At 35.9% G+C, this 72,089-nt stretch overlaps 1 protein-coding gene and 1 long non-coding RNA gene across 2 annotated transcripts; both read right to left on the bottom strand.

Annotated features, from left to right (window-relative positions):
* Nucleotides 1-41,928: 41,928 nt before the first annotated feature.
* Nucleotides 41,929-68,961, bottom strand: LOC122041068 (zinc finger protein VAR3, chloroplastic-like). The gene is made up of 6 exons (XM_042600614.1): nucleotides 68,414-68,961; nucleotides 57,049-57,166; nucleotides 56,492-56,838; nucleotides 42,629-42,748; nucleotides 42,444-42,542; nucleotides 41,929-42,348 (listed from the first exon to the last, which is right to left on the bottom strand). Exons 1-6 carry the CDS (start codon nucleotides 68,848-68,850, stop codon nucleotides 42,201-42,203), a joined length of 1,269 nt encoding a protein of 422 aa, XP_042456548.1. The 5' UTR covers nucleotides 68,851-68,961; the 3' UTR covers nucleotides 41,929-42,200.
* Nucleotides 48,588-52,641, bottom strand: LOC122041069. Its single transcript, XR_006128796.1, has 2 exons — nucleotides 49,412-52,641; nucleotides 48,588-49,317 (listed from the first exon to the last, which is right to left on the bottom strand). It is a non-coding gene; the product is annotated as an uncharacterized LOC122041069 (long non-coding RNA).
* Nucleotides 68,962-72,089: the final 3,128 nt, after the last annotated feature.

Below are 72,089 nucleotides of genomic sequence, written 5' to 3'. Positions count from 1 at the left end.
TAAAGAAGTATGCAAAAGTTTTTTTTTTTTTACATAGTTTTCTAGTTTTTGTGACTCTTTTTATCTTTTTGGTTTGGAAAATTGCTCTTTGTGTGTTTGATTCACATAAAGCAAAATTGGAGCTCATTGAAAACGGAAAGCCTTAAAAGTACAAGTTCCAACATGATGCACTTGTAGGATCGAACTTGACGCTAGAGTGGGGGTGAATAGTATTATGAATTTTAAAATGAGTAGCACAAAAAAAATAAAAATTACATAGACTAATTCAATTAGGTAAGACACACAATAGTTTAAGCATGCAAATAATTGATTAATTAAACCAGAAGTATAGACACACAACAATTATAAAATATGATTCTTATTTCTATATTTCTCATAGGTAGAGAAATCTTACAGAAAATGAATCTAAAAAGTTTGAGCACAATCAAATAAATAAGACAATGCTAAAACAAATAAAGATGTTACTCTAGATGTTGTCAATCAGAAATGAAACACGCTTTGCAGTGTGTTACAACACAGAACATGAAAAAGCACATAGAACATGAAAATAAGAGAGAATTTTGTGTAGATGAGTAATTTCAAACTCTACATTGAAGCTCCTTTTATAACACTCCTCCGATCACTTGGAGCCTTTTCGGTCATCTGTATTAGTACTGACATGGCTACAAAGTTTAGCTGTTAGATAACGTTAATGAAGCTCTTTGGTTGACTTGACACCCTCTGGTCGCTTGAGTAGGGGTTAAACTTCATCTTGACTACATTACTCAGATTGTTGATAACGTCATCTCTTAGTCACCTGCAAGTTGCTTTGGTCGCCCATATCCTCTAGTTGCTTGGACCCAATATGGTCACCTGAACCCTCCAAAATTTCTTCGTCGAAAGTAATCACTAGACAATCACCTTTAGACTCATCTAGTTGACTAGAACCGTCGAACATGCTTCCTTGCAGTGGTTACACGAAATGAGTAGGACACAAAATATAAAGTTACTTGCACTTACATTGGATCTAGACATTCATCCTTTAGTTGACTCATCTAGACTGTGTTGCCAAGTCACAACTCTCAACTGCTTCCACTTGGACTTGCTTTTCAAGCCTTCATCTCTTAGCTGACTCCACCCGAACTTGATTCACCTAACATTCAGTTAGGACTTTGTCTGCTAAGCCTTAATTCTTAGACTTGATTCACCTAGCCTCCATCTAGGAATTTGTCTATTAAGATTTAATCACTTGGACTTGATTCACCTAGCCTCCAGCTAGGAATTTATTTGTTAAGCCTTAATCACTTGGACATGATTCACCTAGCCGCCGGCTAGGAATTTGTTTGTTAAGCCTTAATCACTTGAACTTGATTCACCTAGCCTCTAGCTAGAAATGTCTTGCTTAGTCTCAACCAAGACTTAGCTCATGCATGACTCCCAATCAGGACTTTAGTTACCTAACTTCACTTACTAGGACTTAGTTACTACTTGGTACATAAACCATGACTTTAACACTTGTCAAGCAACCTACACCTGCATACTTGACATCAACCTATCATATCACAACAAATCTAACTTTAATCTTAGTCATATATCAAAACTTTCGGTTAAATGTTGTGCACTCGACACAAACAATCTCTCCCTTTTTATAGTATGAAAACTAAGTTAAAGTTAGTAAATAATAATAAAACATAAATTAGATTTTGAATTTACATTCCATGTATGAAAGAAACAAATAGAGTTAGTGCAATCATAAATAAATATAATAAATAAAATATAACTCCTCCTTAATTATTGCTCCCCCTTAATTAGATAAGGAATTAATTTGGGAAGGTAATTTAAAGGTAACAACTTAATTAAAGGGAATAATTTTATAACTTTATACTTTAACCCTTTACCTTTCTCCATTTTTTTCATATATCAAAATGAGTTAAATCGCAAAAATAGAGCAAATAAATCATATAGTTAAAATAAATAAAGAAACTATAAATAGGGTTGAAGTCAAACAAGCAAAGAGATAAACCAGACAAGTCAAACAATAACTCAGGTCAAGTAAACTAAGATAAGCAATATGAATAATAAAAGTCAAGTCACGTCAAGCATAAGTCAATCTATCTTGCACAAACCCAGTCTTCTTCTAAGTTAATTGAACTCATCTTAAACTAACAATTTTGTGAAAATATCTACTACGTTAGACTTAGATTCAACATATTTGAGTTCAATGTCACCATTTGATATGTGTTCTCTAACAAAATGATGTTGATAGTCAATGAAGCTAACTAGGATTATCATTTTTTTCTAACAAAATGATATTTGACTTCTATGTATTTGATTCTAGAATGATGTACAAAATTTTTAATCAGATTAATGGAGAAGATGTTATCAATAATTACTTGGACCTTTTTATAATTAAGTTCATAATCTTTTAGTGTGTTCATCATCTATAGTAATTGGGCAACACATCCACCATGGCAACATATTCAGCTTCAGTGGCAGATAAGACCACATAGTATTGTTTTCTACTACTTCAGTGATTAATGATTGACTTAGAAATTGATAACTTCCACTAGTATTTTTTCTATCTAACTTACATTTAGCATAATTAGAAACAATAAATCCTACTAAGTCAAAATTACTTCTTCTTAGGTATCAAAGCCCTACATTTTGTGTTCTTTTAAGGTACCATTAAATACTTTTAACTGCTACTAGATGTGATTCTTTAGAACAAGATTGAAATCTTTCACATATACCCACTGAAAATAATATATCTAGTTGACTAACAATTAGGTATAAAATTCCACCTATAACACTTATATAGTATTTGACATCTACACTTTTCAATGTTTTTCAAACACAAGCAAGATATGTCCTAGTGTGTTTGTGAGATGCTGACTATCTAGATCTATAGGTGCGTACTGTCTATAGTAGGACCTAGGCTAAGTCTATTTATACATGAATTGAATAAAATAAGATATTTATGAAGATAAAATATTTATAATTTTGAAATCATATTTGAAAATAATAAACATTTAACATGGTTTGAAATGATCCTTGTCTAATAATTCAAAGAGATAACTCCCCCTAGGTTGGAACTCTAATAGATTTCAATTTGGCAATTGTGTTAGCATAAGAGATATTAGCATTTACCACATGTATATTTTGTTTGGGTACTCAATAACAGTTATTTTTAGTTTGATTAACTAAGCATGATTTTGGAATCCAAGTAAATTTATTTCTAGAATTTCTTTTTACTAAGGTAAGGTAAGGTAAGAAATATGATTTTGGTTTGAGCTAAACCTAAGTTTAGTCTTATTGTATACAGCCCGTCTAGTCCCAATCATCATATTTAAATATTTTGATCAAGACATGAACTTGTTCAAGGTAGATTTTAACTCACTAACTTAGTTTGTCAAATTAGATTTCTCTTCCTCAAGATTTGACTCTTGAGTTCAAGTTTCAACTTGACTAACCTGAGTCAATGAGCCTAAGTTAGTCCTTTCCTTAAGGTCTTTGACCTATTTAAGTCAAGTCTTAATTTTAAACTTCTATTTAGCTAGAGTCTTAATCACATAAGCAACATTTGCATATAACTTTTCAGTTAATGGATTTGTTACCTCGTTAGATGACTTGTCTAAGGCATTGACCTCACTTGAGTCTGATGCTGAGTTATCTTCTATTTGGAACTCTAAATGTGAATCTTCTTCAATTGTCATTAGTGACAATAAGTTAACATGGTCTATTGATTCTAATTCTAATGATAATTCATCCCAAGTTGCTTTTAGGGCTTTCTTCTTCTTCTTCTTCCTCTTCTTCTTCTTCATCTTCATCATCATCATCTTCTTCTTCTTCTTTTATGGTTCTTCCTCCTTTTCTTCTAGTAAGGAGTAGTTAGTTTTGAAGTGTCTTTCTTTTTCATTCAAAGTATCGAATAAATCTCCTTTTTTATGAATCTCCGAGTGAACTTTTTCCATCGAATCATCCTTTTACCTAGGTATGCGACTTTCAAAGAGAGATCATCTTCATTAAATGTTGGTTTGGACTCAGATTCTGATTCAGTCTCTTCTTTGAGTTTGAATCTTGGTTTAGATTTACCTATAATCAAAGCTATACCTTTCTCTTTCTAATCAAGATTAGTCTATTCATGAAGTTCGAAATTATAAAAGAATTCATATAACTTACTAATAGACAAATCCTTAGATACTTTATGCACATCAATCATTGATGTCCACAAGGTAATCCTTGGAAATACCTTTAGTGGGTACTTGATCAAGTCACAATTGTTGACTTGTTCGTCAATTGCGTGGATGTCATTCAATATTTCTTTAAAGTAGTTGTGTAGCTGATATAGGATTGAAGTCGACGCTAGAGGGAGAGTGAATAATATTAAGAATTTTTAAAACAAATGAGCAGATAGTAACTGAATTAATCAGAGTTATCACAATGAAAATAACAAATTAACTTAGACTAATTCAACCAAGTAAGACACAAGCAAAAATAATATCTAATAGTTTAAGCATGTAAACTGATAAACCAAGCCAAAAGTATAGACATGCGGTAGTTTTAAAAAATTGATTCTTATTTCTAATTTCTCCTAGGTGGAGAACGCTTATAGAAAAAGAATCTAAAAAGTTAAGCATAATAAAACAGATTAAGGCAACACTAAAATAAAGACAAATATTACTCTAGATGTTACTAAAAGGAAATGAAGCACAAGTCACAGTGTGTCGCTGCACAGAAGGTGAAAGAGCACGCAGAGCACGAAAAAAAGAGTGAATTCTTTGTAGATGTGTTGTGTTGAAGCTCTTCCTCGAAGCTCCTTTTATAGTACTCTTGTAATACCTCGGTTATGAGATTCTGGTTAAGTATGACTTAAAAGGTTAGATGGTACTATCCATATCACCAAGGTGCACCTTCCTTTTCGGAAGCCCAAACTTAAGAACTCCAAAGTTAAGCGTGCTTGGCTTGGAGAAATCTGAGGATGGGTGACCTCCTGGGAAGTTTTCCAGGGTGCGTGCGAGTGAGGACAAAGCACGCTGAAAGGACCTCCGGTGGTCTGTGGAGCTAGTCATCAACCATATGGGCAATTCTGGTGACGTTCCCGGTTCAGGTGGGGCCCTCCCGGGCCGGGGCGTTACAGATGGTATCAGAGCGACCTTGCGACCGTGAGTGCGCCTGTGGTAGGAGCACCCAGGGCACCACCTAGCGAGGGAGATTCTGGGATTTGTTTGTGGTGTGATTTGTGGTTACACAACGAGGACGTTGTGTCTTTAAGTGGGGGTGATTGTAATACCCTAGTTATGAGATTCTGGTTAAGTATGACTTAAAAGGTTAGATGGTACTATCCATATCACCAAGGTGCACCTTCCTTTTCGGAAGCCCAAACTTAAGAACTCCAAAGTTAAGCGTGCTTGGCTTGGAGAAATCTGAGGATGGGTGACCTCCTGGGAAGTTTTCCAGGGTGCGTGCGAGTGAGGACAAAGCACGCTGAAAGGACCTCCGGTGGTCTGTGGAGCTAGTCATCAAACTGATAGGTAATTCAGGTAGCGTTCCCGGTTCAGGTGGGGCCCGCCCGTGCCGGGGCGTTACAACTCTCCTAGTCACTTGGGAGCCTCCCAATAGCCTATGTAGATGCTGATGTATCTACAACTTTTATCCAATAGATAATGTTAACTTTAGCTTCTTGGTTTACTAGACCCTGGTCGCATGTAGAGAGGTCAAATCTCATCTTGACCCAACTAGCTCAGATTGCCAATAGCTTCATCTTCCTAGTTGTCTAGAAACCGCTCCGATTGCCCGTATACTTCGGTCACGTTGACCTATACATTCGCTTGGACCCATAGGTCGTTCGGACCCTCAGAAATCCCTTTGTCAAGAGTCAACGCCAGCTAGTCGCCCCCGGACACCCTTTGATTGCTTGGAACCATCGAGCATGCTTTCCTATAGTTATTACACGTAATGAATATAATATAAAGTATAAAGTTACTCGCACTTACTTGACTAAATTTGACCCGTCTAGTTTGATTTTGCCAAGTAATCATATTCCAACTGATTCTACACACTTTTGAACTTTTTGTCAAGGAATCAACTCCTAGCTGATTTCACACACTTAAACTTAATTCACCTAGCCTCCAGCTAGGAATTTATCTGCCAAACCTTAATCACTTGGACTTGATTCACCTAGCCTCCTATTAGGAATTTATTTGTCAAACTATAATTATTTGGACTTGCTTCACCTAGCCTCCAGCTAAGCATTTTATCTACCAAGCATTAATCACTTGTACTTGATTTACCTAGCTAGCCTCTAGCTAAGAATTTTGTCTGCTTAATATCCAACCAAGACTTAACTCATCTAACTTCCTAATCAGGACTTAGATGCCTAGATCCACTAGGACTTAGTCATTGTCTGGTTCATAACTAGGATTTTAACTTTTGTCAAGTATCTTGCACTTACAAACTTGACACAACTGGTTAGATCATAACTAACATAACTTTAACCTTAGTCATATATCAAAATCCTAGGTTACATGTTGTGCGTCCAACACCAATAATATCTTCCCTTTTGATAATATGAAACTAAGTTAAAGTTAGTAAATAATAATAAGTTAGAAATTGGATTATTCAGAGTCAGTGCAATCATACATGAATAAACTAAGGGAATAAATAAATAAATAACTCCCCTTAATTATTACTCCCCTTAATAAGATAAGGAATTACAATTTTTCTTTTAATTTTCTCCCCCTTTTTCATATATTAAAAAAATGGGTTAACATACAAATAAGAAATTAATAGAGCATGGTATATTAGGTTAGATCATATTCAAAATAATTTCCAAGTAAAGTTAAGTTAAAAGTAAGATGCAACTCAATAATCAAGTCAAACAAATAACTCAAGTATATAAAGATTAGACTTTAAGTAATGAATGCAAGCCAAGTATAGAATTTTAAGTCAGGTCGAACAAACAACTCAAGATGTGTTTAGTCAAAACAAAATGAGAAGGACAGATATAAATCAAACCATAAGTGTAACTAGTCAAAAGTCAAGTCAATCCTAAGCAAGCATAGTCAATACACAGGCATAGAAAGTCAAAATACTAGTAAGTAGTCAAAGAAGAGCATAGTCAAGCATAAGTCTCAACAAGTTAACTAACTACCAAAATGGATAAGTCAAAGCCTGTCAAAACTAAGATCATCTAATCGGAGGAAGAAGGAGGATGTTGTCTATAGCAGAACCTAGGCTAAGTTCATTTATGAATGATAAAAAAATAAAACAAGATTTTTATAAAGATAAAATAATATAATTTTGAAATCATATTTTGAAAATAATAAATATGAGAATATAGTTAAAATCAATCCTAGTCTAACTGTTCAAAATATTAGCTCCCCTAAGTTGATGCTCTAACATATTTCAATTTTGTAATTGGATTTACATAATAAATGTTATGTTGTTTATGTACCCAATAGCAGTTATTTTATACTTGGTTAACTAAGTATGATTTTGAAACCCAAGTAATCTTATTTCTAGCATTTCTTTTGATTAAGGCAAGGTAAAAAAAAATGATTTTGATTTGAACTAAACCCAAGTTCAGTCTTATTATACACAACATGTATAGATCCAATCATATTCAAATATTTTGATACAGATATGAACTTGCTCAGAGTAGATTTTAACTCGCTAACTTGGTTTTTCAAATTGAAATTCTTTTTCTCAAGTTTTGACACTTGAGTTGAGGTTTTAACTTGACTAACTAGAGCCAACGAGTATAAATTAGTCCTTTCCTTAATAGGTCTTAACTTTGGACTTGTATTTAGCAACAATCTTAGTCAAATAGGCAACAATAGTATATAATTTTTTGTTACCTCATAAGCTAGCTGAATCATCTGAGTCATAGACTTGACTTGAATCTGACGTCGAATTATACTCTGACTCTGATTCTAAATTTGAATCTTCTTTGATCCCCATTAGTGCCCATAAGTTAACTTGATTTGAGTCTGATTCAGATTCTAAAGATGACTCATCCAAGTTGTTTTCAGTGTTTTCTTCTTCTTCCTTTTCTTTTCAAGTTCATTTTCTTTCTCCTCTAATAAAGGGACAATTGGTTTTCAAGTGTCCCTTTTTTTTTTGCATTCGAAGCATTAAACATTCACCATGTCCTTGTTTGAAATCTCCTTCTTTATGAATCTTCAAGTAAATTTCTTCCATTGGATCATCCTTTTAACTAAGTACGAGACTTCTGAAAAGAGATTATCTTCATCAGATGTTGATTCGGGTTCAAATTCTAATTTTATCTCTTCTTTGGGTTTGGTTCTTGGCTTGGATTTACATGCAATCAAAATTATACCCTTCTCTTTTTTATCAAGATTAGTTTATTCATAAAGTTTAAAATCACAAAAGAATTCATCTAGCGTAATAGTAGACAAGTTTGTAGACACTTTGTACACATCAACTATAGATGCCCACAAGTTTATCCTTGAAAATGCCTTAAATGCACAACTGACCAATTCCATGGATACCATTTAGTATATCTTTAAAGTGACTGTGTAGCTGACTTACCATTTCACTATCTTTCATTTGGATGTTTTGAAACTAGTTTAGTAATAGATCCTTTTTAGCAGTTCTTTAGTTAGCTAAACCTTCATGTAGTTTAATTAGTTGTTGGTGCAGAGAATACCAGACGACCGAACCTGAGTTTTGGTAATGGTAAAAGGTTCAAAAGTTAAGATATCTTGTGATCTAATAAGTGTGGCTGAGCTTGTAGGAAAATTCTAAGTATTCTTAGGCAAAAGTCCTAGTAGATTCTAGGAAGGTAGAAAACCTTAGGGGAGGTAACCCTAGGTCCTAGGGGAAGATAACCCAAGGTTATGGAAAGTCCTAACTGCGATTAGGCAACGAAGTCTTGATCTGGGGGACTAGGTAAAGTCTTGGCGGGTCGAGGACATTGAACAAAATCCTAGAGTCGAGAACTTTAGGTGAAAATCTAGGGGTCGCGGACACCAAGTGGAAGAATAGATAAGTCAGGATTGGACATTCAGTATGAAGTCCTAGTATTTCAGACACTGAGTAAAAGTCCAGACGGTTTGGAGGACCGGTCTGGAAAAAAATAAACTCTCCTGAGAGGAGTAGGTGAGGACGTGTTCCTTGAAGAGGGAACAGTAGGTGTCAGTCCGGCCTATAGTTTCAGGGAAACTCAAAGTCAGGACCGGACAGCCTGGAGGTTGTTACAAAAGTTAATTTTTATATACTGTTTACATATTATTCTAACTTTATTTTTTAGGAAGATTAACATTTTGCAGGGTCAGAATTTGCCTTGTTCTGTCAATCAAACGTCGGGATCAATCGATCGAACCCCAGAGATCAGATCATCTCACAGTGAAGCTTTAACCAAGGGATCGATCGACAAAACATCGGGTTCAGTCTACCGAATAGTGGATAGGTTGCAGGGTGATTGAACCGGGTTGATCAGACGAAATAAGATGAGAAGCGTCGAAGGTTCGATTAACTAAACAACTGGATTGGTCGACAAAATAAAGACTTATCTGGAGCGGCAGCATCTAGATGGGAAGTTGGGCAGATTCAGGCAGGTTCAGTCAATCGATTAAGAGGATCGGTCGACCAATGAACGTCGAGTCAAACTTGATCCCGAGATCAGTGGATCTCGATCAGGGTCAACTCGATTATAAAAGAAAGACTCAACCAACACATTTAGACATTCATTTAGAACATCTATTGCTCCTGCGCACTGCTCCAAGGACAAGTCTTTGAAGTTGTAACGTAACCCCGACGACTGAAAGCATGCCTCTCTGGATTCTAAAGTCCTCGGTATAATTGTTTATAGTACTTTAATTACATTATCATTGCACTTCATCTCTATACTTGAATTTCTGAAACTATAGTGGTTATCCAATAAAAGTACTCTCAAGTGTAGGCCTTGCAGTAGGAGTCGCCACAGGCTCCAAACCAAGTAAATCTTGGTGTTTACGATTACTTGTTGTTTCTTTATTTTCATTGTGCATTCTGTGTTTTACGAAAATGTGAAAGCCACAAGTGCTATTCACCCCCCCCCTTTCTAGCACGATACAATCCTACATTAGTTTCTCCTAAAGTTGTTTAGTGTTGTTGAACTAGCTGACTTTGATTAGCTATTCTTGTGCTAGCCCGCACTGCAATGTAGTTGTGGCTCTAGCATTGACTTGAGCCTTTTTCTTATCATCGCTTATCTAATTTTCAAAGAGAATTGGAGTGTCATCTGTTAGGATCGATGGATTGCGGCTAGAGAGGGGGGTGTGAATAGCCGCCCCAAATTCTTCGCGTTTCTTCCTACGATTAGGGTTAGCGCAGCGGAAATGAAACCGTAGAAACGAAAAGGAAGAAGACAAACCTCAAACTCGATGGATGTAATGAGGTTCGGAGGTGAAACTCCTACTCCTCGGCATGTCCGTAAGGTGGACGAAGCCTACCAATCCGTCGGTGGATGAGACCCCGGAAACCCGGCTAATAATCACTCCTTCTGGGTGGAGAAACCTCGCCACAATGTCTTGCAACAGTAAGATAAATAGGAGTACAAGAATACAGCAAGAAACTAAGTACAATACAAAAATGTAATAACCCTAGCATGCCTTCTTGTCGACTGGATGAAGCAGCAACTTCACGGGAATCCAACCACAGCACCAACTGTCCAGTTGAAGTCCCAGCCGAGGGAAGCTCACGCGAAGCTTCAGCGAAGAGGAGCTCAACAAAGCTCAAGCAGAAATACTTCAGCAGTCAGCAGGAAGAAGAGGAAGAAGAAGTGATATCGCTGTAGAAGCCCTCGATCCTTTTATAACCTTCTGATATCCTGAGCCAACCTGCGAACCTGCAAGCAAAAAGGCCAGAACACAGACGCCCGAAATAGCCTAGCCGTTGAGTCACAACGGCTAGGCCTGGACCGATCAGGCTCCACCCTGATCGGTCCAGAGCCTATCTGATCGGTCATGGGGACCGATCAGGCCCTAGCCTGATCGGTCCCTAGACCGATCAGTTGTTCCTTCCCGAGCCTGTTGCCTCCCTCTGATCGACCTTCTGATCGGTCTCCAGACCGATCAGATAACACACAGAAGCTCACTGTGTGGTTACTGATCGGTCACCAGACCGATCACTCGTATCGCTGGATAGGTCACCAGACCGATCCAGGTTTAGAGCTCCAGCCCTAAACCCTAAATGGTCCTGAGAACGAGCTACCGAGCCCTCTCTTGACCTAGTCCGGAGAACGAGCTACCGAGCCCTCTCCGACTTCGTCCGGTCCAGAGAACGAGCTACCGAGCCCTCTCTGACCACAGTCCGGAGAACGAGCTACCGAGCCCTCTCCGACTTTTCGTGCCATCTCCGTGCCAAGTCTCCATACTTGGACTTTTCCCGTGCCAAGCTCCCTGCTTAGACTTTTCACCAGATGTCTGGTCAACCTTGACCCATCTGGATTTCCCTTGCCTAGTTTCACTCACCAGGACTTTCCAACTGCCTGGCTTCACTCACCAGGACTTTCCGAACTGCCTAACATCCCAGTTAGGACTTCCCAGTCAAGTATCCGGTCAACCTTAACCTACTTGACTATTCTTCTTCCAACCTGATCAGACCCTGATCAGTATCTCTCCGCATGAACAACTGCACCTGAATTGTCCATGTCTACATGTCTTTCTGTATTGTCAAACATCGAAACCATGACCAAGGTTTACGCTTGGTCAACTAGGTCAACCTTGACCTACTGGAAATTACACCAACAATCTCCCCCTTTTTGATGTTTGACAATACCTTTAAGTTAGGCTAATCCAATAGCCTCAACTTTCTTCATGCCACTAGGTAATGAAACATAAGTTACAACCTTACATTCTCCTTCTAAGAAGGCAACCTCCTTCTTAGATAATGAAGGCCTAACTTAAACCCTTCATTCTCCCCCTATTGGCACACATCAACAAACTTACCCCCTGAAGAGTAAGTTATCGTTGTTCACAACTTCACTCGTCGTGATCAACAAACTCTCCCAATAACTCCAATGTTCTTCCTTGAACATTCTCTAGACATTCTTCCCCTTTTTGACACACATCAAAAGGAGTGAATCAAGGTCAAGAGTTTCTTCCTAATGAAAGTCCCATACCTTTCATTGAACCCCTTAATTTCCCCCTTGATACTAAATTCAACAATCAACTTAGTGATAATCCCATATCACTCATCCTCAAAAATTTCGACGAGTAAAAACTCCCCCTAAAAGTCAACTCCTCCTTGACTAATAGGTAAAACTCCCCCTAAAGGTCAACTCCCCCTTGACCATTGCACCAACAATGTCTTGGAGAGTTTCAAACCTTTAGAACTCTAAAACACCACTTCCATAGCTGCAATTTCAGACAAACAGTCGAAATTCAGCAGGTTGGCACGCCCTGATCGGTCACCAGACCAATCAGGCTCCCTCTGGATCGGTCACAGTGACCAATCCAGGCTCCCCTGGACCGATCAGAAACCCTTCTGATCGGTCCACAAACCTGATAAAGGTCTGATATTTCTGATTTCTCTCCACGAAATTCAGAAACCTCTAGAAAATTATAGAAAATTCCAAAAATTGTGAAATTTTAAGGATACATTCCTCATAACATATACTTTCATGGAAAAATAGTTTTCTATGAAAATAACTTCCATTTTTCAATCTTGATACAAAGTTCAAAAGTCTTTGAAATAGCTCAAAGTTAACTTATCTTTGTATCAACTTGTTCAATGATGAATGCTATCACTAGAAAAGCTTCATCAAGGTTTTTCAAATCAATTTTGAAATGACTTTAAACCCTTTAATTTAGGATCACAATCTTAGGGCTAAATGTACATGACTTGTACACAAGCTTTCCCTATGATCCTCCAATTAGAATTAGGCTCATCTAGGTACACGAACTATGCACCTTGATCCTAACTCACAATCCTAATATCTCACACACATCTAAGGTGTATCAAACACATCCAAGTCAATTTTGATGTGAGATATGGGTTTAGGTTAGCTTAATCTAAGTTCTCATGCATTTTTCTAAATAACAATTTGATCTCCATATCAAATTATGTTTTAGTCCTTAATCAATTTCATTGATCATTAATGCACAAGATGATGACATGGCATATAATTGTATCACAAATGAAGACATGTGCCAATGTCATGATGTCATGGCATAAAGTATGAAACTTAAATAGAGCATGATATTTAAATAACTTAAGCATTATCATGACATTTCAAATGATGATAAATTAAGTATGATGTCATGACATGGCATATGGCAAGCAGTATATGGCAAATAACATGTAAAGGTATAGAAAATACCTAACTCTAGCCTTAGTTGTCATTTTTGATCATATTGCCATAAAATCCATATTCCTAAGTGTATTAGACCTAAAATCATATACTAAGGATTTTTATATCACTATGTGTCAATTAGATTGACTCTAGAAAAATACTCAAATTTGATTGGCACATTCTAATCACCTTAGGAATAATTCTTAATTTCATTTTCAAGGCTTGATTATACCTTGAAAAATTCTAAAGTGCCACCTTTTGCCATGATTAGGTTAACTACCTATTCAAGTAAGGTTGGCACACCCTAACTCATCTAGCATGATGAAATCATGCTCCTAGGAACCCAATACCTATTGGAGCTCATTGGGTTCACTAAATATTCACTAGGGATGTCTTCCCTAGCAACCCTCCTAATGACCCTCCTAGGCTTTAACGCCTTGGTCATTTGGGACTCATCAAGATCCACTCTAGGAGTGACCCCCTTGTGACCTTGGTGATGGTCTTCCTAGCCCTAGATTTTGTTCCATAATCGAATGGAACATTATGATAAGTGGGCTTGACCACTTGGGACTTAGGTTTGTGACCCAAACATTTCTTGTCCTTGGACATTGGTTTTTGACCCTTAAACCCTAGAGATGACTTCTCCAAGTTCTTAAGAGCCTTTTCCAAAGTATCAAGTCTTGACCTCAAGACTTGATTCTCCTTCTCTAATACCTCAATTTTTAATTTTTCATTTTTCTTTGAGGTATTCCTAGGCATGTGTCTAGTTGTTTTGGGGTTTCTACCTAGATTTTCCTTAACCTTAGATGAATTAATCCTAGGGTTGACATTTCTAGTATTATTCTTATCTAGGTTAACATGTTTGGCTCCTAAGCTCATGTATTGGTTCCTAAAATTAACATGCTTATCATTATTAGCAATTGCAACAAAACTACTAGCATGTGTCTTATTGCAAGAGTGAGACTTAAATGTTACCTTAGGGTTTGCCTTCGCTCCCCCTATTGACGTGCTCGGTCTTTTGTCCTTGTGAGGTTGCCTCCCCCTCGGACATTGACTCCTATAGTGTCCCCTTCGCTTGCATTGGAAGCACAACACGTGCTCCTTGCCCTTGCGTGTTGCGACTCCGACTTCCTTGACCTTTGGCGCCGGTGGAGTCTTTCTAACCCTCTTTGGACATTTACTCTTGTAATGTCCAAATTCCCTACACTCAAAGCACATTATGTGTAATTTGCTAGAAACTAAATGGCTTGAGTTACCTAGAGTTGAGGATGGATGAACGCTCTCTCCTTCATCCCTTCCGGAGGTAGAAGCTTCTTCTTCTTGCTCCGAACTTGAAGAAGAACTCTCCTCCTCTTCTTCTTTAGATGTTGAGTGGCCCTCAACTTCTAAATCCATTCCTCCATGAAGTGAGCTACTTGGCTCACTTGACTCCTCTTCATGACTTGAAGTGGAGTTCTCCTCATGGAACTTTGCTACCGAGCCCTCTCTGACCACAGTCCGGAGAACGAGCTACCGAGCCCTCTCCGACTTTTCGTGCCATCTCCGTGCCAAGTCTCCATACTTGGACTTTTCCCGTGCCAAGCTCCCTGCTTAGACTTTTCACCAGATGTCTGGTCAACCTTGACCCATCTGGATTTCCCTTGCCTGGTTTCACTCACCAGGACTTTCCAACTGCCTGGCTTCACTCACCAGGACTTTCACAACTGTCTGGCTTCACTCACCAGGACTTTCACAACTGCCTGGCTTCACTCACCAGGACTTTCACTTTCACCTAGCTTCACTCACTAGGATTTTCACCTGGCTTCACTCACCAGGATTTCCTGACCACCAGGACTTTCCGATTTTACCTAACTTCACTCACTAGGATTTTCACCTGGCTTCACTCACCAGGATTTCCTGACTACCTGGCTTCACTCACCAGGACTTTTCGAACTGCCTAACATCCCAGTTAGGACATCCCAGTCAAGTATCCGGTCAACCTTGACCTACTTGACTCTTCTTCTTCCAACCTGATCAGACCCTGATCAGTATCTCTCCGCATGAACAACTGCACCTGCATTGTCCATGTCTACATGTCTTTCTGTATTGTCAAACATCGAAACCATGACCAAGGTTTACGCTTGGTCAACTAGGTCAACCTTGACCTACTGGAAATTACACCAACATCATCTAGAGTTCTAGGTAGCTTAAAGTCCATTTTGATGATAAAATAATTTTTATATCATTTATTAGAGAGTATTTCATTCTATTTTTCCAATAGGCAAAATTATCGCTATTGAAAAGCGACGAACGGGTTGTGCAGAATCCTTCCTGCAAAGACATATCTATAAATAAATATTTTTTTCAAGTTGTATTAAGTCTTAGGACAAGATATGAGTTTGGATTTAGATATGGCTAGACTCGGATTATTAATCAATTAATTGTTTGTCCCTAATTTAGAACGCAAAGTTTGTCCTACGTTAGATTTAGATTTTTCTTTAGGCGAATTTGGCAAGATTTTTCGAAATCAGCTTCTAGGTAGTAGCGATACGCAAGGTCTTCTTCAGTATCATGAGCTAGATCAACTTTAATACAATATCTTGGTCTAACTGGTTTTGAGTGAGGTGGGATAACTTTTGCTAGTTTCACTTAATTAGAAGCACCAGGTAGGGACACCTAGCTTAGATATGCAACTATCCAAGCTTTTGTGGTTTCTATCAACTATCCAAGCTCTGATACCAAATTATAGGATCAAAATCAATGTTAGAGGGGGGGGGGGGGGTAATAACGTTAAGAATTTTTAAAATAATAAGAAGATAGTAACTGAATAAATTAGAGTTAGCATAGTAAAAATAATAAATTAACTTAGACAGATTCAACAAAGACAAGGAAAAAAATAATATCTAACAGTTTAAGCATACAAATTGATTAGCCAAGCCAGAAAGATAAAGATGCAACAGTTTTTAAAAAATGATTCTTATTTTTAATTTCTCTTAGATGGAGAAACCTTATAGAAAAAAAAATCTAAAAGTTAAGCATAATAAAATAGATTAAGGCAACACTAAAATAAATGAAAATGTTACTCTAGGTATTGTCGAAAGGAAATAAAGCGCAAGTCGTAGCATGTCGCAGCATAGAAGGCAGAAAAGTACTTAGGGCATGAGAACAAAAATAAATTCTTTGTAGATGTGTTGTGTTAAAGCTCTGCCTTGAAACTCCTTTAATAGCACTCTCCTAGTCGATTAGAAGCCTCCTGATCACCTATGTAGGTGCCTGTAGGGGGATGCCCGATGCGGTGTGTGCTTAACACGTTTCACAAAATATGTAATAGAAGTAAAAAATATGATAATAAAACTATTTTATTACAACACACACATTACACACATGCAAGATACAACTCAAAAAGACATAATCGTAAAACAAAACTTAAGAATAATAATTATTCTAGGCGTACCTTACAGATGATGCATAAAGGAAAGGTCATCAACTTTAGCGACGTTTATGAACCTCGCCTTTATTCGTATCCACATTGAGATATTCAAGATAACTTCGGTGAGCAACAAGGTTCACCTCCGATTGGTACTAGCTAAGCGTGGAGGCAATGCGATCCAAGAGGAGGAAGATGAAGTGAAGAGGCTTAGGAAGAAAAATTCCTCCTTTAGCTCTTGGTGGGCAGGAGAGAGAGAGAGATTAGGTTTTCTAAAAACCTAAACTCTTGAATAATGAATTGGATTTTTTCTTCTCTCCACCTTATATATATATATATATATATATTCTTAGATGGATTGGACTAGAAAAGCCTAAATCTAGTCTAAATTCCTTAACCAAAATTTAGCTCATTAACCTCTTGGTTTGATTCATAATAAAACCAGAAGGATCGAAAAGAAATGATAGAGGGGGTGAATATCATTTGTTTAGAAAACTTTTATCTTTTATCAAAGTAAGCAGCGGGATAGAAAAACAAAAAAAATGTAAGTGACTCGTTTGGTTACTTAGTTCTGAGTCTGTGTCGACTCCTACTCTCAGACCCGCGATCCTTGATCGTACCGTTAGGTAATTCACTATAATCCTTTTTTCCAGAACTTTTGAAAAGAAACAATTCGTATAATAAAAAGAATGAGAGTAACACACTACTATCTTCTTATAAATAATGCAAACTAGAATGTAAAGTATACCGACAAAGAATAAATGATGAAGCTCGTTGGCACTTCTCAACGTAGCAACTTGCACATGAATTTTGAGGTGCAGAATAGTAGAAACACGAGCAGAGGGTTGCACAAAGAAAGTTGTATTGTTGATTTATATCTCAAGGTTCTTTTATAAACTAGGTTTGGTCGACCGAAGAGTCATTCGGTTGACTGATCCTTTCGGTCAATCGACCATCCTATTGATTGATGAAACACACTCTCTTCCTTCTTTGTTAAGATCAGATCTTCGCGTAATCATGAGCATTTAATGATCAGCCAACTGATAAACTTGATTGATCAACCGATCCTCTAGTTTTCATTTTTTTTGAAGATCTGATCTAATCGCCCGTGCCTTCCTATTTAGATCCGGTCGACCGATTATTGGGTTGGGTCGACTGATCTACCATGAATACCAAATGTGTTCTGCTTGACCAGAACTATGTTCTTAGTCAGATAGGTTCAGTCGACCAATTTTATCGATTTCTACAAAATAGAGTTAGTTCCATAAGTATAAAATTACTTTTGTAAAATAGAGTTAGCTCAGTATAACAATGCATGAGTAAGAATAGATAGTAAAATCTATCTTGATTTCAACTTGGAAATCTCCTGGTTTCTTTAGTTGGATCAGCGACCTAGGGGTTGTCCCTTCCTGGAACATGACCTCCCTGTCACTTCACTCCATTTATTTATCTCAATCTACCTGCCAAACATTTAGGTGGTGTTTGGTTCTCTCCTAGGAATCGAAATGGGAATGAGTATCATAGTATTGTGGAATGAGAATGGGTATGAGCTTGGGTATCATTCCTAAAAATAATGTTTGGTTAGTTGAATATTTTCAATCGGAATGAACTTAAATTTCTTTTTTTACCCTTAGAGGAAAATAAGAGAAAAAATTAGATGGAAGATAAAATTGAATGTGAGAGAAACATATGATGAGAGAGAAAGTGTGATGGGAAAAAATGAAGAGAGGGAAAGTTTCATGAGAGAAAATGAGGAGAGAGAGTGTGATAGGAGAGATTGAGAAGAGAAAAAGTATGATCAGAGAGAAAGTGTGTTGAGAGAGAGAGTGATGAAAAAAATGAAGAGAGAGAAAGTGTTATGAGAGAAAATGAGAGATTAGAGAGAGAAAGTACGATGAGAAAATGTGATGAGAGAGAAAGTGTGATGGGAAAAAATGAAGAGAGGGAAAGTGTGATGAGAGAAAATGAGGAGAGAGAGTGTGATGAAAGAGAATGAAAAGAGAGAAAGTGTTATGAGAGAAAATATGGAGAAAGAGTATGGTAAGAGAGATTGAAGAGAGAGAAAGTATGATGAAAAATGAGGAGAGAATGAAGAGAGCAAAAATAATGAGAGTGTATGATAAGAGAGAATACAGAGAGAAAATGGTAGAGAATGTGTGATGAGAGAATGAGGAGAGAGAGTGTGATGGAAGAAAATAAAGAGAGAGAAAGTGTGATGAGATAAAATATGGAGAAAGAGTATGGTAAGAGAGATTGAGTAGAGAGAAATAATGATGAGAGAGAAAGTATGATGAAAAAATGAGGAGAGAATGAAGAGAGAGAAAATAATGAGAGAGAGTGTGAGATGAAAGATAATACAGAGAGAAAATAGTAGAGAATGTGTGATGAGAGAGAATAAGGAGAGAGAAAGTATATTGAGAGAGAAAATATGATGACAGAATTAGGAGAGAGAAAGTATGATGAGAGAGAATAAGTAGAGAGAGTGAAATGAAAGAAAAATTGAACAAAAATACTAAGGGTATTTTCGTCTAAAACTTAATTCTTATTCTCATTCCATCAAAACCCAAGGGAGGGGGTGCGTTTCATCCATACCCAAATTTTTGGGTTTCATTCCAAAATCTTGATTTCATTCCCATCAACCAAACACAAGGTTTGGGAATGAATCCATTCCCTCATTCCCAAACCTCTAAACCAAACGCCACCTTAGTTCTCCAGACCTATTTGGATTTTCTTTACTTAGTGACTGATCGCTTAATCTACTAAGACTTTTCTTGCAATACTAAATTAGCCAACAACAATAATAGTAATACAAATACTATTGTATAACTAAACTTAGATTTATCAAGATCTGTTGGAGTTCACTCCTCTAGGACTTCTCTTACCTAAGGTTACCTCCCCTAGAGTTTTCATCACCTGGCTTTATTCAGCAAGACCTATGGTTACCTCCCCCTAGGGTTTCATCACTTGGCTTCACTCACCAAGATTTAGGGTTACCTCCCCTTAGGATTTTCACCACTTGGCTTCACTCACCAAGACCTAGGATTACCTCCCCCTAAGGTTTTCACCACCTGGCTTCACTCACTAAGACTCAGCATCAGATTGGCCCACCAGGGATTTGATTTCGGGTCCTCCAGACCTACCAAATCCTACCTAATTTCTAAGAAATGTCAAGATTTCCCTTACCTAGCCGCAACTAGGACTTTCCTTGTCTAACTGTAATTAGAACTTTCCTTACCTAACAATAGTTAGGACTAGTCACTCAGTAGACTTCTCACCCTTCCCTTACTAGTCAACCTTGACCTGACTAGACTTCATTAAACATATTATCAAACAAACATCAAAACTCTAGAGTTGCTTGCACTAACAAAACCAACTTGGTTTAAACCAAATCAATTTGGTTTATTACTAAATCAAATAGGGTCTAAATCTTCCATAAGAGATGTGACTCATCCATGCTTTTGTTCCAATAAAATATCTTCTATATTTGCCCTTTGTCTAGTCCAATGAAACATCTTATCTGTAGATCTAAAAATCAAATTCTCAAACTTATATTATGTCTTTTAGATACTCGTAGTGCATGTGACCCAATAGGTTCCCGATTTATCTTGGCCATTTATAATTAACTATTTAATTATGGATTGATCATGAGTAACACTTAGTAGTACATCATGATCCCTAATTAACAAAAAAATCATAGTTGATTCTAGAACTAATTCTGAACCCTTCAGCTGCTATAGTGAGTCAGGTCTTATTTCTTTCACTTGTCTTATACCCACTTGGTTCAGGACATGGTCTGTGTCTGTCCTCACTAGACTGACTAGGTTACATCTAGCCCAAGTAAAATTGACTCATTTTATTAATTCAAATTACTCCTATATGTGTCTAAGAGTCTCATACTCTTAACATGTGATACTTTACAAAGACTTTGAGTAATAATCCTGACAAGTGGTTATATGGTATACATCTTCTCGCAATGAGCGATGAATCCTTTGTGAACTATCTAAATACCTTCGGGTACTTCGACTTATACCCAATCATCTCAAGTTCATATTTTCAAGGAGATGCTTCACTTAAGATGTCAAAGTATAAGCCTCAAGGCCAAAGTGAATTAAATACCTCAAGTTGAAGGAAACTTGTACTTGAGCTGCAATAAGAGCTTCACAGACATATCCATGTATTTAGAGAACCATATAAAGTCGTATAGCAGGTCACTTCAATGAACTAGTTACCATAACTAGTATTCACATTTAACAATCGACAACCTAATATCTCCAGCTAGTGAGTAATAGCTGTTTGGTTAGATCAAGGAGTATAATCCATACTAGTCTTTTAAAATTGATTATGTCTAAATACATCAATTCATTAACTAGGAAATATTTTAATACTTTCATAATTACACATGTAAAGACACTCATTAGTTGTGATCTAATCACAAGTTTTCTTTTAATGGAAATCGCCATGGTGTCTTAAACTATAAGTCTAGACATGACTCTCAAACTTGCTTTGTGGTAGAGTCTTTGTTAAAGAATCCGCTAGGTTTCTTTCAATTTTTTTTTAGTTGTATTTCTTTCCTACTTATGATCTCCCTGATTATATGATAGTGGTAAAGCACATGTTTAGATTACTGGTGAGACCTGGGTTCCTTTTCTTATTCAATAGCTCTAGTGTTGTCGCAATATATGTAGGATCGAAAAGAATTTAGATATCTCCACAATGACATGATATTGTCCACTTTGGGCCTAAGCCCTCATGGTTTTGCTCTTGGGCTTTACCCAAAAGGCCTCATGCCAATGGAGATATCTTTTTCTTATAAACCCATGATCTTTTCCATGTGTTTTCAATATGGGACTATGTTTGCAACCTTGCAACCCCAACAATCCCCCCCTCAAACAAAGGACCATGGGCTTCCCACGTCCAATCCTCGACCCACCAGGTCTTCCTGCCCCTTGGTCTACCCGACCTACTAGGACTTCCTGCCCCTCGGTCTACCCGACCTACTAGGACTTCCTTGCCTAGCCGCAACTAGGACTTCCTGCACCTCGGTCCACCCGACCTACTAGGACTTCCTGCCTGGTGTCTGGTCCTCTTGATCCGAACATAGGAGCCCCCACTTTCTTTGTTCGAGGTCAATATTGTACTTACATGGTTCAATCAGACCATAGCTCTTGTGCACAGTCGGCGATTAAACCTTCTGACAGTCTGGGCTCTGATACCAATTGTTGGATCGAGATGCGCTAGAGGGGGGGGTGAATAGCGCTCGCGGCTATTTCGTTCGATTCATAAAACACTCAGGTAAAAACGTAACGGAATAAAAACAAACAACACAAAGACACAGGTCGATTTTACTTCGTTCGGAGCCTAAGACGACTCCTACTCGAAGGCCCGCGATCCTTGATTGCTTCTGGTGGGCAACAACTATAAGTTCGAAAGTATACAAAAGATGATTTACAAGTAATGCAGTAAGTAATCTTATATCGACAATGGAAAATACTAAATTGTAGCTTCGGGTTGTCGGTGTCGAGTTGCAGCACTTCGGGACGAGTTCGTTAGCAGCTAAATGCAGAAGGAAGACTTGAATCTTGTTGTACTGAGCTGCTGGTCGAACCCCCTTTATAAACAGTGTTCAAGGCGCCTTAAACAAGCTCCAAGGCGCCTTAAACGAGAGTTTTATCCTGATCTGCTCGCTGGGATAATCCTTTGACTGCCGCGACCTGGAGGCGCGTTAAACCCTTTCAAGGCGCCTCCAAGCTGTCTAAGGCACCTTCAACCCATCCAAGGCGCCTTAAGCCTGCTCTTCGCGCCAGCTCAGGATTTTGAGCCCGAGGCGCCTCCAAGTCCCATGGAGGCGCCTCGGACACTGTTCATCCAAGGCAAATCTTCGTTATTTTGTACCTACAAGACATGTTAGTCCCAAACAACATCCTGCAACACAAAGTTAGCACAAAATAACAGTATGGATAATAAAGAATGTTTAAGACAGTCTCCGGACTGTCCGGGTCTGACTTCGGATTTCCTACCGGAAACCCTAGGTCGACCCGACGCCTACTGCTCCCTCTACGGGGAACGCGTCCTCACCTACTCCACTCAGGAGATTTACCTGCTGCCAGTGAGATCCTCCAGATCGACTAGACTTTTGCTCAGCACTCGACGCTTTCGGACTTTCTGCTGGGCATCCGCTTCCCGGCCAGTCCAGTCTTTCACCTGGTTCACGACACCAGGACTTTCTACCTAGGGTTACCACCCCCTAGGACTTTTGCCTGAAGCCATCGACCTGCCAAGACTTTCCGCATAGGGTTACCACCCCCTATGACCTAGGGTTACCACCCCCTAGGGTTTATCCCTTTGCCTAACCGCAGTTAGGACTTTCCTGAAATCCTCAAGTAGACTTGTTAGAATACAAAACACCTTAACTTTAAATTCTTTGCCATTATCAAAACACGAGTTCGATCGTCGGATGCTTCCCGCACCAACAATCTCCCCCTTTTTGATTATGACAACTCAAATTCAAAGTTAAGTAAACAAACGAATAGATAACCATTTAACACAAGCAAATTTGCTAATTATAGGTGAACACATTAACCAAAGCAAATTTGCTAAACTATATGCTCCCCCTTAACTATTACTCCCCCTTAACTGATGTTCCCCTTTTATTATTGAATTTTGCTACTCTCTCCCTTTGCCATATATCAAAAATAATAGACTTTTGAATAACTTAGATACTTAACATTCATTTCTTATTTATAGTTAAGTGAAAAGATGTATCTTTTTGATAGATTTTAAAGGCTAGGAGAAAAGTAATCTTTGAGGGTAATAAAAAGAACTCTGCAGGTATTTACAATGTTAGATTTCAAAGTTAGCTAGTTTCAGCAAGGATTTGATCATTAAGATTGTAACTTAGCTTAGATCTTTAGATGTAGTAAACTTAAGTTTGAACAATATTTAAAGTTGGTTTAGGTTATTCATTAAAATTCAGTTGGTCCTTAAGTCCAAGCATGAGTTATAATCAGTAGATTAATTTACTAGGTATCAGAGCCCTAAAAATCAAAACATGCTTAAGCAGAAAACTGAGTGTCCTTTTACCAACTGTCTAACCTTTAGCTACTTGCTGACTGCATATAGGGCAACAGCTTTCACATGGTTAGTCAAGTCAAGTTGATTTGGTCCAGTTAGATTTGACTAGAGCTGGAAGACTCAACTTGATTAATGTATATTGCATATTTAACACCCAGACTCATATCGATGCACAGATATAAGCATTCTTGAGTCCAGGTTGTACCCTATGCATCTCACGCCATTCTATGTCTTTCAAACACAATCAAGGTAAACCTAGGTGTTTGTGAGATGCTCTGGCTTAATTCTAGGGGAACATTATTCCTAGGGGAAAACTTAGGCTAATTCCAGAATTTTGAAAAATCTAGGAAATTGGGAATTTTGAAAATTATTTTTCCTAGAATTTGAAAAAATGATGAGTAAACCCAGAATTTGTGAAACTGACTAAGCATGCAAGTAAGTACATAACCCTTCAAGGAAGTCTAACAAAATGAATAGGTAGTGCAGGTGTTCATAGTACAATGCATAAAATAGTCATATCAAATAGTGGGATCATCCATGTGAGGAGCATCAGCTGGAAGGTCATCAGCGGAAGGTGGTGCATGGGGATGTTCGGGTGCTGGCTGACCCAGACGTCGTATCTCGTCACGAAGGGACGTAAATCCGGCAGCCATCTCGGATCGAATAGAGAGAACTATCCGTCGTGTCTGGATGGACTCGACCTCGAGTCGAGCAAGTCTGTCCTCAACAGAGAGTGATGTAGATGTCGAAGGTCCAGCTGAGGTGGATGGTCTGGCAGACGGAGAAGGATATGAGAAAAGAGCCTCAGCTAAGAAATCAACCCACTCCTCTCCCTCGCCTGGTATATCCTCGGCTGCTGGAGCGATAGGGGCAGCTGCTGGCCGTGGTCGTCCTGTCCAGGCTAGAACTCCATCAGCTGTGATATCAGCACCGACTAGTCTACAATTACGAGATCCTAGCTCGTCATATATAGTAAGAGGAATGACTGTTCCCCTGGTCACATCTATACCCTCTATAGTCGAAAAGAAGCGTGTCAGAATATGACAATAGGGCATGTGTACTGTCCTGGAGGTGATTGTCCCAGATGCACAGATAATGTTCTGAAACATATGCAAGGCTATATCGATGTCAAATCAATGACACAAGGCGTACAAGAAAAATGAATGTGAAGGTCTCATCTTCGGGACATCCCGAGATGAGATCGGCAAAATACATGCTGTCAGGACCCTATACATCACATAGTCCTGAACCCGAAGAGAGACTGACTTGAACTCAGTCAGGCCAGCAGGTCTCTCTTCCCCGAAGAAATACATGTAGATAGTATCTAACGTAATGTGGGAGTAAGGATCGCCAAATGGCAGGTCCCTACTGGGGTAGCATAAGAAGGTAGACTCTGAAACCCTAAGTCCTAGGGTGGTGCGTAGCAAGGTGGGAGTCAGCTCTATGTCAACGCCAGCAACTCTGGTGGAGTACCTATTATCATCAACCTTCTCAAGGTTGTGATAAAACTGTGCACATAACTCCTGGTTTACTGTATCAGTGCAGTAAACCAATTGGTCCAGTTGATAGTGCTCTATCATTTGGATAGATGGCTGACAAAACTGAGTATAAAATGTCCTATTTACATATCTAGGTTTGATAGGTTCAAAAATATAACTAGCAAAGGTATCCCTAAGATGTATAGTAGGGAATCTGATATCTGCTGATGGAATTCTAACTGGATTAGGATCAACGTGTCGACGTTTCCTATTTTCAACGATTTTGCCAAAAATTGACAGAAATAAGCAGAAATTTTATGTAAAACTTGATCGGGAAGGATTGGGATTATACCTAGAAGGCATTGTCAGGTGTTGAGGGAAGATTAAATGGGTAGAAGGCGCCTTGGTTGCTAGGATTCCTACGCAGGAATGTTCTCGGCATCGGCAGAAGATCGAACAGAAAGACTATGTTCGTTTTCTAAATCTGGGAATTGAAGGCGCCTTAAGAGTGTTTAAGGCGCCTTGAGTCGGTTTAGGAGGCGCCTCGGATCGATTCGAGGCGCCTTAAGATGATGCGGCGGGAACTTTCCCGCCGCTCTTGGAGGCGCCATCCAGTGTGGGAGGCGCCTCCATGAGGCGCCCTCCCCTTTATATATATATATATATATATATATATATATTAAATAAATTAATAAGAAAAAAAATTTAAAAGTTAATGGATTTTGTAAGATAATTTTTTGGTTTTAAAATAATTTTAAAATTTAAGTTTTTTAAATTTAAGTTTTAAAATAAGGTTTTAAAATAATTTTTAAAATCTAGTTTTTGAAATTTAAGTTTTTAAAATAATTTTTAAATTTAGGTTTTGAAATTTAAGTTTTTAAAATAATTTTGAAATTTAGTTTTTGAAATTTAAGTTTTTAAAATAATTTTGAAATTTAGGTTTTGAAATTTTAGTTTTTCAAAATAATTTTGATATTTAGGTTTTGAAATTTAAGTTTTTTTTTAAATAATTTTGAAATTTAGGTTTTGAAATTTAAGTTTTTTTAAAATAATTTTGAAATTTAGGTTTTAAAATTTAAGTTTTTAAAATAATTTTGAAATTTAGGTTTTGAAATTTAAGTTTTTTTTAAAATAATTTTGAAATTTAGGTTTTGAAATTTAAGTTTTTAAAATAATTTTGAAATTTAGGTTTTGAAATTTAAGTTTTTTTTTTAAAATAATCTTGAAATTTAGGTTTTGAAATTTAAGTTTTTAAAATAATTTTGAAATTTAGGTTTTGAAATTTAAGTTTTTTAAAATAATTTTGAAATTTAGGTTTTAAAATAATTTTTTAAAATAATTTTGAAATTTAGGTTTTGAAATTTATGTTTTTTAAAATAATTTTGAAATTTAGGTTTTAAAATAATTTTGAAATTTAAGTTTTTAAAATAATTTTGAAATTTAGGTTTTGAAATTTAAGTTTTTTAAAATAATTTTGAAATTTAGGTTTAAAATAATTTTAAAATCTTAGTCATCTCACCCGATCTAAATTGTCAATCAGGTCATCCTATAATTGTTGTGAGATGAATTATTGTTGAATTTAAGGGTCTGGTTTAACTTTGTGTTAGATTCAGGTTTAGCTTTGGGTTCAACAAGTAAACATTCTTTGGATAAACTTCTGGGCTATGGTGAGTCACTCGGAGCTCATTAAAGTAACCATGCCTTCGTGGTTTTCCAAATAGTCCTACCCATTGAACTTAATACTAATCCTTGGTCTAACTAGTTAGGATCCATTTAAGGGTAGCTTCGGTCAGTTCCACTTGGCCAAATGCACCAGGTCGAAGCCATATCTTCTTAGACATGTGATGCCCAAGTTTCCCTAACGTACTATCATCCAAAAACTTCACCGGTACTGTGGTTCAAGTTAAACTCAGCCCGTTTTTAAACTAGCCTTAATTACCCTGCCGGGTAATCTACTCTTGTTTTACCCATTTCGGGTAAATTAGGTTCAGTTACCCTGTCGGGTAGTTCAGTTGGAGGTGCCAGCTAGTTTGGATCCACCATCTATTTTTGAATTTTAAATTTATATTTTAATTTGATTTTGAATTTTAAATTTTAAATTTTAAATTTATAATTTAATTTTGAATTTTTAATCTGATTTTGAATTTTGAATTTTAAATTTATAATTTAATTTCCTTTTAGCTTTCCCTCGATCATATCCTCGATATGGTCTATCAAGGTAGTGTATTTGATCCTTCGGAACCCAGTATCGGCCAGGCCCAACTTGATTGACCAGTTTGGACTTGGGGACCCATGCTTGGACTGATTTACTATTTGGTTTGTTTATTAAAGATAAATAAGTTTTATATTTCCTTTTCATTTTATATCCCAGCCTAGTTTTGTTGTAAACGGCTCTTTGTGTTCCAAGAATTAGGTCAAGATTCTTGGAACCTAAAGAAACCGTTCTAAGATATCTTTTAAATCCTTGACCTGATTTTTCAAACTTGAATTTTCTTCCTCAAGTTTTTGAACTTGAGTTGAATCTTCAGTCTGAACTTGATCAGGTAAGGATTCAGAGTTAGTCACTTCTTTAATGACAGAAATTTCCTTTAGAAGTGACTTAATCTTAAGGTTCGATTTAGCTAATTTGCGAAGTAAATAATTAACTAAATTATTAAGTCTAGGAATACTTACAGCGGAGTCTAGCCCTTCGGAAATGGATGCGGATCCGTGGCTTCGCTCGGACTCGGCCTCCGACTCGCTCTCGCTCTCAGATTCGATGATTTAGTCCCGAACCATCAATGCGAGCAAACTCGTCTAATCGAGTTCGTCGTCGTCGTCCTCCAAAGAAGATTCGTCCCACGTTGCTTTCAGGGCCTTCTTTCTTCTTTGCTTTTTGGCCTCCTTTTGGTTGGGACAGTTGGCTTTGATATGCCCTTTATGGTTGCACCCGTAACAGGTAACTTCAAATTTTACTTTCGGACTCGGTTGGGCCTCCTTGAATTGAACTGCCTTCTTCAGATCTTTCTTGTTGAAGCCCTTCTTCTTCTTGTAGAGCCTCTTCACGAGGTTCACGAGTTCGCTGGTCAGTTCGTCTTCTGAGTCTTCTGAGTCGGGTTCGTCTTCTGATTCCGGTTCAATTTTTCGTCGGGATCTCGGTTCACGCGTTCTACTTGTCCTTGCAAGCAAAGCTACACCTTTCTCGGATGACTGTGCATTAGTTTATTCATGAAGTTCAAATTCACTAAACAATTCATCTAACTTTAAAGCAGATAAGTCCTTGGAGACTTTGTAGGCATCTACCATTGATGCCTACAATGTGCTCCTCGGAAACGAATTTAGTGCGTACCTTATGACGTCCCGATTCTCTACCTTTTGTCTGATTCTGTGGAGAAAATTGAGGATGTCTTGAATGCGCGCGCGTAGTGAACTTGTCGTTTCACCTTCCTGCATTTTTAGATTATACAATTTATTGAATAATAAATCACGCTTACTTACTTTGGTATTGGTGGTCCCTTCATGAAGCTCGATCAGCTTCTCCCATAGCTCCTTGGCGCTTGAGAACGGACCGACCCGGTTTAGCTCCTCCTTTGTTAGTCCGCACTGGAGGGTACAAGTTGCTCTGGCATTTGCTTCCATTTCTTGATCAATGCTGGTTCCCAATCCTCGCAAGGAGTAGGATTTCCATCTTTATCTGTTGGCAGATCCAAACCAGTCTTGACGATCATCCACGTCTCGAACTGGATCTTCAGAAAGTTTTCCATTCTGCCCTTCCAGTAACCAAAGTCCTCTCCGGTGAAGAGTGGGGGTCGGGTTGTACTGTAGCCCTCTTGTAGAGCCATTTTAAAATAACTATGAAGAAAAAGAATGACAAGAAAAATCCCAGGACTTGGTCCTGGATTAGTAGTGCGGGAAGTATATAAAAGAATTACGAACTCGGGTGGTGTTGCACCAACTCCGAGCAGAAAATCGATTCGAGAAAAAGAATTAGAATATAGCTATGAGGCTAAATTCTAATCGACTCCGAAAAAATCTGAAAATACCACGAGAAAATTGTCTTGAATGGTGGTTGCACCGATTCAAAATGACCCCGCTCTGAAACCAATTGTAGAATCGAAAAGAATTTAGATATCTCCACAATGACATGATATTGTCCACTTTGGGTCTAAGCCCTCATGGTTTTGCTCTTGGGCTTTACCCAAAAGGCCTCATGTCAATGGAGATATCTTTTTCTTAGAAACCCATGATCTTTTCCATGTGTTTTCAATATGGGACTATGTTTGCAACCTTGCAACCTCAACAATATACTGATAATGCTTTAACAATGGTTGGAACCACTCCTAGTTTAGTGATGAACTTCTTGATCAACTACTTCTTTTGCTACTTCTGAAGCTGTAATATAGTCTGCCTCACAAGTAGAATCTGATACGGTGTCTTGCTTGTAACTCTTCTAGCTAACTATGCCTCCGTTCAATGTGAATATATATCCAAACTAAGACTTGGAGTCATCATTATCTGTTTAGAATATGGCATTAGTATACTCGCGTATAACCATATTACTATCTTCATATACCAAGAACATATCCTTAGTTCTTATTAAGTACTTAAGAATTATCTTGACAACCATCCAATGATCCATTCCTGGATCTTACTATATCTGCTTGTAACACTCAAAGTGTATGATACATCTCACCTTGTATATAATATATTATACATGATAGATTCTATCGCAGATGCATAGAGAATCTTATTTATGCAAATCCTCTCATCTTCTATGCATGGGCACATAGATTTTGAAAGGTGAATTCTATACCTTATGGGTATGAAATCTTTCTTAGATTCAGATATGCTAAACCATTTTAGCACTCTATCTATATACGTTGACTGTGAAAGACCAAATAACATTTTCGATCTATTTCTATAAATCTTCATCCTGAAGATATAAGTGACTTTTCCCATATCTTTCATGTAAAATGTCTTGGACAACCAAACTTTAACTGACTATAGAAATGGTACGTCATTTCCTATGAGTAATATATCATCAATATAAAATATTAGGAATATGACTATACTTCCACTAACATTTTGGTATACGCAAGGTCCGTCAATATTTTGTGAGAAATCAAACTCTTTGATTGACTCGTCAAAATGAATATTCTAATTTATAGATGTTTGCTTCAGTCCATAAATAGATCGTTGAAGCTTGCATTCTTTATTTCTATCAACAGATGTCAAACCCTCAGATTGTAAGGCACTTCTCCTTTTCTAAATTTTTCAAAACTTCTTTATAATTAGTAGGTTCTTTATCCTCAATGAGTAACACGTCATTTGATTCACTTATGAGAAATCTATATCTCTTAGGAATATTGTGTGTCCTACGAGATCTATGAGGAGGTTGTGTTACCATAGGTTCAACCGACGGTTTATCATTATGAGTAATCGGTTGTGGTTCTTGACCAGACATCTTTTCAGTGTCTATTAGAGTCTCTTGAACTTCATCAAGTTCAACCATACTCCCACTTATTTCTTGTAAGAGAAACTCTTTCTCTAGGAATGCCACATGCCTTGACATAAATACCTTTTGTTCCAAGGGATTATAGAATTGGTAACCCTTTATTTTCTTAGGGTAATCAATAAATAGACACTTATCAGACTTAGCATCCCATTTGTCTGATACAATCTTCTTCACATAAGTAGAACAACCCCATATCATCAAGTGAGATAGATAAGGTTTCTTACTAGTCCATATTTCATATGGAGTAGTAGAAATTGTCTTATTCGGGACTCTGTTTAGCAAGTAAACAATTGTCTCGAGTGCATGACCCCAAAAGGATTTGGGAAAATTTGCATGATTCATCATTAACCTAACTATGTCCAATAAAGTTTGGTTTTGCCTTTTAGATACACCATTGTATTGTGGCATATAAGACGAAGTTCATTGAGATAATATTTCATTATCCCTCAAATAATCTTGAAACTCTTGGCTTAAGTATTCACCACCTCAATCAGATAGAAGTATCTTAATACTTTTACCAAGTTATTTCTCTACTTCATTTCTGAACTCTTTAAACTTTTCAAAGAATGCAGAATTGTGTTTCATAAGATAAATATAATCAAATCATGAGTGATCATCGATAAAGGTGATGAAGTATCTATAACCTCCTAGTGCATGAGTTGACATCGATCCACATACATTGGTATGTATAAGACCAAGTAACTCTTTTACTAGTTCATCATTTCTACTAAAAGGTAACTTTGTCATCTTACCTTTTAAATGTCAATCACATGTATCAAATGAATATAATTCAAATGATTCCAAAATTATGATTTTTTACAATTCGGACATACATTTCTTGTTTATATGACCAAGGTGACAATGTCATGAGTAGGAGATTAATTGATCATCTTTTCGAGCGCATTTGTTGCTCATTTGGATATTGAATACATCGTCGGATATATCTAACTCATAGATACCATTGCATAAAGTTCCCATACCGTAAAGAACACCATTCAAAAATATAACAATAGTTGTTACTAAAAGTCAAATGAAAACCTTTTTTATTTAAAAAGAAATAAAAATAATGTTCTTTATTAGTGCAAAAATGAAATAACAATTATCCCGTTCTAAGATAAGTCCACTAGGAAGTTCAACAAATATGTTCTAATGGCAATAGTTGCAACCTTTGCTCTATTGCTAACTCGAAAATTTGTTTCTTCCTTGACAAGTCTTCTGATATTCCTTAACTCCGATATGTCATTATATATATGTGAGTCATACCCGGTATCCAATATCCAAGTGTCGAAGGAAATAACATGACAATCAATAACGAAAATACCTGAAGTAGATGGGGCATCCGATGCATTCTTATTCTTCAGGGACTCAAGATAAATCTTACAGTTTCTTCACAAGTGTCCTATCTTGCCACAATGATGTCATAGGACTTTTGTTACCGGTTCTACTATCTTGACCTTTTTCTTCTTCTAAGTGGTTTGATGCTTTGACTTTCTCTTAAAACCTTTCTTTGAGGAGTCTACTAACATTTCTTTTTTTACAGAAGGTTCTACATCTTTGAGCATGTTGATCAACTCTGGAATTGTGGATTCAATACAATTCATCCGGTAGTTTATCACAAACTATGAATAGCTAAGGGTAAACTGTCCAGAATTAAGTTAATACTTAAATCATGATCCAATGTAAATCCAAGTGATCCCAAACACTCAATCTATCTATTTATCTTCAGTACAAATTGTAATATAGATGAACTCTCCTATATCTTGGAGAAAAAGAGTAGCTTGCTGACCTCAAACCATTCAGATCTAGTTTGCTCATCAAATAGCTCACACAAATGAAAAGAAATCATATAAGCATCTATATGCTCATGTTATTTTTGCAGTTCAGGAGATATCGTGGCCAGCATGATGTAACTCCAAGCTCAGAATTATCCATTTGCTTTTCAAAGACCAATATCTGGTCTAGTGTTGCATCATCTGCTATATTGGTGGAAAGTGCCTTTTCAAGGACATATACTAGTTTCTCAGCCTTGAGAACAATTCTCATGTTTCAAAACTAGTCCAAGAAGTTTAGCCTAGTCAGTTTTTTCGAGTCCATTAACGAATGCAAATTCAAAGACGACATAATTAAATGATTAACTTAGAAATATAAAAATGAGAATATATGAGAGAGATGATTTTACTACGTTAACAATTTACATATAATAAAATTTCTGTTTATTTTTTGAATTCAAGAGCCCTTACTTATGAATTCAAAAGATGGTAGGTTTTCTCCAAGTGGATTGATATCCACTTCAGATAAGAACAACTTTGGCTTTGGCACAACAAGTCATTCTTAACTAAAGTGGTACATACAAATATAACGACTACATATCGCGTATATGCAGCTATCACATTATGCTATCAACCATTTAATATTTGTATAAACATCGAGTTGCTAACATATTAACAAATATACATTAAATGTATATCACTCAACTTCACCTCTATCCATGTTAGACCTTGGCTTTGGCACAACAACTCAATGGTTCAAGTTAAAACCAACCTGTTAATCATGAGATAGTATCTCAATGGTTCAAACATGTTTAATTTCATGTTGAACTTAACTTTGGTATAACAACTCAAACAAGTAATCAAACTCTATTTCTCCATATTGACGGAAGGTGTAGGTTTTAATATTTTATAAGAGATTTAGGTTTCATCTTCATCATGCATATGATCTATCTATATGACATCATACTCATGCCAAATATGATGAGATGACTTCACACACACCGATATAATTACATTTAATCATGACATAAAATTAAAATTAATTAATACATCTATATGACATACGATATGATATGACATTAACAAATTTATAGTTATCATAATTTTATTTGAATATAAAATATGTTTAAGGATTTGATTTCTATAAACCAAAGTTCCTTAATTTAGATTAAGAAACGAATTCCAAAATCTAACTGCTTATTTATCTTAAAGAAATATTTTTTAATTAAGTAAATCTAATTAGGAAATAATTTTCTTAATTGTAATTTCTTTAATTATTTAGGAATTTCCAAAATTAGAATTTTTAGGATCAATCCAGGTTGTGCCAATCGATTGGCACAAGTCACTGATCTATTGGGAAGTTCCCAATCGATTAAGTGATCGATTACAACCCTTTATCGTTCGAACAAAATAACCCTTAATCGATTTGGTAATTGATTCAAGGCCTTAATGGATTGGGTAATCGATTACGAGACCTTCTATTCACAAATACAAAATTTTCAATCATTTCAGTAATCGATTCAGCAATCAATTAAGAAACATTATGTATACGATTTTAGAGCTCTTAATCGATTGGGTAATCAATTCAGATGCTCAATTGATTTAGTAATTGATTATGAAGTCCTCTGTTCGTGTTTTTTGGTTGTTCAATCAATTGAAGACTTTTGTCAATCGATTGAATTGATCAGCCAATTGATTTAGAGGTCTCTGTTAGCGATTTTTCATCATTTAATCGATTAGCAAACTTTTTCAATCGATTGAGTTTGATTAAATCGATTAGCTAATTGATCAGTTGATAATCTTAACTCCTTTAATCAATTGAGAATGATTTTCAATTGATTAAGAGAAGCTTTTGTCATAAATTTTGAACTATTAATCAATTGAAACAGATGCTAATTGATTGATAAATATATTAATCGATTGACGAATCTATTAAGATTGATTTTGTGACAAATCCAATTTCATATTAGGAAACAATTTTTCACCTCCGTATTTCGTTAATACCCAAAAATAATAAAACTACGATTACTACAATTCGTAAAATAGATTTTATGTTCACGTCGAAGCACGATTGACTTTTGATACCACTACAGGGGTATGCCTGATACAGTGTGTGCTTAACACGTTTTGCAAAACATACAACGGAAGTAAAAATATGATAATAAAACTGTTTTTATTACAATACATACACCACACACATGAAGGATACAACTCATGTAGACATAATTGTAAAACAAAACTTAAGAATAACGATTATTCTAGGCGTACCTTACGAATGATGTACAAAGGAAAGGGTATCAACTTTACCGAAGTCCACAAACCTCGCCTCTATTCATATCCATGCCGAGATCTTCAAGACAACTCCGGTGAGCAATAAAGTTGACCTCAGATTGGTATTAGCCAAGTGTGGAGGCAATGCGATCCAAGAGGAGGAAGATGAAGAGGCTTAGGAAGAAAAATTCCTCCTTTGAGTCTTGGTGGGTGGCAGCGGCAAAGAGAAGGAGAGGAGAGAGGGATATTAGGTTTTCCAAAAACCTAAACTATTGAATAATGAATTTGGTTTGGTTTAAGCCAAGTTGGATTTATTGTGAACTAAACTAAAAGGTTAATAGGCCAAATTTGGTTAAGGAATTTGGACTGGGTTTGGGCTTATATATATATATATATTGTTAGGATCGATGGTCGCGGCTAGAGAGGGGGGGTGTGAATAGCCGACCCCAAATCTTCGCGTTTCTTCCTACGATTAGGGTTAGTGCAGCGGAAATAACTAAATAGAAACGCAAAAGGAGAAGCAAACCTCAACACGAAGATGTAACGAGGTTCGGAGATGATACTCCTACTCCTCGGCGTGTCCGTAAGGTGGACGAAGCCTATCAATCCGTCGGTGGATGAGTCCCCGGATAACCGGCTAATAAATACTCCTTGTGGGTGGAGAAACCTCGCCACAAACTTTGCAACAGCAATACAGGAGTAGAAAGCAGCAAGAAGCAAAGTACAATACAAATGTATGAAACACCTTCGCTTACTTGCCTTCTCTTCGACTGGATGAAGCAGCAGCTTCAAGCGACGCCTACAACAGCAGGAACCCAGCCGAAAGGAAGCTCACGCGAAGCTTCAAGCAGAATCGAGCTCAGCAAACTCAAATCACATCAGTAGAACTTGCAGCAGCAAGAAGAAGAAGAGCAAGAAGAAGTCCCTGCACAGTAGAAGCCCTCAGCCTCTTATACCTGCATCCACCTGCGAAGAAGAGAAGACAGAAGACTAGCCGTTGTGAGCCAACGGCTAGTGCCAGACCGATCAGGCATCACCCTGATCGGTCTGGGGCTGATCTGATCGGTCATGGGGACCGATCAGGCTCTATGCTGATCGGTCCCCAGACCGATCAGCACACTTCACAGAGAGTTGCCCAACTCTCTGTGCGTGCCCTGATCAGTCCCGGGGACCGATCAGGCTTCATGCTGATCGGTCCCCAGACCGATCAGTAAGCTCACAGAGGCACTGATCGCTTTCTGATCGGTCTCCAGACCGATCAAGAAACCACAGTATCACTGGATCGGTCACCAGACCGATCCAGGTCTTGGTTTTTGCCCAAACCAAGTCCAAACTAATATCCGGTCAACCTTGACCTATTGGTACATCATGCTTAACATCCGGTCACTCCCTTGACCTGCTAAGACTCCCCACCAAGTGTCCGGTCAATCCCTTTGACCCACTTGGACTTTTCTCTTCGTGTCAAGTATCCGGTCACTCCCTTGACCTACTTGACCTTCTCAACACCAGATGTCCGATCACCCTTGATCCATCTGGATTTTTCCTTGCCCGGCTTCACTCACCAGGACTTTCCAACTGCCTGGCTTCACTCACCAGGACTTTCCCACTGCCTGGCTTCACTCACCAGGACTTTCTCCAACTGCCTGGCTTCACTCACCAACTGCCTGGCTTCACTCACCAGGACTTTCACTTTCACCTAGCTTCACTCACTAGGATTTTCACCTGGCTTCACTCACCAGGATTTCCTGACTGCCTGGCTTCACTCACCAGGACTTTCCGAACTACCTGGCGGTTTCACTCACCAGGACTTTCCGAACTACCTGGTTTCACTCACCAGGACTTTCCGAACTACCTAACATCCCAGTTAGGACTTCCCAGTCAAGTATCCGGTCAACCTTGACCTACTTGACTCTTCTTCATCCAACCTGATCAAACCCTGATCAGTATCTCTCCGTATGGACAACTGCACCTGCATTGTCCATGTTTACATGTCTTTCTGTATTGTCAAACATCGAAACCATGACCAAGGTTTACACTTGGTCAACTAGGTCAACCTTGACCTACTGGAAATTGCACCAACATATATATCTTAGATGAATTAGACTAGAAAAGCCCAAACCCAGTCCAAATTCCTTAACCAAAATTTGGCCCATTAACCTTTTAGTTTAGTTCACAATAAAATCAACTTGGTTTAAACCAAACTAATTTGGCTCATTACTAAATCAAATAGGGTCTAACTCTTCCATAAGAGATGTGACTCATCCGCGCTTCCATTCTAACAAAATATCTTCTATATTTTCCCTTTATCTGGTCCAACGAAACATCTTATCTGTAGATCTAAAAATCAAATTCTCAAACGTATATTATGTCTTTTAGATACTCGTAGTGCATGTGACCCAACAGGTTCCCGATTTATCTTGGCCATTTATAATTAACTATTTAATTTTGGATCGATCATGAGTAATACTTAGTAGTACATCATGATCCCTAATTAACTAAAAAATCATAGTTGATTCTAGAACTAATTCTGAACCCTTCAGCTGCTATAGTGAGTCAGGTCTTATTCCTTTCACTCATCTTATACCCACTTGGTTCAGGGCATGGTCTATATATCTGTCCTCACTAGACTGACTACGTTACATCTAGCCCAAGTAAAATTGACTCATTTTGTTAATTCAAATTACTCTTACATGTGTCTAAGAGTCTCATACTCTTAACATGTGATGCTTTGCAAAGACTTTGAGTAACAATTCTGACAAGTGGTTATATGGTATACATCTTCTTGCAAGGAGCGATGAATCCTTTGTGAACTATCCAAATACCTTCGGGTACTTTGACTTATACCTAATCATCTCAGATTCATATCTTCAAGGAGATGCTTCACTTAAAATGTCAAAGTATAAGCCTCCATGGACAAAGTGAATTGAATACCTCAAGTCGAAGGAAACTTGCACTTGAGCTATAATAAAAACTTCACAGACATATCTATGTATATAGAGAACCATATGAAGTCTTATAGCAAGTCACTTCAATAAACTAGTTACCATAACTAGTATTTACATTTAACAATCGACATCCTAATATCTCTAGCTAGTGAGTAATAGCTGTTTGGTTAGATCAAGGAGTATAATCCATACTAGTCTTTCAGAATTGATTATGTCCAAATACATCAATTCATTGACTAGGGAATATTTTAATACTTTCATAATTACACATGTAGAGGCATTCATTAGTTGTGATCTAATCACAAGTTCTTTTATACTATGAATCGTATTGCAGATATTCAGTAAATACGTTTAAGACCATTCAAACACATAAGTAAAGTGCACTCAAATAGTGAATCTTTATTTATCGAAATAAATAGTACAAATCACAAGATGATTGTCTTAAGACATATCTAAAACATAACTGTGTTGACATGACTACATCTTCTATTTGGTTGATAATGTTACCTTTGGCTTCCCGGTCGATTGGACCCTTCCCAATCACCGTTAGAGAGGTCAAATCTCATCTTGCCCCAACTAGCTCGGGTTGTCGATAACTTCATCTTCCTGATCGCCTATATACTCTAGTCGCCTGGACAGATACTGTTAGTCGCCTAGACCCTCCGAAATTCCTTCTTAAAGAGTTAACACCAGCCAGTCACCCCCGGACACCTCAAGTTGCCTTGAACTGTCGATCATGCTTTCCTACAAGTGTAAAGTTAGTCGCGCCCTTGACTAGATTTGATCTGTCTAGTTTGATTTTGCCAAGCAATCAACTTCCAGTTCATTCTATATACTTAAACTTTTTGCCAAACAATCAACTCCCAACTGATTCCATAGACTTGAACTTGATTCACCTAGCCTCCAACTAGGAATTGTCTATCAAGTCTTAATCACTTGGATTTGATTCACCTAGCCTTCAACTAGGAATTTGTTTGTCAAACCTTAATCACTTGGACTTGCTTCACCAAACCTCCAGCTAGAAATTTTCTGTTAATCCTTAATTACTTGAATTTAATTCACCTAGCCTTCAGCTAGAAATTTTCTGTTAATCCTTAATTACTTGAATTTAATTCACCTAGCCTTCAGCTAGAAATTTTGTCTACTTGGTTTCTAACCAAGACTTAGCTCATGCTTGACTTCCCAATCAAAACTTAGATGCTTAGATTCACTAGGACTTAGTTACTACTTGGTTCACAACCAGGACTTTAACTCTGATTAAGTATCCAACACTTGTAAACTTGACACAACTAGTTGGATCATAATTAACTTAACTTTAACCTTGTCATATATCAAACTCTATGTTACATGTTGTGCACACAACACCAATAGTTAACTTACTGTTTCACTTTCTTTCATTTGAATATTTTGAAGTTGGCTTAATGGTTGATCCTTTTTAGCAGTTCGTGAGTCATCTAAACCTTCATGTAGTTCAATTAATTTTCCTAGTGTTGCTTAGTGATGTTGAGTTAGTTGATTTTGGTCAATTGTTCATGTGTTAGCCTGTTTTGCAATGTAATTATGGCTCTAGCATTGGCTTGAGCCTTTTTTTATTATCGCTTTACCAGTTTTCAAAAAAACTTGGGTAGCATCTAGATTTATAGGTTGCTCAAAGCCTATCTTGATGCTTAGATAGTTTTCTATATTATTCATGAGATAATATTTCATTCTCCCCTTCTAATAGGTGAAATTATCATCATTGAAAAGAGGAGGGTAGGTTGTGTTGAATCCTTCCTACAAAGACATTATTGAAAGAAAATTTGTGGCAAGTCAATCTGATCTATGAAATAGTCTTCGCTCATCTTTTTATTGGCGTGACATCCTTCCAGTCACCCGAATATCATTTTGGTCAATTGGTACTTGGTCAACTTCATATAACTGTTATGGATCTTCTACCACATGTTCTTTGATCGCCCGATCTTGCACTCCAGTCGCCTAATCCCACTTACATTGGATCGACATTGCTGGATCAGCTTCCATGTGGCTTCTGATAGCTGCCCGATGTTGTTGTTTTGTCAACTAATCCAACTACATGGATAACTTGCAAGCAAATAAACTTTATCTTGTGCATAAGTTAATCGAACTTGGTGGTTCAATCAACCAAAAGATCCAATCGATCGAAATAATTGTTTCAATCACCCAAAGTTGCTAACTCAGCCGATTATGATTGAGTCCACCTATGATTGAGTATTACTCTCGACCCGAATATAGGTCACTCAAATCATCTCACCAGCTTATCTTATGTAGATTTTCTCCTGGATTCTTGTCCTACAAATGCTCATTTCTCATGTCATGTTTCTTGCTCCATTAAAATACTCTTCTACAACTTCTCGTCCCTTGAATGTATTAAGTATATCGGCTTCTTTTCTGTATCATCCTTCTCTATTTTGTGATTTCGCGATTTTGATAGCACATTCAAATTATATAAAACTAGCAAGAGAAAAATCAATGCTCTGATTAAAATGATTTATGTAGTTTATAACCTTGATTTCTGCTCAATGTCTTATGACTCAAAAGGTGAATTACACCTTTTAAAATCTACTATATTTTCCCTTTCTCAAATTCTGTGAAATTCTTTTGGAAGCGAAGAAACCTTATACAATAACCAATTACAAAAATAAAAAAACAACAATCGTAGTCAAAGATAATAGACGTTAAGTTCTAAATATGAAAAACTATAAAAGAAATAAAACATGATAAAGTAGAACTATGAAATGCCTAATAATGAATCTTTTCTTGTTAAATTGAGGTTCCCTCACCCTTCCAGCCTTCCTTTTATAACCTTCCAATTGTCATAGAAAAGCTTCAATAGTCAATATGCATTAATGTCACTCAACTCATCTAAGCCACCAATCAACTTCCCATCCATACAATCGACTCAAATCTAACCTAATAAACTCAAAGTCACATCAGTAGACCTCTAAACTATCTTCAAATGATTTTCTTTTACAATTTTGAACAGAAACTCCCGCATTGACCAATCGACCCAACTACCCAATCAATTGAGCCCCAAGAAGATAGAAATATTTTGTTCATAGCTAATTCAGCCTCTAGTAGACTGAAGCGTTGACTATAAGGCTGACATATAATCACTGAAACCTAACTAATTAAGATCAACCCTAATGTAACTTTACTTTTCAATTCTTCTCTGCTTTTGTTGAATCTCTACTTACTGGCCTCTTTATGTGCCCTTATGTTATTTACATACTATGGCAGCTGCAGAGAGACCATAAATTAACTTCGTTTGCTAAGATAATTTCTTCATATAATGGAACGGCATTTATGCAACCATGCGGAAGCTTAAATCTTTACTTTTAAAATTGATAATTGTCATACATATGGCAAAAAATAATTCGCTCATCCCAATATCTCTGGACCAATATGAAAAAGATAAATCACGGATAACTACTAACAAACGATCAAAATATGAGAGAATGTATACTTAAATACGTCGAGTTTCGATCCCAAGACGTCATATGACAATACCTCATATCTTAACCACTTTCATACTGATAATTGTCATACATGGTGGCAAATGAATGTGCTCATCCCCAGCACTCCGTCAATCCGTCCCAAAGTCAACATTGATAATTGTCGTACATGGTCCAACAGATTGTGTTCAAGTTCAATTAATTGCTACATCATGAGAATTGAATCATAAATCATAATAATGTTACAGATGTATATAACAAACGTAGAGGTACAAATAATTGTGCATGCGACTTTTCGGTGATTTTAATTACAAAAGAAATTTTCACTAGCATGGAATAAGACTACTCAATAGCGTCAAAGAGTACCACTAATAAGAATACTACTAATTTAGAGTATCACTATTTAATAATGTCAGATCATCAGTAAGCACTCACATCCCACGCCTAACCTTATATAAGGCATACGGTGTCACTATTTATTCTTTATCCAAGTGTTTTGAAGTGCAAAACAACAAAAATCTTCAAGTAACTGCAGCAAGTTATAAAGCTGGATGCTACCATTCATATGGACTGTAAAGTTTTGACATTGCCACACGAAGAAAGAATCTCTGTGATTTCAAATATCAATGTTGGAAGCTCATTGCTATTGTTATAAAGGACAAACTGTTCATCAGCAAATGCTATATGTTTATCTTTTAACTAACAGTGTAGTTAAAAACTAAAATTTGATTCGCGACTAACATTAATCTGTATTAGAATATTTTTTTCATTCTACTTGATAAAAATCATTTCATCGATGAGTTTTTATTTTACAAAAAAGAACACGGTTACCACACAAACGCTCTCAGTTTGGGTTTCATATCAAGCTACGAAATATATCAGGAAAATATAATGTGTTTGGCATCGAGAATGACAATCTATTTGCGACTCCAGTTCCTTGAAGAGGTCAATCTTCTCTGGGCTGTCGTTGCCCTTCTCGCTCCAATGTTGCTTTCTTCCACTAGAGACAGGATATCATCATCATCTGTCTCCAAATTTTATGGTATCCTTAGTTGTCTTCATCTGCGACCTCCAGAGGTTATCATCAAACAGATTTCCTTCATCTTCAGGACGATCATGGTTACACTTCTTGCAGAGCTCATTTCCACGGAAGTTGAGGTAATAACATCTAAACATAAAATTTGCATCAGCATTGTGACACAGGATCGTTCCCAAACATCAAAAGAAAAATTCTTAACAAAGATAAACATGCAAGAGACTCACGAGGGACACTCCCACTCGCCATTATTTAACTCTCTTTTGGGGCGTTGTTCCTGACAACGAAAGCACTTCCTATTGCGAGCGAAATTCATAAATTCACACCTGCCACCACATAAGAGTTAATTAATTTGAGTGTAAAGTTAGCTGATTTCAGTTAAAAGTGAGGGGAAAGTTTTAAGAAACATTACTTAGGGCAATTCCAATCTCCCTTCTTCATCTCATTACCAGAGTCCATCTTCACTCTCTTTGGCCCATCTTCTTTGCACTCCAAACAACGAAGATTTCGAGCAAAATTGAGAAAATTGCAACTGCATATTAAAGGTAAAATACATATCTTCAGTGTCAACAAAATTGGTTTCCAACAAATTTCTTGAAAAAACTAAATTTGCCATCAGAATAACTTTCTTCAACAAACAAGCACCTAATGAAAAATAATTACTATATCCAATTTCTGCAAGAAACATGAATCAGTGCTACATTTTTTAATTTCAAGGAACAACCACTTAAATAGGTCAATTTGTACAAAGACTGATGAATCTTTGACACATGCTTTAATTTCAAGGAAGATCCTTTAATAGATAATTGGTCATTTTACACTCTCATTATGCATTATAAGGTTGGTTCTAAAGGTGGCCAAACAATCATGTCAACAGGAAATGAAACACAAACTACAAAGGAATTAAAGCAATGACCACAAATTCTCAATATATTGTTTTTTCTTGATCTTTTCCACTAGCAAGCCCTATATAAGGAAAATTTCTGTAAAACACTAATACACTGAAACCCTAATTATCAAATTTATGTGTCTAAAGTATTGAAAAATATATTAACTCAAAACTTGTCAAATATATGAGATTTTAACCCCTTGTATAAATTGATAACGCAACCTTATCTTCAAAAAAATCTTAAAAATCTCTAATAGACTTTTTTTACATACTTATTAAAAAACCTACGCATAGTTTATTAAAACTAGTTACACTATCATACATCATAATTTATGGAATATTTTCAATTTATACATAGTCACAAAAATATAATTTCTCACACTCCCCTTCAAGTTGGTGAATAAATATTCTTCTACCTCTTGGATACAATACTTTGAAACACAGAGATACTTAACCCTTTAGTAGGATATCTATAAGTTGTCAATGTGTAAATATAATGGATACAAATTAACCCACTTTTTAATCTCCTTGATGAGGTAAATATCAATTTCATTGTACATTATTTGATCATATTATACCAGATTATGGGCTACGTTAATCATAAATTTATTATCACAATAAAGTCTCATTAGACCATCTCTTGATCTTAAGTCTTCTAAGATGATCTTTAACCAAAGTAATTCACACATATCTTGAGTCAATGCTCAGAATTCTACCTTTGCGCTAGATGGTGCCACTACATCTATTTTTTGCTCCACCATTTTATGAGGTTACCATCAAGAAAAGTGCCATATCCGATGGTTGACCTCCTATCAATCACTGTATGACTTTAGCACCAAACCTTTATCGCTTTTACACTGAATGTTATTTCTTGGTATTCCTTTGAAATATTGCAATACTCGGCGTGTTGCTTGCAGATGAACTTTTGGAATATACATATATTTTCTAATCACACGTACTGCATATGTTATGTTAGGTTGTGCATGAGACAAATAAATAAGCTTTCTTACCATGCATATTGTCTTGCCTGTTTCTTTAAAGAGATATGTAGCATATATCTTTTGGGAGAAAATATTTTACTTAGAGTGAGTCACCTCAATCACAAAATACCGTTTCAAACTTCCTAATACTTTGATTTCAAACTCTTCGCCAAATATAACTTAGAAGTTGTCTCTCCTCATACGAGCATTGTGACTCCTCTCGAAGAAGAGTGTTTAATAAATAATGTGTGATCTTGTTAGCTGTCTATACCCTATAACTATAACTCTCACTACTTGCTATACAATGCATGTGGTAACTGGTAATTGCTTAAATCCGTATGACTTTCTTCAATTTACATACATTATGAACATCCAAATTATTTTGATATCGTGGAACCTCCATATAAATTTCTTCCTCTAGTTCTCCGTGCAAAAATGTATTCTTGACATTAAACATTTGTAACTCCCAACTATAATTAGTTATCAATGATAGTAATATTCTAACAGCTTTTATTTTTTTTGCAACTAGAGCAAGTCTCTAGATAATCCTAATAGGTTTAAGTATAGTTCTTGGCTACCGGCCTTGCTTATACATCTCTATTAATACATCCACTCTATATTTCACTATATATATCTGCTCTATATTTCACTATATACATCTGCTTTATATTTCACTGTATAGACTCATTTACACCCCACATTTTTCTTTCATATTGGCAACTTCACCAATTCCACGTTTGTTCTTCTCTAATGCTTTCATTTCTACATTCTTTACTTGTTTTCACTTCTCTAGATAATGCCTCTGATAAACTGATAGGGACAACAATGGTGTTTAGGTTAACCAAATAAGTTTTATGTGATGGTGGAAATGTTTAAAATGTATTCTTGACATTAAACATTTGTAACTCCCAACTATAATTAGTTATCAATGATAGTAATATTCTAACAGCTTTTATTTTTTTTGCAACTAGAGCAAGTCTCTAGATAATCCTAATAGGTTTAAGTATAGTTCTTGGCTACCGGCCTTGCTTATACATCTCTATTAATACATCCACTCTATATTTCACTATATATATCTGCTCTATATTTCACTATATACATCTGCTTTATATTTCACTGTATAGACTCATTTACACCCCACATTTTTCTTTCATATTGGCAACTTCACCAATTCCACGTTTGTTCTTCTCTAATGCTTTCATTTCTACATTCTTTACTTGTTTTCACTTCTCTAGATAATGCCTCTGATAAACTGATAGGGACAACAATGGTGTTTAGGTTAACCAAATAAGTTTTATGTGATGGTGGAAATGTTTAAAATGTATTCTTGACATTAAACATTTGTAACTCCCAACTATAATTAGTTATCAATGATAGTAATATTCTAACAGCTTTTATTTTTTTTGCAACTAGAGCAAGTCTCTAGATAATCCTAATAGGTTTAAGTATAGTTCTTGGCTACCGGCCTTGCTTATACATCTCTATTAATACATCCACTCTATATTTCACTATATATATCTGCTCTATATTTCACTATATACATCTGCTTTATATTTCACTGTATAGACTCATTTACACCCCACATTTTTCTTTCATATTGGCAACTTCACCAATTCCACGTTTGTTCTTCTCTAATGCTTTCATTTCTACATTCTTTACTTGTTTTCACTTCTCTAGATAATGCCTCTGATAAACTGATAGGGACAACAATGGTGTTTAGGTTAACCAAATAAGTTTTATGTGATGGTGGAAATGTTTAAAAGATAGGCAGTTCGCAAGAGGATTTTGGCCCCTCTCTAGTGCCATCCCTAAGAGCAATAGGAAGGTTTAGGTTCTCATCGCCTATATAAGATTCAATATTAATTAATTAGAAATTGTTACATCATTCTCATGATTAGGGTTAGATTCTTGGACTTGCATTAGTTCAGGGACATCCATCTTCCCTGAGTACAAGGTGTCAAATCTCACATTCTTAATGATAGTGTAGGGAATTTCATGCACAAATTGGCAAGTTAAGACATAGGATTTGACACAGATTTAGTCTCGAACATAGGATTTGGCATCAAATACCTAGAAGAAAAGCTTATTTAACAAGATATAGCATGCATAGTAAGTGTGCTTAGTCAATTCATGCATAACCCCAAAAGAAACTCATTTACAAGCAGCTCACCCATATTATAGTATCTCAAAGGAACACCAAGAAAGTACATTCTGTTTAAAAGAAATAGAGGTTTGATGCTAAAAGCATATATGAATGTCGAGTACGCTAGGTCAATGGTTGACATGAGATTAACCATCGGATATTGCACCTTTCTTGATGGTAACTGTTGGATCATGGTGATAGTGAGGTGAATGTGAGCGCTAGAGGGGGAGGAGATGAATAGCATACGTGCAAGTAAAAATTTTCTTTTGCTACTATCCCAGTAAAGTTACAAAACATAGATAGTAGTGGGAAAACATAAATAAAAGCACACACATACCACATAGGCGATTCAATGTGGTTCAGCAATCCTAGGTCATCTTTTATCCTCTTTGATTAAGTATCTGAAGTGGAGAGCTCTCACAAAAAATGCATGGCTTTTTAGGGAAAAAAAATCAAACTAGAATTTATCAAAATTCCTACAAAGTCGCATGCATAGATCAAACTTCCTATCAATTCCATAGAGATATTTGGTCCTTAGTGAAAAGATGATAAAATTTAGCACAATGTCCTTGTATGAACATTGTCCACATCATCCTTGGAAGATAAGGACATTACAACCTTTTTGTAACTCATTATAAGACAGAAAACACTGGTGTCCTCCAACATAATGGGCATTGTCTAAACCTAACCCAATCAAACCAAGACTCAAGCAGTGCAATCTTTGAGGCATTCCTACCTCCTTACATAGACTCAATTTGGAAAAGAAAGGAAAAACTCAAGAGCCTTAGTAGCCCAAGGCCTTAAGGTTCTCCCTAATGCCTCACCAAGAGATCATTCCTTAGATCAAGAAAATCTTGGATGAGTATGAGGGCATAGCTAATTAATAGTTAGCTGACAATTGTAACCTTTGCACGCACACAATTTAACACATAATACACCTTATTCCTAGATCATAATTGTCTATCCTTCCATATGATTACATGAATACTATGGAACATACTAAGCTAAATAGACAAATTAAAAAAAAATAACTCTTAAAGAAAAAAATTTAGAGAAAGCACAAGTTGTTGTGTCATCCCTACATTGCTGACACCAAAAGAAATGACTCATAGAATATGTGTTGACAATCTTGTCAATCAATAAAATCATTATCAAATATAGGTTTCCCATACATACACCTAACAGCATTCTCAACTTAATAGCAAAGAGACTAATGCTTCTCTAATATGACCCAACATAGTGGTATAATTTGGATTCAAGTAAATGAGGAACGTGGAATATCACTTTAACACCGAGATGTACTATAATAGTCAATTAAGCTCTTTAGTCTTTCAAATGCCCTAAGCATATTCATAACGGTAATGAATCAAATCCCAAAAGCTTATATTGGAAAGTTTATAATGGTTTATTTTAATGGCATCCTAATGTACAACAAGGAGCATGACAACCACCTTGAATATATTTCTATTGCATGAAACCCTTTAGATTGGAAAGTTGATTATCAACCCAAAAAAATAGTATTCTTTAGAATCGTTGATTCACTTCATTGGTGGGTTTATTCTCATATTAGAAATTTTTTAGCAAACTTGGCAAAATTAGGGCAATCCAGGATTAGCCTAAACCCCATACCTTTAAGGAAGTTCAAAGCTTTCACAATTTTGTGAATTTTTATAGATGCTTTATTAGGAACTTTAGTATCATTATGGCTATCTTCACAAATTGCCTTAAAAATAGGGAGCTTGACTAAGTTCAACGTATTAGCCTTTCAAAAAACTAAATAAAAGATAACTAAGGCCCATATCCTTAGACAACCTTCTTGGGCATTCTACCATTTGAAGTAAATGTAGGAACTAGGGGTACCCTAAGATAAGAAGGGCACCCTATTGCATTCTTTAGCAAGAAAGTCAATGTAACTCAGCAATGTCACTCTAATAAGTTTTACATTATCGTCCCGTCTTTAAGGCATTCATAATGCTATTACCAAATAAATTCATATTACTTTGACCATAAGACACTTATGTACATCTAATTACAATTGAAGTCAAAAACTAAACATTCTCATTGCATTAAGTTCCTCCCAAAGTATAATATTGTTAACAATACCAGTAAACATATTGAGTTGAATTGTAGCTACCCTATGTAGGATAAAAAACATTGTAATAAGAATTTATGCCTCAAGGATGAGTACATGATATGCTCTAACTTAGGGTGGTTTTCTAAGACATTCAAAAGAGGATTGTCATAATTTGGTTGAGTTTGTGACTAGAGGAGTAGAGGTGAATACCTAATTAAGAGCACACATCTAATGCATCTCCAAACATCACTAAGAGATTTTTTTTTAATATTGGAGTTATATAAAAACTCCGCCCATGACGAACCAGTCATGGTCGGTCCCAAGCCCGGATAAAAAAGGAGGGTTGTGTTAGGTTGTTAGCGAGTGTTAAAACTGTGACAAATATTCAATAGAGTAACATAAAGAACTCAATAGAACATTTTGGAAAACGCAAAATCAGACCTTGCTTTATATAAGTTTTATTAATCATACTTGAGGAAAACATAGGGTTGTATTATGGTATCATATGTTATAGATAGTTAATGTAACTAAACAAAACATAGGCCTTTATACACAGTACCAATTCTTTATAAGTCATGGAAAGTATGAATTTTGTTTTAGGGCTACCTTGGACCAATTGAAGTTGTGGCTGATTTTCTAAAATGACACATTTCATTTTCTGCAATAAGACAATAGATGCATCTCATATAACTGAGTTGTTTTATAAGAAAATTGTTGCATTGCATGGGCTACCAACACTAATTGCACATAAGGATGTGACCTTCATTAGCTAGTTGAGAAGCTGATATGGAAATAGTTTGGGACACAATCTGGGTTGTTGAAGGCGCGCCTGAGGCGTCAGGCGCACGAGGCGCTGAGAAAAGCACCTTCTACAGCGCGAGGCAGGCGTTGTTCGCCAGGCGCGCGCCTAGGCGCGCCTGGGCACGCCTAGGGCGCTTTCGCACCTCACAGAAGGCGCGATCAAAGTGCATCGCGCGATCGAAGGGCATCGCGCGATCCTTCCCGTTCACGATTTCTAACCAAAAAAACATTTCAAACCTAATTTGGTTTGGAATTAGGGCACGGAGAAGAAAAGGGAAGAAGAAAATAATGGAAGGAGAAGAAGAAACCTTGCAGAAGAGTCGCGCCATCCTCCACTGCCGCCGCCGCTGCTGAGTTGCTTCCGTCGCTGCCCAGGTATGCGTTTTTTCCATCTTTTTTTTTTGTTTTTCTATTCTTCACTTCATCTTCTTCTTCTCATCTTCTTCTTTTGTAATCTTCTTCGCTTCTTCGCTTCGCTCCTTCTCTTCTTTTTCTGTTTTTTCTTTTTTTTCTTCTTCTTCTTCTTCTTTTCATCGTTTTCACTGTTCAATATTTCAAGTTTTCAATGTTTTTTCATCACTTTCGTTTCTTTTCTCTGTTATATCTTCTTCCTCTGTTTTCTTTTTTGTTTTTCCCTTCCCGTTGACAGCAAAATTGCTGCTGTTGTGATAGCTGTCCCGTTTCTTTTTTTTTACTGTTTTTCTTTTTATTTTTTTGTTTTCTGTTGCTGGGACTGTAAAAAACTGCTGCTGCTGTGAAAACTGTGATGCTGTCCCTGTTTGCTGGTAATTTTAGCCAATTAAAACAATGTGCAAACAATGTGCTTGTTGGCAATGTGATGTGCAAATATTTTCTCTCCCTTTTTGCATAATCAAGCCTGTGATGTTGTCCCTGTTTTTCTTTTTATTTTCCTATTTTTCTATTGCTGGTACCAGTGATACAGTACTTTTCTATTATTGTTGATACTAGGTACAGTAGTTTACCATTCCATTAATTCATTAATTTTTTATTATTTTGTTTTTAATTTTTAGGTTATTTTCTTGTTCAATTATCATGGAAGGTAGTAGTGATACTCCAACATATATATCAAAAGATCCGGCATGGAATTATTTTCAAAGAGTTAATCCGAATAACAAAAATGATTTGATTTGTAACTTTTATCAAAAAGTTACAAAAGGAGGTATCTATCGTGCAAAACAACATCTTGTTGGAGGGTTTCAAAATACTACGACTTGCAAGAAATGTCCGCCTCATGTACGTGAAGAAATAAAAAATTTCATGGAGAAAAAGGCGGAGAAAAGCAATCTTTCTAAACTTGCGACATTAGATTTTGAGGATGCAGACCCTCTTGGTGATGATATTGATATGGATGATATTGGAGCTAAAGTTGTACCGCCTATAAGTACAAGTTCTAGATCAGTGAATATGCAAAAAAAGGTCAAGATAAATAGGTCCAATGGATACGTATTTTGCTCCTAATGTGCAAAAAAATATTGAAAGTAGAAAGGGTAAAGAGAGGCAAACTACGATAAATGAGGCATACAAGAAAGAATTGAGGAAAAAAAACAAGTATAGCTATAACTAAGTGGATGTATGATGCGGCAATTCCTTTTAATGTCGTTAACTATTCAAGCTTTAAAAGGATGTTGGACTTGGTTGGCCAATATGGTGTAGGTCTAAAAAGACCTAGTTATCATGAGGTGCGGATTTCTTTTCTAGAAAAGACTGTTGATAATATGACTAATGATTACATTAAGTCGTGTGAAACAGAATGGGCAAAGTATGGTTGTAGTTTGATGCCAGATGGGTGGACAAACAAAAGGCAGAGGACATTGATTAATTTTTTAGTGAATTCTCCTAGAGGTTCAGTTTTCATCGAATCGGTTGATGCTTCTGATTATGCAAAAACTGGAGAGAAAATATTTCAATTGCTTGATCAATTTGTGGAGCATGTAGGAGAAGTAAATGTTATTCAAGTTGTAACGGATAGTGCAAGTAACAATGTGCTTGCTAGTAAGAATGTATTTAATTTTTTCTTATCATTATGCTTTTTCTTATATATGTTAAAATTATCTAGTTTTCTAACTTCTTTTATAGGAAAATTATTAGAAGCAAAAAGGTCACACTTGTATTGGACTCCTTGTGCTACTCACTGTGTCGACTTGATCTTAGAAGATATTGGGAAATTGCCTGATTTTAAAGCAACATTGAAGAAGGCAATGAGTGTGAATGCTTACATTTATGTTCGCCCCGGCATGGTAAATATGTTGAGGCAATTCACAAGACAAAAAGAGCTTTGTCGAGCGGGTGTCACAAGATTTGCTACTGCTTTTCTCGCTCTTGAAAGGATGCATCTACAGAAGCAAAATTTAAAAAAAATATCCATTTCAAAGGATTGGACAGAGAGTAAATGGGCAAAAGAAGCGGCGGGGAAGAAAGTAGCTAAAATTATCATGACACTTAGATTTTGGAGCAGTATTCTGCATATTTTAAAGATATATGGCCCTTTAATCCGTGTTCTGAGACTGGTTGACGGCGAAAGAAAACCTGCAATGGGTCATATTTATGAGGCTATGGATAGGGCAAAAGAAATAATTATGAAGGCCTTTAAGGAGAAAGAAGAGAAATACAAAGAAGTGTTTGAGATCATTGATAAGAGATGGAAATGCAAACTTCATCGACCTCTGCATGCTGCAGGACATTAGTTGAATCCAGAATATTTTTATTCATACACAGATTCAAATATCTGTGGAGAAGTGGTGAATGATTTGTTTGAAACTATGGAGAGATTGGTTTCAAACGCTGCCGAACAAGATAAAATCACTACCCAGCTCTCTATATATCGAATGGCAGAAGGACTATTTGGGAGGAATGTGGCAATTAGACATAGAAGAGCATTATCTCCAGCAGAATGGTGGGAATGCTACGGAGCAAATACCCCAGAATTGCAAAAGTTTGCTATTAAAGTGCTTAGCCTCACTTGTAGTGCTTCTCGTTGTGAGCGCAATTGGAGTGTATTTGAGCAGGTATGTAATAAATATAAATGTAATACTATTAGTATGTTACTTTTATAAGTAGAAAATATCCTTTATTATTTTATTATACTTATTGTGATTTTTGACATTTTGTAGATTCACAGCAAAAAAGGAATAGGCTAGCTCAGCAGCGCTTAAATGATTTGCTATTTGTGAAATACAATCGTGCCTTAAAACTTCGGTATGACGCACGTGATAAGATTGACCCCATCTCTTTGATAGATATTGATGATAGTAATGAATGGTTGATGGGTAGAATGGATGGAGAAAGTGATAATGAAGAAGATGAGTTGGTTTTTGAAGGTGATGACTTGACATGGGATGTCGTTGCTAGGGCTAGTGGAGCTGAAGAGCCTGAATATTGTACTAGAGGAAAAAATATTGCATCCATGACCTCTAGTTCACATGTTAGGCCTAAACAAGTCGAGAAGGGAAATACATCTTCCTCTATTAGACACTCATCTCTAAGACTTAGAGATGAAGAAGAAGAAGAAGAAATTGAATTTGAAGAAGATGAAGATAAAGAAGAAGAAGAAGAAGAAGAAGAATACAATGAGGATGATCTTGAGCTTGATGATTAATTTGACTTATTACGCTTGTTTTGATGAACTTTATTAGTTTAAATTAGAAAGTTTGAAACTTTTATTAATTTTATCATGGTGTTGTTTTACTTGTTATATTTGATATTGATGTGTATGGAATAGTAATGGTTATCATATTTGACATATTTTATAAGTGTGTCAATAGTTTAGTAGTCATCAACCTCATGTTCAAGAGGCGCACGCCTCAGGTGCGCCTCACGCCTCGGGCTCTATGAGCCCTTTGCGCCTCGGTGCGCCTCACGCCTCTAACAACAAAGGACACAATTCACATTTTATTTGCATTTCACCCACAAACAAATGGTTAAATTGAGATAGTTGATAATATATTAGGAAATTTGCTTACAAGACCTATAGGGAAAAATCAAGTATTTAGGATTTGGTCATCCATTGTTGAGTCTGCTTATGATAATTCAATAAATCGTTTTGTGGTTAGAAGTTCATTTGAGATCATCTATGGGTTTAGAGCTCGTCACTCAAGACTATTTTCTTACCTACTAGCTTCTACGGTTCTACCTTTCTAAGCGAGAGCTTTTCTTAGCATATTTGGGAGATATATATTAATGTTAAGAGAAAACCACTGAATAACAAAGTTCATAGAGATACAAATTGAAGGCAAAAGAAATATAATGTTGGAAACCATGTTCTTATTTGCATCTTCCTCGAGCAATTTTCTAAAAACTCCCACAAAAAATTCCATATTCGCTCCACTAGACCTTTTCACATTATGAGAAAAATAGGTGACATTAAACATTAGTCAATCACCATAGAGGGTATCCAGTGACATTCAAGCGCCTCCTTTGCTGTTGACTTGCCCATAGGTCGTACTTCTTCCACTTTGACACTAGCTCTTCCTCCCTCATTATAACTAGACTATATGATTGAGAGGATCATTGAGATTCAACCAGTGCTAACTCCTCATCGAAACAATAAGAGATGCTTAATCTAACAGAAAGAACTATTAAATATAGAAGATGTATGAATCACTGAACTAGAATACATGGGCACAACATATTTGCTAAATTTCAACTGGAGGCATCAAAATTATATTCAAATAATTTTGCTCTCATACTCAACAAAGTGAGTTTGAGCTATTTTTGGCAAGAAACAATAAAGTAGATACTGCTATTTTTAAAAAAAAAAGTTGGTTAGACTTATTTAGGAGCTTGTTAGAGTTTTTTTGGTTAACAAGTCATTCTTATAAAGAACAACTCTCATTGCCGGTCTTTAAAAGGGTTAGGATCCCGTGTATTGAATCATATCTTTTAGTTAATAAATATTTCCCCTTTCCGCGAGTTGAATTATTATCGGTGTTATATTACAATAGTGAATCCTAAGAGACATACTACTAGAGGTTTCATGCTTGAGTTCGTCCTTTAAACTAAAGAGAGATGGAAAGAGGATTTTATCCTAGCAAGGAGAGAATAAAGAGGAGTGTTCTAGTTTTGTGTAGCTACCAAATAGATACAAAATGAGGTAATGCCTGATAATCTATTATAGACAAATTAATAGAGTTATGGATGATGATCTACATAGTGTCAAAGGGAGGAAGTAGAGAATTGTATAGTAGGATTAAAGTTATCAGTGACAAAAGATGATAACGCTTATCCTAGGTGGCCCAGTATCACCGGCCCCTCGGCTAGATACAAGCAGGTAAATCACGGGGCTTCGCCAGGCAACACTAGCACGTGCAAGCGGGTGAGGTAACCCACGGTGCTTTCGCACCCCCGAGGCTTATATGTGGCAACACCACTGCAACCATCTACACCAGCCCGGGGGCGAGTAGGATTAAAGTTATGCATAAACAAAAGGACACTTTGATAGTGATTAAAAAATGCTAATCATAATCCTTGGGCTTTAGTACCATAGTATTCAAACATGAGCAATTAGGTGTAACTCTAATGAATGTTTAAATGAGAGAGTTGATTCATATGATATGGACATATTCAAAGATAGTTGAAGATAAAAAACATACTAGTAAATGGTATAGTCAAAAGACTTAAATATATTTGATTGAAGGGGTAGACAAAGAGTAGGGATGATAATTTGATCCACCTCAATTACAACCCAACTCAAGCTAGCCAAATTAAGGTCACCCCTCCTCACCTCAATATGTAAACAAAGATGGGATAAAAAGACACAACTGACATATGCAAGGTGCATATGGGATTAGTATTTTTGCTCCATATAGAATTTAGTTTATAATATATATGTTATAGAGTACCAAGTATGTTTTAATGCCCCACCTAAACCTAAAGCATGCATGAGAAATGGGGTGAAATGGGAAAAGGGAAGAAAAATCTCATCTTTCCACCATAATCCGCCCTGCCCCACTTCCTATATGAGGTGGGGGTATGTTAAAAATTATCCTACCCCATCATCATCCTCCCTAGGAGTGAGATCAAGGGAAAAAAAAGGTAATATAACAAAAAACAATTTAATCAATTTAAGTATTACTAATGATATAATATTATTAGACCTTATTGGAGAAATAATATTCATATAGCTAATCCTGAATAATTATGACAAACACAATTCAATAATGATGACCATGATGAATATGCTAAAGATTTTTTAAAACATTTTAATAATTTTATTTCATCTTTTCCCTATTGCTTATTTTTCCTTATTAATTGTGATTTATAGATCCTACTAATCCAATACAATCATTATTATTCTTTAACAATCCGATCTTAATAATGAACATAAGTTCATTGTTGCTAACACATTAGACATTCAAGATAAAATGCATAGTCAAAAATCTAAAAAATGTAAAGCTAGCAACTCATAAATCTAACAAAAATTGCAATTTCTTTGATTGTTTAATCCAATCAAATGCAATAACTACCAATAAAACTTCTAAATTCATGGGTGATAAATTTGTAAACACCAAATAGAATTAGCCTAAAAGTCGAAGCATATATATCAGTCTAAACAAAAATTTGTATTTTCCCTAGATTACATTTACAATGTAAGAAAAAAATTACTTGCAGTGTGGTTTTCCAAAGGATTAAAAAGAAACTCATCCAATCACACAAAGCATTAGAAGGTGCTTATTTAAGTTGTGCCTTCTTAAAGTGACTACCTAGCCTCATTAGGTACTCAAGAATTACCACGCCTCACTTAGGCATCTTAATATAACATTAATGCATTTGGTCATTATGAAAGTACCACGTGTAGTATTAAAAGTCAAGGTAAAGCACCTAAGAATTTATGGAAGTTAGGCCACCACTAGGAATACATTATTCTTGATTATTCAGAATTGAATACATGGACCTTATTACATCACTGAGTAGGATCAACATCATAGATCTTACTATCAGTGAACTCTAAGTTGTATCACTAAGAATGTTTAGATTTTTTAAATAAGATTTAATATTGTTATCTCAGTTTTCATTGCTTTTCTTTTCCCATGCCTGAAATTATAATTGACTAAAATTACCTAAGTCCAGACTTATAGATTGTCTTCTAACACACGTCAAATCAGATTTCAATGATTTTACCTATTTGATCCTAAATACTAATAAATTTTAGTTCATATTTTCTAGTAATCTCACAAATTATCCTCATATTCACTGTACAAACTATATTGCTTCCTAACGACCCAACAATTTGATCACTAATACAAGATTGGTTGTACATCATTAATTTCAATAATTACTAGCTATGCACCTAAGGAACAAGAATTTAAATAAATCAAAGGTACACAATTAAACATCCCGTAACATATAGAAGACTATGCATCATAACTTACTTTGGACATAACCAGTCACCTTGCTTCATTTCAATGTTGGATGCTCTGTTTTGGTCTCTGTTGAACTTTGGAAACGTTTCCTTTGGAGTAGGAAGCTTCACAACTGGTTTTAGAATAGATGAATCAATGGGTGTATCACTGAGCTTAATAAGCTCAAAGAGTAGACTTCTTGCAGACTTTTGGATGTGCTCTTTGACAGGCGAGCTTTCAGACACACAAAATTGCTTTGGATTGATTGCATAACTTAATAAAATCCGTACGACATCCACAGTGCGTGGTCCTTCACCATCAACTGGTATTATATATGCTTTGTCACATGATCCTCTTAGATCACAAACACTACATACCTGGAGTTGTAGGTGATAATCAAAAACAATATGCAACTTGGAGTGAATGGTTGCAGAACATTGGCAGTTCAATTAATCATTATTCCTATATTGTTGAACATCTAATACGATAGCAAAACCTAATCCACAATATGACTTTTGCCATTTCCATCAAGCATTTCATTGGAAGTTCTAAATTTTACAGTAATCTAGACTAAAAGTAGAACTTACAGCCCCTTCATCAAGACGCAGATATGCCCTTAACCTTTTTGCTGAATTGACTGCTTTGCGAAATACATTAGGGCAACCATGCTCAACAATAGCCTGAATGTCTTCTCTAGGAAGAGAGCTGCAGAATGAGGTGATCAACAAATCTAACTTCTAAAATCATAGGAAACATGATTTTAATGGAAAACAACTGCACTGTTTAAGTTGATATCACATTCAACAAGCACAAAATCCGATGAACAATGGAAAAATACATAACCAAAGTTAGCTTAGATCATTTTAAAGATATCAAGAAAAATAATACACAGCAGATCTCGATATTGACTAAAAAGTAAGCAATAGATTTAGTAAACTAGAAGATTGATCCAATAAAATGCTTCATCTTTGAAATACAAGACTACAATTATGCTGAAAACTAGGCATGATTACTCTTAATAAACTAGATTTGAAAATATCTAAAAGATCAATTTTGGGATACAGATGTTGCAAATTTATATTGCATATTACTAAATATCATGCTGACTAGATGCATCCAAACCCCTATTAAAATTATTTAGTATGCACACTGCCCCTACTGAAGCAATAGTCATAAAAATTTTCAATTCATCAGCATTTTTACTTTAAGGCTAACAGTCAATCATCAATGACAAAATATGTTGGGCCTTGGCAGCATAAATACAAATAGGATTTGGTCCCGTGTGCAGTCATAATGAACCCATCAAATTAAATTTGAATTATGTAATAGCTTGTTCCATGAGCCTCGAGACTTTATTGGACTCACTTAAGTACTATGGATTCTTGAATCCCTCCTCTTTTGAGTAAGTTTTATCTCATTCATGACAGGAATTGTTCTCTTCAGTTTGAGGCTTTTGAATAGAGAGACTAAAAAGAATATACCCAGGATTCCATTTCTTGTCTGAGGTCTAAGAGATCCTGATGAAAAAAAAAATAGTATATGTCACGAAACTCAAGAACAAAAAGTCACATGTTTCATATGATCTAACAGAAATACATCTGTCACATTGAAGAGACAAAACATATCATTCATCTCAACTTTGTTATCATAGCATTGCATGAGATTGTTCTATGAAGCTGATGTTTCATTATTCATGAACAAACCGATACCAGAACTGTCAATATATGGTGCCAACTGCACCATTTAGGAGCAAGGACGGAATAAGAAAAGAAGGTAGCAACATACATCGTCAAAACCCATTAGAGAAAAATCCTCATGGCTTATAAAATCCTCGCCTTAGAGTCACATGTTTCACACCTGTCGCAGAAACCTCATTCTCACCTCATCACGTAAGCTAGATCTCGTTTGCAAATAGCTAACCCTCACCTCCTATTCTAAAACCCGGCTCACATATCCCTTGACAACTCACCAAAATCTCATTTTCACTTCATCATAGAATGCACCTCAAGTCTCATATGCCTTGCTTGTGCCAATCGACACAAATTATTTTTGAAATTATGAATACAAATTCTCACATGGAAAATATCTCAAATAATACTTTGGGGTTTTCCTGTATTTGACTTCATTGAAAAATCAAGATTAACTAAATTTTAAGCATTTCAGGAGAAACCACTTCCACTGAAAATGAAAACGAGTGAAAGTTGTTTACCTCCACCATCCACATTTCTCCTGCGTCCATCCATTGCCTGCCTGCACATATCACCTGTTGACATCACTCGTCACTACATCACTCACCAAGACTATTACTGGTCTATTACCGGTCTCTTGTTATCTGGAGTTCTTAGTCGTTTCAAGTTTGTGAAACCAGGGGTATTAGATGGTGGTATGTCAAAGTAGCTGAGAGTGACAAGGTTGCCACCAACAAAGTTGTTGGTTGCAATTTGGCAAATCAATCACCCAAATATGAGTGAAGCTCAACGAGGAAGAGGGTAGAAATAGAAAATAATCTCTTTCTATCATGCCAAACAAGGGAGAATAACTTATTTTTATTCTAAAGGTTTCTTCAGAAAATATTTTGCATAGGCAAATATTTTATGAAAACAAGCAAAACCCCTATCCTTCAATTGCATAGATTTCAATTTAAATATCAAGAGAAGTACATTATGTGATTTATATTGTCAGATCTATACACAAAACAGCAATCCACCTACCCAAGTGTATGTATCCAAGCTCCTAATGAACCAAGCAATGACTTTGTAGCAATGGCAGAAAATCCGACTGAGTGCTTATTGGCATTACCTAAGCATGTTAAAATGCTAAACCAAGCAAATGCTAATTCACCAGCCGAGGATGACATATGCCAAAGAAAGAAAGCCCAAGGCATAATCCTAGACCTCAAAAACTTGTCAGCTAGGCAACCAACCAATAATCATGCGCACACATTCCAATATTAGCCCTATGCACTCATAGGGCGACGTAGACCCATCAACAGACCGCAATATACCACTAGCTAGGAGCAAAGATTTCTCAAAAAAAAAATATTGAATATTTGGTTGGACCAATTTTGTATTTAAGCCCTGTGGTGCTCTTTATTAGGTTCCCTTTCAATTTTTATTTCATGCAAAGACAAGTTAATGAAACAAAGTGTTGTGTTATTATGAGATAGCACATCAAAAGCTAACGAAACAAAGACCAAAACAATAGGGGTGTGTTTGGTTGGGGTTATCCTTGATAACCTTGGTTATCCATCCAAGGTTATCAACGAAAACCCTGTTTGATTTAAATAATCGATGATTCCCGAGTAATGTTCCATGCCCGACACGTCAGTAAAAGGGACATGCAACCCAAAATTGAAAAACCTCAGAAAACTGAGGTTTTTCTTGATTCCGAAGTTAACAAATAAAAATTATCCAAAATACCCTCAAATAAGAGAAAAATGTGATAAAAAAAATATATAAAGAAAAATATAAAAAATAAAATAAAAAACTTTAAAAAATAAAAATGTAAAAACATTAAAAAAATAGAAAAAACATAAAAATTTTAAAAATAATAAAAAATGAGGAAAAACTAAAAAAATAGAATATAGAAAAAATGTAAAAAATTAAAAAAAAAAACGTAAAAAATTTTAAAAACATAAAAAAAAATTAAAATATATCAAAAAAATAAAAAAATAGAAAAAAAAAACATTAAAATTAAAAAACATAAAAAAATAAAAAAAATGTAAAAAATAAAAAAAAACATTAAAAAAATTTTAAAAAATAAAAAAACTTTAAAAAAATAAAAAAAAAACACATAAAAATAAAGAAAAACGTGAAAAAGAAAAAATTTTAAAAAAAACGTAGAGTTTAAAAGATATATATAGTTGGTTTTGTAACTAAAGGTAAAATAGTAAAATATTAAATTAGGTTATTCATTAAAACTTTCAAACAAACAAGTTTTTGTTGCATTACCTAGGTTGAACCAAACAACATTTGATTATGTTTTATTCCCGATAACCTTGGTTATGTGATTACCAAGTAATCACATAACCAAGGTTATACATGATAACTTGAACCAAACACACCCTAGGATGCATGGAGTTATAAGAAGATATAAATAAAAATACTTTTAATGAAGAATAATGGTTCAAAACATAATAGAACAAAAAAATGAGAGAAAATAAATTGAAATAGCATAAGTTTAAATGCAGTTAGTAAATGGTTTAGTTAGACAAGTTAGGTGTAAGGAATAGATGTCAACAAATTAGTTGTGTAATAAGAAAATAATTAGTTGTAAATTCTTGTACAAGCTCAATTCCAATTTAAAGCACTCTTTACCCTAAAAATATTTTCTTCATCAATATTTCCTTTTTGTTGAATAATGGATCCATAAAATTGATAACTCCGACTTACAAACTTGTAGGATTACTGCATATCCAGCTATATTAATGTTCTTTCCATTCTTTTTCTATAGCTATATTTCGCATATCAACCGTTTTAGTTGATCTTAAAACCATAATTCAAGTTTCAAATTTAATATATTTCCACTCTCAATAATTGGCATAATATTATTTGCCAATAACATATATTACGGAAATTTATCATTGATATGACTGATGAGTTCATGTAGTACCAACTTTGTAAAAAAAATAGCAACTAGAGTCGTCGTTAATGTCAACCTACAGTTGTATAAAAAAACATTTTAGACACTCACAATGACTATATTATTAGTAATATATTATCATGCTATCATGCATGTCTTTATCACATCAACAAAATTTATTAGATATTCTCTTTCTAGACATGAAACTTCATATCTTATATTCCTCTAAATAACTAACGGTTTCATGGTGTAAGTTATTACCTTGATCATTGTATAATTAAAATAGCATTGTAACTCAACTTCATTTCCATAAATTAATGCTGAAATACTTTTCTATTGATTGTGAAACATCAAATTAATTATTAAAATTTTGATAAATAACCAAATTATCCTTTTAACTTATTTAATCAAATACTACTCATTTATATCTTCCAAAACTTTAATATGATCCAACACTTTTACTTACCATTTTTTTAAATTATTTCTCATATATTAAAATTAGTTTCCCTAATCTAAAGTATATCAAAATTAAACATAATTATTTATTCATATTCAAAACTAAAGTCAAGCCACACTCACATAAAAAATAAGGAGAAAACATTACACCAGAATATTATAAATATGATAATAAGTCTACGGTTAGTATAACCCACAATCAGGTACAAGATCAAATGAAGCATATTGAAATTGACACGTATTTCATGAAAGAGAAACTAGAGAACAGATTGATCTATAACATCTCATATGTATTGAAATTGACACATATTTCATGAAAGAGAAACTCGAGAACAGGTTGATCTATAACATCTACATATGGGCAAGTTGCAGATATACTTACTAAAGGTTAAATAAATTAGTGTTTCAAAGTAATATATTGAAGCTGATAATGACAAATACATATTCAGTTTGGGGGTAGAGTGAGATATATTGTAAAAATTTTAATAAACGATTTTTATTAAAAAGGTGGTGTGCTATCAATCTATAAAAAAGATTAGGATCTCATTTCCAAAGTTTAGAATTAATATAATTTCCAATATGGTACAAGAGCTTTAAGCTTGAACCTCAGGTTTCCTTCTTCCACCCTTCAAACGTCCTAGGGTTTTGTTTTTTTGCTATGCTCTGTTTTTAAGACAAAATAGAATATTTCTTTGATTCTTTTTACCAATTGAATTTTTTCCCTTTTTTATCAACCTTCATAGCTAAATTTTTCTCTAATGCTTAGCCTTCAATGCCAATTTTTTCTAATTCTTTTAAGGCTAGATTCACTAGATTCCTTCTCTGTTACTCGGCCTTCATTACTAAGTTGGATTTCCTTAATTTCTTTTACCTATAGTTGAATTTCTTTTTTTGAGTTTCTTACCATTTTTTTTAGTTTTCTTAATTATAAAAATGTCAGGTTGTAGAAACAATTGCAACAGCACAATCAGAGGAGATTGTTCATCTCAACAATCTTGAGAACTGCAAAATATCCATGTTGCCTATAACTTGAATGGGAAAAACTATCTCAAGTGGCCTCAGCTTGTTCGTACTGTGTTTAAAGGAAGGGAAAGCTAAGTCATCTTACAGAGCCAAAAATTGGAGATCCTTGGTTTAAAGCATGGGATGAAGAAGATTGAATGATTATAGTGTGACTACAGAATTCATGGTTTCTGAGATTAGTGACACATGTATGTTCTTAACTACTACAAACGATATTTGGGATGCAATGCAATGAGCATATTTAAAAGCAAGAGATGTTGCACACGTATATGAGGTGAAAGTGAAAACCATGGCTATTAAGAAATGCAATAAAACAATTATAAACATGTCAATCAATCGAAAAACATTGCAAGAACTTTATCATTATAGGGTAATCAAAACCAAGTGTATCGAAGATGTTGCTATTCTAAAGGACTCATTGAGCAAGATAGAGTTTATGATTTTCTTATAGGACTTAATTTGGAATTTGATCAAGGATCTAGATTCTTAGTATGTAGGAAATTTCGTGCTTAGATTAAGTGGTAGCACTAGTTCGAGGGGAAGAAAGCAGAAGAGGACTTATGCTCGAATCACAAAACACATAAATCTCGGCTATGGTACCTAGTGGAAAGTAAAAAAAACTCGGACAAAGACTTCTAAACGTGATAGTCTATGGTGCATCTATTGTAAAAAGGCACGCCTACTTGTGAGCAATGTTAGAAGCTTCATGGCAAACCACCCAACCAAGAGAATGTACGAAGAACAAATAAGGATTAATGATCAACTATATATGACAAATACACAATAAAATGAAGCAATTGAGAGGTTAATATTTCTTAGTAACCATGATAAGTCTTCAAGTACCTATTCATTAGTGTACTCAGGTATGTTTTCATCCTCTATTGGATTAAATGTATATAACTTTTTCCAACTCTTGGATCATGAACCCACTCACAAAGTATTGTTTCACATACTCCATAAGCAATAAGATAACAACCACAGCTAATGGTTCTTTGACTAATAGGACATGTTAAAATAAGTCCAACATTAACCTTAAAAATGTTCGTTGTATCTATAAATTATCCACAAAATTTATCTCTATCCAAAATCTTACTCGAGATTTATATTGCAATGTGATTATTTCAAGTCAGATTCAAGAGAGGTGATTAGACTTGCTAAAGAGCATTGATACCACCAATATCGACCCTACTCTAGGTCAGATTAGGCTCCCGAGTGCCTTGTGCAACTTGATATCCCACATTCCTCGTATAACTCGGCACCTTGAGTTCTGAGTTATCATCCCGAGTTCTTTATATAACTCGATTTCCTTGGCTCCTCATGTGACTTGGCTTCATGAGTTCTCCATGTAGTTTGGCCTCTAAAATACCTCGTGTGACTTGATATCCGAGTCCTCTAGCCAACTCTCCCCTTCGAGCACCCAGAGCTCCTCGAGCTCTCTAGTTTGAGCACTATAGCTCCCCGAGCTCTCCCCTCCAAGCCCAATCTCTCGAATTTCTCATTCTTCGTCTAGTTACTTGCGGGCTATAATTGGGCATGACCCCCACATGATCTACAACTCATAATCCCAACAAGGCAACAACCCAACAAACCTAAGGTTTAGGGTTTTGGATGATGATCGTCTATAAATATTAGAGTTGGTGATACGAAGATGAAACCCTAATCTCTCTCTGTCTCTCTAGTGAACATTTCCTTCTCTATTATTGTTTTATTGCTTCCACAGTACCAAAGTGACTTAAGTATCAAAGAATAGCCTTTGTCCCTCACTAAGGCATCCACTTCAGCATCCAATGTGATAATAAATTTTTGTCACATTGAATGTGATGGGCTCAATAACGTTCCTCTTTTCCTCTTTAGGTTCAAAACTTTATTATCTAATAATGATAAGATTGGCCTCATCACCACCAACATGGACATCCTGCATTTGGAACTATTAAAATTTTGTTTCCATCGTCCTTCCAAAGTATAGATATTCAGAGTTTTCATTGTGAAGTGTGTGAACTTGCTGAACACAAACATGCATATCTTCCAATAGTTATCAAAGCTCTATTCCTTTTTATCTCATTCACAGTGATATTTAAGGTACTTCTATTGCTCTTAATGTCTCTGGGAAAATTAATTTGTGTCATTCATTAATGATTGTACTCATGTTACTTGGATATTTTTTCTTAAAACATAAATTTGAGATTAGTAATATCCTTCCAATTTTTTTGTCCTATGATTGAAAAAAAAACTTGGGGTTAATATCAAAAGTTTTAGAATAAATAATGCTAGGGAATATTTCAACCAAGTCCTAACTCTTGTTTTCAAAAAAACAAAGGATAGTACATAAGTCATCTTGTGTCAATACACCACAATAAACTGGAGTTGCAGAAAGGAAAAATTATCATCTCCTAGAGTCATCCATGACGCTATTATTCTAGAATAATGTACTTTTGATGAGATAGTTCTAATAATCATTCATCTTATAAATTGATTTATTCAAAATCTTAGGGTTCAAGAGTTTAATCAGGCATTCTCATCATTCTATCCAAACATAAATATTATAAATAATCGTAGGATATTTGAGTGTGTCATTTGTCCATGTGCATAGTTAAAATAAAGGAAACTAGACCTAAGGGCATTAAAATGTATATTTATAGATATTCCTCAACTTAGAAACGGTAAAGTAGACGCGACCTATGATTCGGAACCGACAGTTCGACGGTTTGAAGCCGATTCAATGGTTCTTGACAGGTTGACCCTCAACCTTAACCATCCAAGACAATTACGGTTTATGGTTTGGAACCACCGATTCACGATTCACCATGGTTCAAAATTATTATATTAAAAAAAATTAAAATTGTAAATTCAACAATTAATAAATAAATAAATAAATAAGGGTTTACACTTATTAAAGTTACTTACATATCCCTTATGATTTTATAAGAGTAGAATCGTCATCCGTACATATATATACATATATACACCTGGGTTAGGAGAGGCACCCTCCTATAGGGTGACTTTAAGGCTTACGTATCCATTCTGCATCAAGCACTCATCTGGGTTAGGAGAGGCGCTCTCATCTTCATCGCTAGAATCCGCCACGGACAAGCACTCATCTGAATTAGGAGAGGCACTTCCACCTTCGTCCGCAAACTTCATGGTATCGAAGCTTGGTTCATTCCGCAACCATCCATCCATTGAAGGGAGAGATCTCCACACTTATTTTTAATTTAGCATAGTTTAGTTTTTATGTTTGTCATGTGTTTCTTTTAATGCCCCTTACCCTGCTTACATTTGTTAATGCATTTTAATTCCTTTAATTCTTGCAATGCTTGTTTCGTTTGAATGTTTATGTTTGATTATTCATTTGGATGCAAGTAGGTTAGATTACCCTAGGTTTCGTTGAATGCTTAGTTTCGTTAAATGCTTCACTTTATGTTGCCTTTAATTCTTTGCAATCGTAGCTAGCTAGGTTAGTTTTAATTACTCGCATTGTTTTTCAATTGTTAGTTTTAGAATCAAATCCAACACAAACCCTCCATTTCAATATCAAAGACTCAAACCCCAAACCAATAATGACTTAATCCTAAGGCTATCACCCTATCGCCATATTCCTTGTGAGAGATGATTCGGGTCATTTCCTATATTATATTAGTGTAATGGGGTTCGGTAATTTGTTTGATACTGTAGTGCGACACAAAACTGTCTTTATCAATCACACATACAGTCTATTAACTAAACATTTCAAAATTAAAGATTTAGGAAGCCTTAGGTATTTTCTTAAATTGGAAATAACGCAGTCAAATGCAAAAATATCAATCTCTCAAAAATATATATATTCTGGACCTTCTAAAAGAAGCAAGAATGCATAGATGCAAGTCAGCAGATGCTCCTATGGATGCAAAATCAAATTAGGAACAAAAAGGGATTGTGCACCCATTAATAAAGGTAGATATTTGAGGCTCATGGACAAACTTATATATTTTGCACACACAAGACCCAACATTGACTATACGGTCAGTATGATTTGTCAATTCATGAACAATACAAATGAAGAGCATATAGAGGCAGTCTATAGGATCCTGAGATATGTAAAACTAACATGACTTATATTTCAAGAAATCAAAAGGTAAAAGCATTAAGATACGAGTGGGATCAATAATAGATTGAAGATCAACTTTCAGCTATTGCACATATGTACGAGGAAACTTAGTTACATGGCATAGTAAAAGTCAATCTATTATGTCAAGAAGCAATGCAAAAGTCGAATTTAGAGTAATGACACGTGATATATGTGAAGGGATGTGGATACGAAGACTCTTAAAAGGGTTAAAGATCATTGTTGAAAAATATAAAAAGACGTTCTGTGATGATGAGTCTGCTATTAGTATTGCAAAGAACCCAAATCATCATGATATGAAGCACATGGAGATTGATCACCACCTCATAAAGGAAAAGATAGAAGAGGGAATATTCAAGTTACTACATTTGCCAACTAGTCTACAGACAATAGACATCCTCACTAAGGCTGACCAAGGGAGAACTTTGGAAATTTAAACTTAGTAGGGTTGTACAATATGATTTTTGTGAGTTAATACAATTTTAATTTCCAATACAAAAATTGTCAATAAAATCACAATATTAAGATTCCAACAGTTATGCATATGTGCTTAGGATCTAGTCCACGACTGAGGTAGTTGTAGATGAACTAAGGATGGATAGGTGAACATAGAAGCATAGGAGATGGTGCGCAATGGTGAGTATTGCTATTGCAGATGTGAAGAAGGATGCTAGTGGAGTCACTGAGAGGAAGATGGAGAGGGAGAGGGAGAAATATAGTAAGAAGAAGAATGTTATTTTTCTCGATGCTTAGTTTACAATATCAATTAAGCAAGGTTTAAAATTTCGACCCGTGCCGAGGTTTTGGTCTTGACTGGAACGATACGGTTTCGATACCGTATCGTGTCGTGCTGATATAGTTTCGATATTTTTTAAATAAAAAATATATTAATTAAAAACTAAAATATTTAACATAAATATTTAAAAAATAAACAATATTAAAAATAATCTTTAAAAAAAGGAAAATATATGAAAATAGATAAATAAATAAATAAAAATTTTATTATAATTTTTAAATTAAAATAAATAAAATATAAAATTAATTAGATAATTTTATTAGGGTTTAATAAAGTCTTTTTAGATTATCTCTATCATAGCTAGGAATTGATTAAAATAATTAACCTAAGTTTAATTTTAAAAAAATCTAAAATCCGACACCACTCGTGAGCCCGCAAGACTTCGGCGCTGTTATGGGGTTGCGCAACCAGTCATGGTCACCGGGATTACCTGACTCCTTCGGCGCGACCGCGTTGACCGTGCGACACCTCTACAGCGACCGCTTGGTCGCACGATGCCTTTATTTTCCAATCAAAGTCATTGTCAGCAAATTGAAATTAAGAATCCCTGAAATGGTGTGACTAATATGAGACAATATTACTAAATAGCATACTTTCCATCAACATTGCAATATTTTAGTGCTCGTTCAAATTGATTTCTCCTGAGACGTCAGGGTTTGGTGTACTCAAATTAGCTTCCATCAATCATTCAAAGGAGCATGAAACAAAATGTCGGCTTTGTAAGAATTTTGGTAAAAGGTAAAGAGTGTTATTGTGGTTGTAATCCTTTTCAAAACAGTAGTAGTACTCCAATCCCCTTTTAGAGCCCATCTTGGACAACAAAATATCAGCCTCGCCCATCTAAGTCTAGACCACATAATTCACAATGGTTATGCACTCAGGTGCTTATAGCCAACCAGTGTTCCTTCTTTAACTTTACCATCAATATCAAAGCAACTAATTAAGATTAAAGAAAAGAAAAACACTAGAAGAAAATAGAAGAAAAGAAAAACACCTGAAAATGTCAAATCGTTCTCGAGCAAACTTGAGGCAGGCATTCTTAACACGATTGACCTCCATTTCCGCAGGCCCATAGGTGGCGGAACCATCCACGTCTCCACTTGGAACCACAGAGGTGGAAGGTTCAAAGTAACCATTTGCACTCAACTTGTCGATGAATCTCTCCCACTCAGGCCACGGATGGGAAGATGAGGGAGGTTCCTTGGTGTTCAAAGGAGGCACGTCTGGACCGAACTCCGCAATGGAGCTGGTGGTGAAGGTACGAAGAATGGGGAGTTGAGCTCGTGGGGGAAGGGGATGCGGGACGGGGAGAAAGAGGTTGGCGCGGCGGTGCAGAGGAGACGGGAGGAGCAGAGATGGTGCAATGAGCCGACAGACGAGCCCAGAGGAAAACGATGAGGTCAGACAAAGAAGCTTCGAGGCGGCAGTCATGATGGCGGGGATATAACTTTGAGGACTAGAGGGACTCGAGGGCGGTAGGGTTTTAAGCGGACGACGATAGTTATCTATTTATTTTGTGGAATGTTTACGGGTGGAGAAATAACAAATAACCCTCCATCTGTATCCAGACTAGCGGGCACGGGAGTTTTATATATATAAATTTATCAAGTTGTCTAAAATTAATTTAGGCATCTTGATTTTTTTTTTTTTCTATTTTGATAGGGGCGTCTGGAGCGCCTCGACTCTATTTTTAATTTTTTTTTGAAATTTTTAAAAATTAAAAAAATTTTAAAACATCTAAAATATATATATTATACTATGTGAGCATATAAAATTATTTATATTGAACACTATAACTCAAGAAAGAAGTCTTAACCTTAGAAGAAAAATTTATTATTTTAAATTCATTATAACCCAATCCTTAAATTTTAAAATCTTAAATTCTAAATACATATAATATACCCTGTAAACATCTAAAAGTTTTAATTTGGAATACTATAAACCAAGAGGAAAACCTAAAATCTAGAGAAAAAATCTTATTGACTCAAATCCATTATAACCTAACTCCTAAATCCTAAAATTTTAAACTCTAAATACATATAATATACCATAAAATAAAATAAAATACTAAATGAGTCTAGGAGTCTGGATTCATTCCAAACGCCTAGACCATGTCACCAACAGGCATCTGGATCAATTCCAGGCGTCCCGCGTCTAGTTCGGACAACTTCACAGGCACATGTCCACAATATATCAAATTTTTTTTTTTTGAGCTCACGATTACGCCAATCAAATTTAACCTTTACGATTTACAAGTTGGGTTATAATATTAAGCAAAAAAAAAAAATTAGGTGTTCACGAGGGTGTGTGGTGCGGACTTGTATGGTAGTAGATTTTTTTTTAAAAAAAATAATTATTTTTTATTTCGGATTAAAGTATTTAAGGTTTTGTCTTTAAGGTTTAGAGTTGAGTTATACTAATAAGCACAAATAAATTTTCAAATAGAAAAATAAAAAAGATTTAAGTCTGCTTTGGGTGTCTGATGAAGATCTTTAGCATATATAGATATGGTTTGTGTATATATACACAAGAATTTTATCCTGGGCATCCACGGTGAGCGACCACCATTGGCACCTCTCACAGTGCATGAAACGTCGATTTTTTTTATTTATTTATTTAAGTTCCTGATCATGCCAATAAACTTTTGTCTTTAGAATTTAAGGGTTGGGTTATAGCATTAAGCAAAAAAAATCAAATCTAAAAAAAATTTAGGTGATCATGGGATGTGCAAGGTATATTATGTTGGTGCAGATTACACTAATAATCTGGTTTTGATGTATGACAAATAGGTTAAAGTTAGATATGTTGTTTGTCTAACCTTTCTACCAAGTGTGTAGGATTTGACTGGTCTGATGGACCTGATACTAGGTTGAAATCCAACTAGGTCTGCAGGATCTGATAGTTGATGGAAAGTCCAGATAGGTTCGTGGGGTCCGATATCTAACGTGAAGTCCGGTTGGGTCTGAGGGACCTAACAAAATCCAGTTGAGTTTGCGGACCTAACAACTAGTGGAAAGACCTGGTGAGTCAAAGGTAAGTCAAGTGACTACAGTTGGTAAGTGAAGGTAAGCAACTGGAGGAGAAATTCGGTGATGACTCATTCCCTGTTGAGGGAATTGTAGGAGTCGATCCAACTTAGGTCTATTTGAGAAACCTAAGTTAAGATCTTGACTAAATCTTGGTCTCGAAAAAATAGAATCTAATTACTACTCTTATCTATTGAGTTATACTAACTTTGTTTTGCAGGATAAACCTATTTTTGTTGCCCAAGACTAATCCTTTTTTTGTAGGAAAAGAAGGAGTTGAAAAAGGGGTCCGGACGCCTAGAGTCCGAGCGTCCTGAGCTGATCCGGGTGCTTGGACCAATCTCGCCTGGGCGGGTGCCTGGGGCGCCCTAGCGATCCAGGCACCAAGAGTCGATCCAAGCGCCTGGACCACAAAATTCATTCACAAAAAATGTGGAACTGCCACATCAACGACCCCCCTAGTACCAGTCCCACAGATATGGAGGGAGGTAAATGCAGGTACACAGTTGAAAGTGCATGGCAGAGACATTAACCCTAGGTCGTGACACCCGGAGGATCGAACCCTGGACCTCTCGGTCACAAGACCATGCGCCCCCAACTGTGCTACGCCCTGGGGACACAAAATTCATCCACAAGCTGATGTGGAGTGCGTTGAATGGCCGAACCTTGTGGTCCAGACACCCGGAGGGGTTCTAGGCGCCTGGAATGGACCTATTTAAAGGTTTTCAACTAGGAGCTTCACAACAACAACTACTACAAGTTTTTCTCTTACGTGTTGCTCCGAAAAAGGCTCAGACAACACCGAAAGGCTGCTCCGAAGTTCGTGGAACGAGAGACTGCATTTTGTTTCATTTCTGTTTGTCAATAACTTTTATTTCTAGTTCTTGTACTCAACTCTTGTAACACTTTTTGTGAACTAATAATGATTGTCCAACGAAAGCACTCGACGAATGCAGGTTTTGGAGCAAGAGTCGTCGAAGACTCCGAACCAAGTAAAACTTGGTTTGTTAGCATTATTTTTTTTCCGCTGCGTACTTGTTTTTAATTCGCTCTTAATTTTCGGCGATTGTTATTCACCTCCCCTAGCGTCTTTCCGATCCAACAAGTGGGATCAGAGCAGGTACCGCTCTGATTTGATGCAACCACTATAAGGCAAGGGGGTGATTTGTCTTGCTTTTAATACTTGTCTTTCATTTTTTTAGCTTTTCGATAAAATCTAAATTGGTACAATTCCCTCTTTGGATAAATTTTTCATTGCAAACTATTCTGATTTGGTGCAACACCAATCGAGCTTTGATACCCTTATTTTTCTCCTACACTGCTAATCCAAGACCTAGTCTTGGGTCTTCTTTTCTTTTTCCTCTTTTGTGTACAAGATTCATGACCCAAAATGAGGGATACAGTACAGTTCGTCCTCCCCTCTTTAACGGTGACAATTTCCCATATTGGAAAAATCGAATGGAAGTATACCTGAAGACCGAATTCAACCAATGGTTCAGTGTCACCAAAGGATACAAGACTCTAGTCGACCACAACACCGGAATTCCAATTGACCTGGAAAATTAGAATCTAGAGATGAAGAAAAAGGATCAGATTGACTTTAAGGCACTCAACACAATTCAGTGCGGGGTAATGAAGGAAGAA

The sequence above is a fragment of the Zingiber officinale genome, chromosome 2A (genome assembly GCF_018446385.1).
Source record: "Zingiber officinale cultivar Zhangliang chromosome 2A, Zo_v1.1, whole genome shotgun sequence".
Classification (NCBI taxonomy): Eukaryota; Viridiplantae; Streptophyta; class Magnoliopsida; order Zingiberales; family Zingiberaceae; genus Zingiber; species Zingiber officinale.
This window is presented reverse-complemented; position numbering and strand designations above follow the sequence as displayed.

What these genes read in the sequence shown, in the direction of transcription:
- LOC122041068 (XM_042600614.1), bottom strand. Translation starts at nt 68,850, where the DNA reads ATGACTGCCGCCTCGAAGCTTCTTTGTCTGACCTCATCGTTTTCCTCT. An exon ending in TGCGTCTTGATGAAGGGGCT is followed by an intron (nt 56,839 to 57,048) that starts GTAAGTTCTACT and finishes CTACAACTCCAG; the next exon opens with GTATGTAGTGTTTGTGATCT. An exon ending in GGAGATTGGAATTGCCCTAA is followed by an intron (nt 42,543 to 42,628) that starts GTAATGTTTCTT and finishes ATGTGGTGGCAG; the next exon opens with GTGTGAATTTATGAATTTCG.